Source organism: Taudactylus pleione, unplaced genomic scaffold, assembly GCF_031769625.1.
Source record: "Taudactylus pleione unplaced genomic scaffold, aTauple2 ptg000005l, whole genome shotgun sequence".
Lineage (NCBI taxonomy): Eukaryota > Metazoa > Chordata > Amphibia > Anura > Myobatrachidae > Taudactylus > Taudactylus pleione.
Window position 1 is genome coordinate 25,742,601 of NW_028284408.1, and position 72,089 is coordinate 25,814,689.

The 72,089-nt window shown below is 42.9% G+C and overlaps 1 protein-coding gene across 2 annotated transcripts; it reads right to left on the bottom strand.

Moving 5' to 3' along the window:
- Positions 1-27,979: 27,979 nt before the first annotated feature.
- ARF3 (ARF GTPase 3) lies at positions 27,980-56,718 on the bottom strand. 2 transcript variants are annotated; one of them, XM_088448435.1, is made up of 6 exons: positions 56,592-56,718; positions 46,577-46,673; positions 44,196-44,403; positions 38,266-38,376; positions 30,073-30,197; positions 27,980-28,708 (listed from the first exon to the last, which is right to left on the bottom strand). In XM_088448435.1, the coding sequence occupies exons 3-6, from the start codon at positions 44,341-44,343 to the stop codon at positions 28,547-28,549; spliced, it is 546 nt and encodes a 181-aa protein (XP_088304561.1). In that variant the 5' UTR covers positions 44,344-44,403; positions 46,577-46,673; positions 56,592-56,718; the 3' UTR covers positions 27,980-28,546. The 2 variants fall into 2 exon arrangements, with proteins under 2 accessions (XP_088304561.1, XP_088304551.1); XM_088448425.1 differs by having other exon boundaries at positions 56,578-56,718.
- Positions 56,719-72,089: the final 15,371 nt, after the last annotated feature.

Here is a 72,089-nt window from a genome sequence, read left to right on the forward strand (position 1 = left end):
GCCCCCTGCCCTGCGGTGCCCTGTGCGATGGCACCGGCCGCACTACCCTAACTACGGCCCTGGTCCTGCCCGTTACCACCCACAAACGGCCTCGCCTGTCACTCATTACACTGGGCTGTCTTTGCTGGGCAAGCAAGCGGATTCCGATCGCTCAGAGTAGTTCGCGCACGCGCAGAACGAAGTGTACGTATGCACGGTCCGACAACATCGGCCGCATACGAACGAGCAGCCGCTTGCGAGCAAGTCTGAATCAGGTCCTATGTGCCATATAACACAATACACGTAGAGGCTGTCTTGTTTAAAAGAGGGGACTCAAAGGGAGAAGGAAAGTATTGACTTGTGGTGCACATATAAAATTTTACTTTTATTGATTATACGTGACATTATCACAGTTTTTATTATTAATACGATCCATTGAAATAATAAAATTGAAAGCTAAAGAAAGTGTATAATGAATGAAAAATGTATAACAAAAAGACAGCTGTGCATACTAAAATTTCTCCTATAAATATAAGTTGCAAGTTTGGCATTTTAAAATTCGGTATCAACAGGAAGGTGGTATTGTCTTCATATCATAAGAATCTTGTCTTGAACTGGCTTGGTTATTTATTAATTAAGTCTGTTGGAGATTGTATACAAGTAATTAGTATATCCATGTAAGCCGACTCATATAAACTCTTAAATAATTTAAGCGCACTAGTGACATGTGATGTTTAGACATTTTGAATGTGTAGACTAGGACTGTATGTTCTGTCCATTAATTCCCCACTCTAAGTTAGCTCTAAACTTATGCGACAGAATTGTAGCTATCCGTTTCCAAAGTCACATATCACATAGACCCAATTAGAGTTGTTTCATAATATACTAACCAAAGTGACATGGGTTACCAAGGTCTTACTAGCTGTTAGGGAATTACATATTCCAGAGAGATCAAATGAAATCAGCTTCATAATGCCCCTCCTACTGTATAATAGCAGCCCTAAATGGATGCCTTGTATTTAGCAAAATATGTAAAGTTTGCTTTGAGTCCTATTGTGAGAATAGTGCTATATAAATAATACAATTATTATTATATTCAATGGTAAAAACTAATTCTAAATAGTGACCTTTACTTTTGTAGAGTAAAACCTACCCTCTATTATTACATAATGGGTTTCAAACTTTCAATGGAGATGCAGAATTTTTCACTTGAAATATTTTGCATAGCATAATAATTAGTAAATCAGATTTGTATCAATGGTTTGTCTGTTATTAATAAAGACCCTGTGTAATGCAATATCAATACCAAACATCTATGTATTTATATTCTCTGCATATAGAGATGCAGACTGAGGGTATCTGGCATTGTTATGCAGATTATATACATTTATATACACTTTAATTGCAAAGGCTACACTTCATTTGAGAGGCAGCATTTTAGTTAATGAGTTAATAAAAAAAATGAATGCATAAGGTTAAATAAGGTTAACAAGTTTCCCCAAATTATAAGGTACTAGCCAAGCTTGTCCTGTCTAACGTGCCTTACTATAATGCCCCTTCCCTGCGGCTAAACCACACTGTCTGCAGTAAACTACAAAAAAAATTTCTGGTCACTGAACTCACTGCACATCTGCCGAGAAGATTAAGAACCCAGACATCTGGGAGATGAGAACCTTGATTAACAACATTAGTTACAAAAAAAAAAAACCTGAAGTTGTCCTCCCCCCCTCCCTTTAATGATATGTCAGGCAGGTCAGTGCATGAGACACAGCACTTCAGGGACAATATACACCCTGCAGAGACACATTTGAACGACATGTACCGACAACAAATCACCCCCCTTGTCTCCACCTCTAATATGCTTTAGAGGCCTATAAGTGTGGCATGCTAAAATTGAAAAAAAAAAAAAGCGAACTCAATTTACCAAAACACAGTTTATGTGAGGCCAGATAAGTAATTTGTACATTCAAGCTCTGACAGATTTGTCAGTGTTCCCTGATGTAACTAGTGCTCCTGTGAGAGATGGTTATCTGCCAGTAATCTTATGCACATTCTCACCATTGCAGGCGTAAAACAATTGTCTCACTCTGTGAAACATATTAACCTTCAAGGATAACAATATAAAATGAACTATAAACAAGATGACAAATACTTATATAGGGTGTTCCCCGATTTGGACCCCCGCAGTTACATAAAGTGAGTCAGAGAGAGGGGCTAGTACAGGATTTTAGCAGCAGGGGTGATTACACATTTGCTTTTCACCAACAAAATTATATTGTATGTGCAGTATGTACATAGTGTACCAATGCTATCTACAGTATATTTAATAAACACAATTAATATTTTCTAATGTGGATGCTTCTCTTGCTGTCAATGTGACATCAGATTAAACAGCCAAGACTCCTGTCCACTGAGGTGTCACATTCATTATGTCCTGCTAGGCAGGGCAAGCATAACCCTAGTTATTATGGTAAGAGAATATAGATGTTGGGGCCTCATAGTTAGATAAACTATATTATACTTATGAAAATATATTATGCTAAGACAATTAGAAATAAAAAAAATGCCATCAGACACCTCCATATGCCCTTTACATGCCAACAGTCCCCTCCACATGCTGTGTGTGCCATCAGGTCCTTCCACATGCTACTTATGTGCCAACAGTCCCCTCCATATAACCCTTATGTACCATCAGGGGTTGGGTATGAAATCCTGGCTGTCAGATGCCGCTGGTCAGAATTCTGACAGCGGCATTCCGACAGCCAGAATCCCGTCACCGGCATTCCGACAGCCAGAATCCCGACACCCATAGGAAGTAATGGTATTATTTATCAAGCAGTGAATAGTGTGGAGAAGTGGGCCAGTGGAGAAGTTGCCCTTAGCAACCAATCAAAGATTATTTTATAGACTGTACTTGATAAATGCTACTTCAAAGCGGATTGGTTGCTATGGGCAAATTCTCCACTGGTCCACTTCTCCACACTTTTTACTGCTTGATAAATAGACCCCTGTATCTCTGCGCTAGACTTGCTCTATCTCCCCCTTAGTTTAGAATCTCCTTCAGTCTGGTCCGCTTGGTGCCCATTTAGCTTTCATTTCCTCCTCTGGTTGGCGCTCTTCGTGTATGTGTAATCAGAGTATCTGTCCTGACCAACCCATTTTTTTTGTACTGATCCTGCTCAAGTTATTAAATGGGGAACTTCATGTGAGGGAACAGAAAGATCCACCATAACAGTACACAATGGTAACGAAAAAGGGGAGAGTGTCCAGAAGTAGGAACCTTTCTTTTCTGATATTTCAATGAAAATAAAATTAGAAACAAAAAACGATATTTTAGTTGTTAAAGAAAGGCGTGCATCCAGCGTCATATTACAGCAGGGAGAATGCTCAAGGAATATATAAGATGGCTATGTGGCATGATTTAGCCATCTCCTGTACTTGTCATGAAGAAAATGAGAAACCACCTATGTTTTTCTTGCTGTTGCATGTGAGTACATAAGTAGACCCATACATGCACATATCCCACACTGAACAAGGTCTGCAGGAGGTGGATGCTATGGTAAATGCACAGATGCTGCCATTTTGATATCACAAATGGCATTTGCACTGCCCTTTAGCACTATTGTAAATGACTAATACATGCATTGTCATACTGGAATGTCACTAGCAGTAACTAAAGAAGTGACTGTTTCAGTGTTACATTAGAAAAGCAGATACTGTAGTTTGCCCCCACAAAGGAATCACTTTCTTTTTTCTGCTCTCCAGCAGAGAACCCACCGTCTGTATTTGATGTATTTCTGATTCCGGGGAGCACCACCGACATTTGTAATTGCTTTACAATCGCAGTAATTCATTTTGTCTTTCCTGTATTGTTGGTCCACTACATATAACGTTTCTTATTGTTCATATCCTGTGCTGAAGTTTCCCCTCTAAAAACTTGTAAAACCTGCTACTATACCAATTAAATCTCTTCTTGATTTGTACATTTCTATTTAGAATTAAATTATTGTGACTTGGTATATGTTCTGTATTATATTATGTATATGTTCTGTATTAAATTATGTATATGGTATATGTTCTGTATTATATTATGTATATGGTATATATTCTGTATTATATTGTGGAAGTATTGTAGCAGTAAGGCATTAGTGGCATAATTTAGAGAAAGATGGGACTGGGCTTGGAAGTATAATTATACGCAGCATGGTGTAGATTTTACCTCATTGCTATTGTTTGTTGTTAAATGTATTCACACATGACATATCATGGAAACACTGTAGCATGTTCTCCTCCAGTGGCCAAAACACATATTTTCAGACCTCTATTATCATTGAGAAATGCATATTTTCCCCAACTGGAAACGAAAGTGTTATCTTGTCTGTATAAGTAGGAAATTCACTTCCTCTCTTCTCTCATCTTTCTTTTTATTCAGCCATTTTGCTGCCAAAGTAAGAGCAGTGCATTGTTCTGTGGTGTCCTGGTATTGATAGGTTACACAATGACATAAAAACAGCATCAATTACAAACAGCACATATTTTGGTCATGGCTATGTGATAACAATGCATGCAACCAGTGGCGGATCTTACTTAGGGGCTGCGAGGCTGCAGCTCCCCCCGTAAAATCCTCCACTTCAATGAGCAAGTGCAGTCCATGACTGCACTGGCTTCACTGTGACTAGAGATAGCTTCCCAATGGAAGCGCCACCTGTCAGTCACACTGAGGACAGGCAGCCAAGGGGAGGTGTCTCCTCCCCCTGGGACTGCCAGTCCAGGCTGCGATCAGCAGAGAGAAGCATCCAGTGGAAGCTGCTGCTCTGCCTTTCGGGCAGCTCTACATTGTTTGCAGCCCCGAGAAGCTGGTGTTAAGCGTGCGCATGTGCGGTGCGTCCGCCGCTCATGCGCTGGTCCCGACGCCTGCCAGATTCATTGAGCAGGCGCCAGGACCCAAGCCAGCAGCAGCGGCAGCCCCCCTCAGGTAAGAGGGCAGGAGCCGCTGATGCATGTAACTCATTATTTTAGGAGGCCTATTATCAACAGAAGCAAATTATCTCTAATCCAAGCGGGAGCAATCTCAGTGATATTTTATGTAGTGATTCAAAAAGTTCTACTGAACACATTTAGGGCACAAGTCACAGGTGGATGGAGACTAGGTCGCCCATCTGCAAATTTATGCAAATGCGGCTACAAAACCCTTCCCTGGTTTACATCCGTGCATCCAAATGTGCAAGGTCTAAGACGCCCACTGTCAGCGTCCGTTGGCGCTGAGATACCGATTATGCATCTTTAGACGAACCATGAAAACTTGCACCAGCTCTATGGCAGGTACAGTTTCTCCATCAGTGTATGGCCTCCTATATGTGGGGTTGAGCGTCTGTGTAAGCAACCACTGTCACAGACACACCCATAAGAGGGACCATCCCTGTGTGAGCGCTAAGCAACCTCTCAAGACATTCCATCTGCCATGCGCCTCGATCACACACTGGGTAACACGTCACTTACAAGTAAAGAGATTTTCACACATGCGCAGTAGCAAAAAAAATCACTCAACTATGTTAACATTGAGTGCAGCTCGGAATCAGGTCCTTAATGTCACATTTATGCAAAAAATGCTAAAGGACTCAAAATTTCTGATCTAGAAGGCTCAAAGTTAAGAACAAATATATCAATTATTTCAGATTTTTTGTATTGGGACTTCATTTAAAATGAGCTTCTGCTCAGGTGTTAGCATTGTAACCAAGGTTCTGATACTTTCTTGTATATTTGTAGGGTATTCATGAACGTCTTCGCCATTCTTTTCATTATACAGGCACTGGTCACTGTACAGAATAGCTCAAATGGTAAACATAAAACGCTTTGGAAATCCACGGCAACCTCTGATACAGTATGTTTCACTTTGAAAACCAGAAATTATAACAGCATTTTGAATGTCCTTTCTAAAAACATTTCTCATGTTGCATAAATCAGGAGACAGTCATGTTCTGTTTAGCATAGCATTAGCTTTAGTTATTCAAGGACAAGACTAACTCCCTCAGTCAGTAAATACGACCACAATATGCAGCAGCAGCTACCCTCCCCCTCATCCATGTTTTCTCTCCTCTACCCTTCCTTCCACTTGCTCTTTCTATCTCATTCCCTCACACTTTAGACTGTCTCCAGTTCCATTACTCCTCTCCTTAAAGAAGCCATGTTGTAATCCTTCCTTGACTACAAACTACCAGCCAGCCAGTCCCGACACTCCATTCTTCATCAGAATGTACCCTATATCTCTCATCTCTTTGTTGCACTCCCGACTAGCTTGACTATATTACACTGAAACAGCTCTCATCTAGAGATTTGGCTGCAAAAGCTAAAATATGAGATATGGTAAGAACTTACCTTTGTTATCTCTATTTCTACGAAGTCCATAGGGTTCCACAGGATACCTTGGGGTATAGGTGTGACGTCAGTCATCGGGCACCATAGAGTTAAGCTTTCAGCCTCCCAGGATGCACTAGGGTCCCCCTCCTATACCCCGCCCCCGAGCCAAGGCACCTCAGTTTAGTTTGGTGCCCGGCCGGAGTCGGGTGCACCTGTTGGAGTGGGGGCTAAGAAGAGCCCCTGAAGTTTTCCTGCATGCAGCTGTGGCTGCACATCTGGATGTACAGCATGGCACCTCAGTTAGTTACCAAGCCATAGGCCGGAGGAGGAGAAGGAAGAGAGAGAAAGAAGATCTGGATACACACAAGAATCAGACTCTCACCAGAGGGAGACTGAAAAACCGGTGACCAGAATAAAGCCCATCTGCAGCACAGGTGTGACAGGGCGGGAGTCCTGTGTAGCCCTATGGACTTCATAGAAATTGAGATAACAAAGGTAAGTACTTACCATATCTCATATTTTCTACTTCAGGGTCCATAGGGTATCCACAGGATACCTTGGGGATGTCCCAAAGCAGTATCCTTTAAGGGTGGGGACGCTCCTGTGCTGAAAGGAGAATCCGCCGCCCGAAGGAAGCATCCTGAGAGGCGAAGGTGTCAAACCTGTAATACCTCACGAAGGTATGGACAGAGGACCACGTAGCAGCCTTGCAGATCTGGACTGCAGAGGCACCACGTCGAGCTGCCCACGAAGGACCCACAGACCTAGTGGAATGAGCCTTCAAAGAAGGAGGAGCCGGCAGACCTTCATGAAGATAAGAATCAGAAATAGCCATACGGATCCAGGCTGCCAAAGTTTGCTTTGAAGCAGGCCAACCCTTTTCACGGAAGCCATAGAGGACAAACAAGGCGTCCGACTTCCTAAACGAAGAAATGCGGTCAACATAAGTCCTTAAGGCCCGCACAACATCCAAAGTGGCCTCACTCACTGAAAGGCCAGGTGAGTTAAAGGCCGGAACAACTATTTCCTCGTTAACATGGAACTGGGAAACAACTTTGGGAAGAAATTCAGGCCGAGTGCGGAGCACTGCCCTGTTCCCATGAAAAATCAAGAAAGGGGGTCTACAAGAAAGAGCCCCTAAATCAGAAACACGTCTGGCCGAAGCAATGGCCAGAAGGAAAACAGTCTTCGCAGTTAGCCATTTAAGATCCACTGAGCCCAGTGGTTCAAACGGCGGTCCCAGGAGAGCCCTCAGGACCACAGCCAAATCCCAAGGCGCCACAGGTGGAACAAAGGGCGACTGAATGCGGAGAACACCTTGCATAAAGGTGCGCACATCCGGGATTGTAGCAATCCTACGGTGAAACCAGACAGACAGGGCCGAAACCTGTACCTTCAAAGAAGCAAGGTGAAGCCCATGATCTAGTCCCGCTTGTAGGAAGGCGAGTATCTGAGACAGACGAAACTCCCGCGATGCATAACCTCTCGGTCGACACCACTGGAAGAACGTATGCCACACGCGATGGTATATCCTCGCGGAAGACGGTTTCCGAGCTCGTAACATGGTACGCACTACAGAGCTGGAAAACCCCCTGGACCTCAACATGGCTGTCTCAACAGCCACACCGTCAAAGACAGCCGAGTCAGGTCCGGGTGAAGACAAGGACCCCGTGACAGAAGGTCCGGTCGTAGCGGCAACTGCAGAGGACTGTCCACGGACAGACCCTGAAGGTCTGAGAACCAGTGCCTTCTGGGCCATGCGGGAGCTATCAACAGGAGCGTCCCTCCTTCCTGATTGAATTTCCGGATTACCCGTGGAAGAAGGGAAACTGGAGGAAACAGGTAAGCGAACCATGTTGAACACCGACACCATGGAGCCCAGTAAACTCATCGCCGAGTGTAGAGACACCCGGCGGCTGTGCAGACAACTGCGCTCCCTTGACTGTAAAGCAGAGATCTTTTCCCCAGTCACAAAGATCCTTTGCTGTCCCGAGCCCAATAAGGCTCCGAGGTGCAGAATCCGCCGAGATGGGATTAGAGTGGACTTCTGCCAGTTTATTAACCAGCAGTGCCGTTGCAGTAGCGCAATGGTCAGGTCCAAGTGGCGCAGAAGGAGCTCCGGAGATCCTGCCACCAATAAAAGGTCGTCCAAGTACGGCAACATGCGGACTCCCTGCAGCCGCAGAGAAGTCGCCATGACCGCCATCACGTTGGTGAGCACACGCGATGCTGTTGCCAGGCCAAAAGGTAACGCACGAAACTGAAAGTGGTCGCTGCGGATTGCAAACCTGAGGAACTGTTGATGGCGCAAAAGAATAGGGACATGCAGGTAAGCGTCCTGTATGTCCAATGACACCATGTAGTCCCCAGGTTCCAGCGCCAGAATGATGGACCGTAGGGTCTCCATCCAAAACTTCGGCACCCGCAAAGACTTGTTGAGAGCTTTGAGGTTGAGAATCGGATGATACGACCCATTGGGTTTCTGCACCAAAAAGAGATTGGAATAGAAACCCTGGCCCCACTGGGAGAATGGAACAGGCACTATAACTCCAGCCTGGAGCATAGTGTGCAAGACCTTCCGCAGCTCCGTGGCCTTGTTCCGGTCTGATGGTAGACCCGTGGTGAAAAATCGAGCCGGGGGTCTGTGCCGGAAAGAGAGGGCGTACCCGTGGGAGACCACCTCGAGAACCCAAGTGTCTGTCGTGGTGACCGACCAACACCGGGCGAACTGCAGTAGGCGGCCTCCCACTTTGGGATCCCCCAAAGGGAGGCCCGGACCGTCAGGCCGCAGGCTTGTCATCTGGCTTGGGGGCCGGACGTCTGGTACTCCATGCCTGCTTCCGGGGCTTGGCCGATTTCTTGGGACCAGCCTGTCGGGGAAAAGACTGTGGTTTGGGCCTGCCCTGGGCCCTATAAGACCGAAAGGTCCCGAACCAGAAGGAACAGCGGCCAACGGGAGACATGCCGATTTGGCTGCCGCCAGCGTGGCCACAATCTTGTCCAGATCTGGACCGAAGAGAACTTCTCCGTTAAAGGGCAATGCCTCCAAACCCTTTTTGGAATCAGCGTCCACCTTCCAGGATCGCAACCACAAGATGCGACGAGCAGCCACCGCTGCTGAAGAAATTCGAGACACCAGAGTACTAATGTCTAAGGCCGCCTCGTTGATATAAGTGGCCGAATCATGGAGATTACCAATCAACTCCACCTGTTCGGCCGGACAGTCGGAATCAAAGGACGCCTCCAATGAATCCGCCCAGCGCTCCATCGCTCTGGCAACCCAGCAAATGGCCATAGCCGGCCGCGCTGCCCCCCCCGCAAGGGAATAAGCGGACTTCAGGCAGATCTCCACCTTGCGGTCCGTAGCATCCTTAAGGGAGGACATGGATGGCATCGGCAATGTGGCACTACGGACAAGACGTGTCACGTGAGAATCCACCTGAGGGGATTCCCACTTAGCAAAATAATTATCCGCAAACGGATAAGCCACCGCCAGGCGCCTCTGCGGCTGGTATCGCTTGCCAGGCTGTTTCCACGCCTCCTCTAAATGGTCCACTAACTGACCCGAAAGAGGAAACACTGTGGCGTCACCCTTCACATCCTTAAAAAAGGCATACTTGGATTTAGCCGCTGGGGGAACTTCGTCCTCAATCACCAAGGCTGTGCGGACTGCCCGAATAAGTCCAGGAATATACACCTTGGACCTAGCGTCAGCGTCCTTAGTATGGAGAGGTTCCTGATCGTAAGGATCCAGAATCTCCCCATCATCAGACGTCCCTTCGTCATCCTCATAAGGAGCCATCAGACGCCACCTGCCATTTATGTGGCCGCATCACAGCCTCCCCCTGCAACACATCCGACAAGTGCTGTACAGAACTCGTCAGGGAGTTAACCCACGCCGGCTCCTGAGAAACCGGGAGAGGGGAAATAGGGAGGCTGCGGGGTACCACCTATTGTCTTGGGAAACCCTGCATGGGTGACAACACCACTGATTGCCGGGACAAACCCATCTGCGTAAACACGGGCTGCGGAGCTAACTGTCCCACTAAGGTTGTAAGTGCCTGAGCAAAACAAGCCCAGGGCGGCTCCTGTACCGGTGCTGTAACCGTAATAGGCCGCGCCATTGACAAACACTGCCGGCAGAGGCCCTCCGCGCTCCCCTCCGCTCCGCTAAGGGTACTTTACACGTAGTACACTGTAGCCGGAGAGGAAAATCACTTTCAGACATGACGGTACAAAGTATGTGACCCCTCTCACCAATTGTTTTTTAAAGAGGCGAGACCACCCTGCAGCACCGCACCGCAAGGGCTTAGCAGAAAGAACAGGGACAGTAATAAAGCTGACAGTCAGAATAGAAGATACAGGCAGCAGCGCTAGCACAGTCACATACAATGCAAAGAAAATCAATTCCTGCACTAACCAGCGCTGATAAATCAACTACACAGAGTCTGGTAGGACACAGCGCTGCATACACAGACCTGACCACAGCGGATTAGAGGTATGCGGGGGGACCCAGACCACGATGCCTCCGTCCAGGCTTCCAGCAGCGTTCACCATGCGTTCAGGAAGATGGCCGCCGAGGAGCAGAGAGGAGGCTGGCCTGGGGGAGGAGCGCTGCCACAGGGCCAGTCGGCGTGTTGCAGAGAGGGCTGTGTGCAGCGGGGGAGGCGCCGGCTGTGAGACAGGGAAGGCGCGCTCCCCTGGCATGCATTTAACCCCCGGGACGCCGCAGCACTACCGCTCTGCTGTGGTCCGCTGTCCCAGGGGGGTAGTGGAAACGCAGGTTATATACCTGGCTCCACACTGCAGCCAGTCCCCAGGGAGCCCCCTGCCTGGGGACTTTGGACCATGTAACAGCGGGGACCCACCGCGGGACCCTGCTGCTTACCTTGCTGCCCCCCTTGATTCCGGCCATGGTCCGGAACATCTGGGGTCACCACTAGCTGTGACCCCAGATGCTCACCAGCATCCCCGGATCGGTACCGGCGTTCTGGTACCGGCGGGGGTGTAGGGAAGACAGCATGAACGTCAGGACTGACTGTCCATGCTGTACATCCAGATGTGCAGCCACAGCTGCATGCAGGAAAACTTCAGGGGCTCTTCTTAGCCCCCACTCCAACAGGTGCACCCGACTCCGGCCGGGCACCAAACTAAACTGAGGTGCCTTGGCTCGGGGGCGGGGTATAGGAGGGGACCCTAGTGCATCCTGGGAGGCTGAAAGCTTAACTCTATGGTGCCCGATGACTGACATCACACCTATACCCCAAGGTATCCTGTGGATACCCTATGGACCCTGAAGTAGAAATAGGATTACCCTCTTCTAATTTATTAACAGTTATTATGTAGCACCAGCACATTCCATATGGCTTTACAATTGGGGACAAACAATAAAACAAGACTGAGTATTAACAGACAATGCAGTTTGTTGTGGACTTATCTGCAGCATATGATACAGCTGACTATACCCTCCTCATTATTCCTTGGTCTAAAAGACAGCGCATTATTACAGCTTTTTATTCCTGCATGTCTGATTCCTCCCCAGCTCCCTCCTATTTGTTGGCTTGAACCATGGCTAAATGATGGATCCTCTACTATTTTGTTTTTAAGGCCGGTACACACTACTGTAGACCAGTGGTTCTCAAACTCGGTCCTCAGGATCCCACACAGTTCACGTTTTCCAGGTCACCTGGCAGGTGCACATGTGTATTCATTAATCACAGGTGGAGCTAATTATTTCACTTATGATTCTATGAGGAGACCTGAAAAACATGCACTGTTTGGGGTCCTGAGGACAGAGGGCCTGATTCAGAGCCGGACGCTCTGACAGAGCGCTCGCTCTGAATCAGGGCCGGCCCTCTATCTTGAGCGGCCTCCTGGCCGCACGCATAGCTGTGGGTGACCACCCACAGCTATAGCAAGCGGCCAGGAAGATGGTCGCAATGGTCAAGACCATCGCGACCATCGGGCTTGCGACGAGACCCTTGTGATGTCAGTGGGGCCGGCCCCAGACGGTAGACGTTCCCATGGGAACGCCTCCATCTGGCCAGCCACGCCCCCGGCCCACCCACCAAAGGGATCGTGCTGTCACTCAACATCGACAGCACGTACCCTTTGGTACGAGACCCGGAGCGACGGCTTGGCCGTTGCTATCCGGGTCTCGCGCATGCGCACAACGGAGCCGGCTCCGTCGTACGCATGCGCACTGGGCCACCATCGACCCGCTTGCGAGCAGGTCTAAATTTGGCCCAGAATTTGAGAACCTGTGCACTAGACAATGTGCTATGATTTATGGAAAGAGTTCATGGAGCAGAGTATCATCAACATAAAGTACCAAAACCCAAACCTGCTGATCGCGTTACTGAGGTACAAAGTCTAATGCCGGGTACACACTAGACGAGATCTCCTCCGGCCGGGCTCTTTCCATCAATCATGGTTAACACCTCTGAATGTCTCTCTGTAAACTGTAATGTGATCCCTCAAATTGAAGTTTACTCCCTGACTGCCCTGTGTTCCAGCCTGGTTTTGCCTTTTTAAATTATTGCTGCTTTAAAAATATGAGCTGTCTAGTCTTTTGTTTCATTTGCTTTTAGATTTTAATTTCTTTTGAGTAGGGCTCTCACCTTGTTTTGAATAATCTCTTGTTTATTAATATTCTGTATTATAGTGCAGCAGAATATATTAGCATATGAAATAAGAGATGTTTTCCCATAAATATATTTTACACAAAGTACCAGTGCGGTTCTATAAGTAAGGCGTAGCTACCATGGGTGCAGGTGGTGTAGTTGCTACGGGGCATGCCTCCCCCATGCACCCACTTTTGGTGGACTAGGGCTGGATTAAGGTGGGTGGGGCTCCCTGGACAACAAAACACACACATATATATATATATATATATATATATATGCATACATACACACACACACATACATACATACATACATATACACACACACACACAAGGTAACAAGACCTCTCACGTGTGCAAAGTTCTATTTCAGTCTCAATTCCCATCAAGCCAGAGCAGGTAGACCACTGCTTCCCCTCACAGCCATTAGACTGCACCTCATATCAGTCCTACTGTCCCCAACATCAGGTGTAAGATGGCGGGGCTGGCAAACACGTGGTCATACATTGAGGTGTGTAGTGTGATCAGATTTCTGTGTCTAAAAGGCACATAAGCAGCTGCAATTCATTGCCAACTTGTTGAGGTGTACGGTGATCACGTCATGTCACGGTAACCGGTTTGGTGCACTGCCTTTGACAACGGAAGGACAGTTAGGATGAGCAGCGATCCGGCCAGCCAAGCACGTCCACCACAGATGACAATTTGTGCCGCATTGAAGGTCTGATTCAGGAGGACAGACGCATTGGAGTTAGTGATATTACCGACCAGCTGAACATCTCAGTGGTTACTGTGCAAAATATTGTTCATGAGCAACTGGGGTACAGGAAAGTGTGTTCACAGTGGGTACCGAAGCAACTCACAGAAGTTCACAAAACCAATAGGAGGGGATTCTCTCTCATGCACTTCTGTGGTACCATGAGAAGGGAGCACGGTTCCTGTAGTGTAGTTACAGGCGATGAAACATATGTGCATCATGTGACACTGGAGACGAAGCATCCATGACATGGAAATACGCATCGTCCCAATCTTCAAAGAAATTCAAAACAACTCCATCAGCAAAGATGATCATGGTGACCATGTTTTGGGACAAGGGCGAGCTTCTTGTTGATTTCCTCACCAAGGGAGATACTGTGAATGCTGTCCGCTATTGTGCCACTTTCAGTCGGTTGCAGAGGGCAATTCGTTGAAAACGACCTGGGTTGATGCAAACAGGTGTCATATTGCTGCACGATAACGCATATATATGTAAGATGAATAAATTTACACAATGAGAGGTCTTGTTACCTTATTTATTGAACCACTCTAGTATGTTGCTTGGTCCTCACTTAGTGCACCTACTTACAGACAGCGCACCTTTCTGTTAGATGAAAAATATGAGATATGGTAAGAACTTACCCTTGTTATCTCTATTTCTACGAAGTCCATAGGGTTCCACAGGATACCTTGGGGTATAGGTGTGACGTCAGTCGCTGGGCACCATAGAGTTAAGCTATTCAGCCTCCCAGGATGCACTAGGGTCCCCCTCCTATACCCCGCCCCCGAGCCAAGGCACCTCAGTTAGTTATCAAGCCATAGGCCGGAGGAGGAGAAGGAAGAGAGAGAAAAAAGATCTGGACACATACAAGAATCACATTCTCACCAGAAGGAGACGGAAAACCGGTGACCAGAGCAAAGCCCATCTGCAGCACAGGTGCGAAAGGGCGGGAGTCCTGTGGAACCCTATGGACTTCGTAGAAATAGAGATAACAAGGGTAAGTTCTTAATATATCTCATATTTTCTACTTCAGGGTCCATAGGGTATCCACAGGATACCTTGGGGATGTCCCAAAGCAGTATCCTTTAAGGGTGGGGACGCTCCTGTGCAGAAAGGAGAATCCGCCGCCCAAAGGAAGCATCCTGAGAGGCGAAGGTGTCAAACCTGTAATACCTCACGAAGGTATGGACAGAGGACCACGTAGCAGCCTTGCAGATCTGAACTGCCGAGGCACCACGTTGAGCTGCCCACGAAGGACCCACAGACCTAGTGGAATGAGCCTTCAAAGAAGGAGGGACCAGTAGGCCTTCATGAAGATAAGCTTCAGAAATAGCCATACGGATCCAGGCTGCCAAAGTTTGCTTTGAAGCAGGCCAACCCTTTTTACGGAAGCCATAGAGGACAAACAAAGCGTCCGACTTCCTAAACGAAGAAGTGCGGTCAACATAAGTCCTTAAGGCCCGCACAACATCCAAAGAGGCCTCACCCACGGAAAGACCCGGTGAGTTAAAGGACGGAACAACGATTTCCTCGTTAACATGAAACTGGGAAACAACTTTGGGAAGAAACTCGGGCCGAGTGCGGAGCACTGCCCTGTTCCCATGAAAAACCAAGAAAGGGGGTCTACAAGAAAGAGCCCCTAACTCAGAAACACGTCTGGCCGAAGCAATGGCCAGAAGGAAAACAGTGTTAGCTGTTAGCCATTTAAGATCCACTGAGCCCAGTGGTTCAAACGGCGGTCCTTGGAGAGCCCTCAGGACCACAGCCAAATCCCATGGCGCCACAGGTGGAACAAAGGGCGGCTGAATGCGGAGAACACCTTGCATAAAGGTGCGCACATCCGGGATTGTAGCAATCCTACGGTGAAACCAGACAGATAGGGCCGAAACCTGTACCTTCAAAGAAGCAAGGCGAAGCCCATGATCTAGTCCCGCTTGCAGGAAGGCGAGAATCCGAGACAGACGAAACTCCCGCGGTGCATAACCTCTCGGTCGACACCACTGGAAGAACGTATGCCACACGCGATGGTATATCCTCGCGGAAGACGGTTTCCGAGCTGCGTACCGCACCACAGAGCTGGAAAACCCCCGGGACCTCAGCATGGCCGTCTCAACAGCCACGCCGTCAAAGACAGCCGAGTCAGGTCCGGGTGAAGACAAGGACCCTGAGACAGAAGGTCCGGTCGTAGCGGCAACCGCAGAGGACTGTCCACGGACAGACCCTGAAGGTCTGAGAACCAGTGCCTTCTGGGCCACGCGGGAGCTATCAACAGGAGCGTCCCTCCTTCCTGTTTGAATTTCCGGATTACCCGTGGAAGGGAGACCGGAGGGAACAGGTATGCGAACCGGAACGTCCACCGGACGGACAGAGCATCCACCAGAGACGCCCCTTCGCCTCTTGTGCGAGACCCGTACACCGGCAACTTGTTGTTGTGCCGGGACGCCATGAGGTCGATTTCTGGAAGACCCCACCTGTCCACCAGTAGTTGAAAAACGTCCGGGTGCAGGGACCATTCCCCCGGATGAACGTCCTGGCGACTTAGAAAGTCCGCCTCCCAATTTAGCACTCCCGGGATGAAGGCCGCTGATATGGCCGGAAGATTGCGCTCCGCCCAAACCAGGATCCGAGAGACCTCTACGAGAGCCGCCCGACTGCGAGTTCCTCCTTGCCTGTTTATGTAGGCCACGGTGGTAGCGTTGTCCGACTGGACCTGCACCGGGTGACCCTGGAGAAACCGCTGTGCCTGCTGGAGAGCATTGAAGACCGCACGGAGTTCCAAGATATTTATTGGAAGCTCCGCTTCTGTCGGCGTCCACCTGCCCTGGAACAAGTGTGGACCCGAAACTGCTCCCCAGCCCCGAAGACTGGCATCCGTTGTCAACAGGACCCAATTTGGAACCCAGAACGGACGTCCCTTGTTGAGGTGGGTCGTCTGTAACCACCACGCAAGGAACAGGCGAACCTCCGGGGTGAGCACAATCGTCTGGGACTTCAGAGACTGAGGCAGCCCGTTCCACTTGGACAGGATCAGGTGCTGCAGAGGTCTGGAGTGAAACTAGGCGTATTCCACCATGTCAAACACCGACACCATGGAGCCCAGTAACCTCATCGCCGAGTGTAAGGACACCCGGCGGCTGTGCAGACAACTGCGCACCCTTGACTGTAAAGCAGAGATCTTGTCCTCCGTCACGAAGATCCTTTGCTGTCCCGAGTCCAATAAGGCTCCAAGATGCAGAATCCTCCGAGACGGGATTAGAGTGGACTTCTGCCAGTTGATTAGCCAGCCGTGCCGTTGCAGCAGTGCAATGGTCAGGTCCAAGTGGCGTAACAGGAGCTCTGGAGATCCTGCCACCAATAACAGGTCGTCCAAATACGGCAACATGCGGACTCCCTGCAGCCGCAGAGAAGTCGCCATGACCGCCATCACCTTGGTGAAAACACGTGGTGCCGTCGCCAGGCCAAAAGGTAATGCCCGAAACTGGAAGTAGTCGCTGCGGATTGCAAACCTGAGGAACTGTTGATGGCGCAAAAGAATAGGGACATGCAGGTAAGCGTCCTGTATGTCCAATGACACCATGTAGTTCCCAGGTTCCAGCGCCAGAATGATGGACCGTAGGGTCTCCATCCGAAACTTCGGGACCCGCAAAGACTTGTTGAGTGCTTTGAGGTTGAGAATCAGACGATATGACCCATTGGGTTTCTGTACCAAAAATAGATTTGAATAGAAACCCTGGCCCCTCTGGGAGAATGAAACAGGCACTATAACTCCAGCCTGGAGCATAGTGTGCAATACCTTCCGCAACTCCGTAGCCTTCTTCCGGTCTGATGGTAGACCCGTGGTGAAGAATCGAGCCGGGGGTCTGTGCCGGAAGGAGAGGGCGTATCCGTGGGAAACCACCTCCAGAACCCAAGTGTCTGTCGTAGTGGTCGACCAACACTGGGCGAACTGTAGCAGGCGGCCTCCCACCCTGGGATCCCCCAAAGGGAGGCCCGGACCGTCAGGCCGCAGGCTTGTCATCTGGCTTGGGGGCCGGACGTCTGGTACTCCATGCCTGCTTCCGGGGCTTGGCAGATTTCTTAGGACCAGCCTGTCGAGGAAACGACTGTGGTTTGGGCCTGCCCTGGGCCCTAGATGACCGAAAGGACGATGGTCCAGAACCAGAAGGAGCAGCGGCCGACGGGAGACAAGCCGATTTGGCTGCCGCCAGCGTGGCCACAATCTTATCCAGATCCGGACCGAAGAGAACTTCTCCGGTAAACGGCAACGCCTCCAGACCCTTTTTGGAATCTGCGTCCGCCTTCCAGGATCGCAGCCACAAGGTGCGACGAGCAGCTACCGCTGCTGAAGAAATCCTAGACACCAGAGTACTAATGTCTAGGGCTGCCTCATTGATGTAGGTGGCCGAATCATGGAGATTGCCAATCAACTCCGCCTGTTCGGCCGGACAGTCGGAATCAAAAGAAGCCTCTAATGAATCCGCCCAGCGCTCCATCGCTCTGGCAACCCAGCAAATGGCCATAGCCGGCCGTGCTGCCCCCCCCCCCCGCAAGGGAATAAGCGGACTTCAGGCAGATTTCCACCTTGCGGTCCGTAGCATCCTTAAGGGAGGACATGGATGGCATCGGCAATGTGGCACTACGGACAAGACGGGTCACGTGAGAATCCACCTGTGGAGGGGATTCCCACTTTGCAAAATAATTATCCGCGAATGGATAAGCCACTGCCAGGCGTCTCTGCGGCTGGTATCTTTTGCCAGGCTGTTTCCACGCCTCCTCTAAATGGTCCACCAACTGACCCGAAAGAAGAAAGACTGTGGCATCGCCCTTCACATCCTTGAAAAAGGCATACTTAGATTTAGCCGCTGGGGGAACTTCGTCCTCAATCACCAAGGCTGTGCGGACTGCCCGAATAAGTCCAGGAATATATACTTTGGACTTAGCATCAGCGTCCTTAGTATGGAGAGGTTCCTGATCGTAAGGATCCAGAATCTCCCCATCATCTGACGTCCCCTCGTCATCCTCATAAGGAGCCGACAGAGACGCCACCGGCCGTTTATGCGGCCGCATCACAGACTCCCCTTGCAACACATCCGACAAGTGCTGTACAGAACTCGTCAGGGAGTTAACCCACGCTGACTCCTGAGAAACCGGGAGCGGGGAAATAGGGAGACTGTGGGGTACCACCAATTGTCGTGGGAAACCCTGCATGGGTGACGACACCACTGACTGCTGGGATAAACCCATCGGTGTAAACGCGGGCTGCGGAGCTAACTGTCCCACTAAGGCTGTAAGCGCCTGAGCGAAACAAGCGCAGGGCGGCTCCTGTACCGGTGCTGTAACCGTAAGAGGCCGCGCATGGACAAACACTGCCGGCAAAGGCCCTCCGCGCTACCCTCCCCCTCCGCTAACGGTACTTTACACGTAGTACACTGTAGCCGGAGGGGAAAATCACTTTCGGACATGATGGCACCACGTATGTGACCTCTCTCACCAATTATAACTTAAATAGGCGAGAGACCACCCTGCAGCACCGCACCGCAAGGGCTTAGCAGAAAGAACAGGGACAGTAATAAAGCTGACAGTTTAGAGAAAAGTTACAGGCAGCAGCGCTAGCACAGTCACATACAATGCAAAGAAAATCAATTCCTGCACTAACAGCGCTGATCACTCAACTACGCAGACACAGGGCCTGGTAGGACACAGCGCTGCATACACAGACCTGACCACAGCGGAGGAGAGGTATGCGGGGGGACCCAGACCACGATGCTTCCGTCCAGCGCTTCCAGCAGCGTTCACCATGCGTTCTGGAGAAGATGGCCGCCGAGGAGCAGAGAGGAGGCTGGCCTGGGGGAGGAGCGCTGCCACAGAACCAGTCGGCAGCATGCAGAGAGGGCTGTCTGCAGCGGGGGAGGCGCCGGCTGTGAGACAGGGAAGGCGCGCTCCCCTGGCATGCATTTAACCCCTGGGACGCCGCAGCGCTACCGCTCTGCTGCGGTCCGCTGTCCCAGGGGGTAGTGGAAAGCGCAGGTTGGTCGCCTGGCTCCACGCTGCAGCCAGCCCCCAGAGAGCCCCCTGCCTGGGAACTTAGGACCATGTGACCAGCGGGGACCCACCGCGGGACCCGCTGCTTATCTTTGTCCCCCTTGGATCCGGCCATGGTCCGGAACATCTGGGGTCACCGCTAGCTGTGACCCCAGATGCTCACCAGTATCCCCGGATCGGTACCGGCGTTCTGGTACCGGCGGGGGTGTAGGGAAGACAGCATGGACGTCAGGACTGACTGTCCATGCTGTACATCCAGATGTGCAGCCACAGCTGCACTGAAGAAAGCTTCAGGGGCTCTTCTAGCCCCCACTCCGACAGGTGCACCCGACGCCGGCCGGGCACCAAACTAAACTGGGGTGCCTTGGCTCGGGGGCGGGGTATAGGAGGGGGACCCTAGTGCATCCTGGGAGGCTGAAAAGCTTAACTCTATGGTGCCCAGCGACTGACGTCACACCTATACCCCAAGGTATCCTGTGGATACCCTATGGACCCTGAAGTAGAAAATACAATTTGTCGCCAGCCTCACTTATCCTTCCCCAACTACCACTGGAAAAGAATGCATGTATTGCAATACAATCTATTAAACCTGTCAGAGATAAGAGACTGCTACTAATATATTTACCCAGCATTTACCCAATTTCATATCGTGATCTGCTCAGGAGCAGTCTGTGACACGTCTATGGAGTTTTTCTGTTTTTTTTTTTTTCTCTCTCACCAGATTACGTCAGATCAAGAAAATAAGTTTCTAGGTAGGATATTTACAAATCACTACAGAAAAAATTAGGAATACAAAAATTTTATCAATAATAAGACTATACAGAGAACAATTTTTGATAAACATAATATGGGAAAACTAATATTGAATAAAATCAAATTGGTGCATTAATCATTAATATAAAACATATGGGAACAGTAATGTTGAATATTAGTGAATGCTTCTCTCCATTGGGCCAGGTATCGCTGGTGGTGTGCCATTTTATTTTTCCCATTTGTATTCTTATAATGGCTACAAATCAGGATGATTTGTAATGTGAAGCTTTTGAAGTATGTGGATCTCCAAGGGTTTGCTATTAGTTTGCCCGTTCATGCATTAATTAGCAGGTTACAAACATTTAGGGGTGTCAACTTTTTTCCTGTCTCTACACAGCTGATTAAAGCTGGCCACACACATAGCGATATTTTACACAATTTGGCCGATTTCGACGAATGTGGTGACAAATCGTGTAAAATATGCCAAAATCGTTGAGTCCCCACTCAAGATCACATTGCGATGCGCGTCCCCGCTGGTCGCACATCGCAACGTCAGATCTGCCGTGCAGTAGGGCAGATCTGACAATCTAGGAAAGTGAAGCACTGTGAAAGTCTGGATGCAGGAGAGATCGTATGAAGATTGGACAGCAAATCGTGTGCAGAGCTGCCGGGGAGAGTTTCAAGGGAAATCGTACACATCGGCTGATCGTGAGCACATCGCTATGTGTGTGGGCACCTTAAGGATTCACCCACTTGTTAGGGCTGTCATAAAGACTGAAGAGTAAACATCTATTATACGATGGTATTAAGTGTCCATTTAGCAGTGAGAGTTGAAAGGAGGCCCCGTAACCCTCTCACTGTTCTCTCTGGCTGCTAGGAGCTCATATAAATTACTTTCCCTTTATTTTATTTTCCTAAAGTCATAGACGACCACTAGAGCCAAAAAAAAAGAGCTACAATTGTGGCCATTTTGTGTCTGTCTGTTTGTCAAGTTGGAACAAAAACTACTAAACTGATTTTAATGAAAGCTGCATTTGTAGTGGAAACTCCTAGAAATAACCTGCACTTTGTGTCATCTCGATCTATCAAGTTAAGCTGAGCAATAATAAAAACAAAGCAAGAGATAGCAGCCGGTAAGGGGTGGGGAGAGGTGTTTTGGGACTGCGTTGACTTGAATAGGATAGGCTACATAGCAGTCTGTGCACAGGGCACACAGTGACATTGGTGTGAGTGGTGGATGAATAGGATAGGCTACATAGCAGTCTGTGCACAGGGCACACAGTGACATTGGTGTGAGTGGTGGATGAATAGGATAGGCTACATAGCAGTCTGTGCACAGGGCACACAGTGACATTGGTGTGAGTGATGGATGAATAGGATAGGCTACATAGCAATCTGTGCACAGGGCACACAGTGACATTGGTGTGAGTGGTGGGTGAATAGGATAGGCTACATAGCAGTCTGTGCACAGGGCACACAGTGACATTGGTGTGAGTGGTGGTCACTGTGTGCCCTGTGCACAGACGGCTGCTAGTCACGTGGGCCACTGCAGCGACTAGAATACCTCAAATAAATAAAATGGTGGCACAAGCAATTTCATCGTGGGAGAAGCTGTGGGCAACAACCATTGCGTGTGTGTGTATAAATATATATATTACATATATATACACACACACACAGATGTGTTAACATATCTATACTCCGTGCATTATTGTAGAGGTCTTGAAAAGAAAAAAAAAAAGGATAAACACTGGACATGTGGACTCTCTGCATAAACTTAATATATTTGTCAATAAAAGCCTTTGACACTTATGAAATGCTGTAATTTTACTTCAGTATACCATAGTAACATCTGACAAAAAGGTCTAAACACACTGAAGCAGCATGTGAAAACCATTACTTGTCACTCTCAAACCCATGGCTGTACACTTACATTTTTTTAAACTGTTGTATTGAATACAAAATAAGCGCTCTCAATTAGGGATGAGCAAGGATTAAAAATAAAAAACTCCTATCACATACAGCAGGTATAACTCCGTATATTGGGGGGAAAGAACACCCCTTGCTAAATTCGATGCGACTAGGATGCACCAGAGATTAATTTGATAAGGAACCCTTTATATCTGTGTGCGACAGAGTCTATTAATCAGCATGCAAAGCGTTGCGATGCGGTGGCTGCAGCTTTTTTTCCATGCCAAGATCCGTTTACAGACTCCCTTGCACACAGATATACAAGTGATGCATATCAAATTAATCAGCAGTCTCCTGGTACGTCCTAGTCTCATCGTGTTGCGACTTAGACATATTTGTTTTCTGGGCATGCAATAAGTCAGTTTGTGTCTTTTGTGCTGTTCAAACTGGCACAAGTCCAGTTTATCATCAGACCTTTAGTGTTAAATAAATCAAACTCAGCAATACAAAGTCAGAAAATATAATTAGGTCAAGAACAATTTTAATTCATTGCAATTGATTAAAAGCAAGCACAAACTTAATTCGAGCTGTAAACAAATATAAATGTAAAGTTTGTAACCATCCACAGCAAAACATCATCACATTATAATATTCACGTACCGATTATTACGCTGCAATTAGCTTACCCTGTAGCTGTTGTAAAACAGAATTAGTCTATAGGTACAGTGATGTGCTGGAGGGATTAGTCAGAGAAATACAGTGGTCACAGAGCACTGTGAGCACTCAGCATACTCTCTCTGCTCAGGGACAAGGAGTGGTATGGAGGTAAAATACACTGTTACATCATTTTAGAGCAAGGTAAATAACATTTTTGCTTATTAGTTTATTACTTAACTAGGCATTTTCATTAACTCAAGTTCAGGTGACTGGGTGACAAAAGAGTCAATGGGGTTTATTTACTAAAAGGCGGCTTTGCCACGGATTTAAAGCAGCAATTTCTTTTTATTTAAAATGAAATACACGCTGTATAATGACGTTTATAACTAAAGAAATTGCCTCTTTAAATCCCACAGCGAAACATGCATTTGTAAAAGTGCTTAGTAAATAAACCCAAATATTTAATGTTTGCAATTTATAATATTTCTTACGGAATTTTTTACATTTCCATTATATTTTCTAGTTTCCAGCATTTCATGCAGAGGTTTATTTTGCATTTCAATGTCCTAGCATTTAGCCCATGACTGGAGGCAGAGTTCTTCTCACAGTGTTTAATATTCTTCAGAGCAACTTGGAGAAAGTTTAGCGGGGAAAAAAGCATCTGCATGTTTGTGTAGATGATTGGTCAGAAAAATATATATGCAAATTAGCAGAAACACAAGTACAAAGTCATAACCTTAAAGTGTGTAATATTATAGATTTAATTGTACATCACTAGAACATTTTTAAGATATAAGATGCCACTTCAGCTACTGGCAATAAATAAGAACAATGACCTGCATCAAAAATAGAATGGTAATTTAATTCCCAAAGATTGCAGATATCACATGGAGTTTTTAGAAACCATGGGGGAGATGTATTATAGCGGCATGGATCGTGCTGCTATAGCATTCCTGCTTTGCCTCTTTACCGAGGTGAAGCAGGAAGCAGTATAAACGAGATGTACGAACATCTCGTCTGCTGGAGTGGGGGAGTGAAAATTCCGCCCTTCGGCGATCCCTGACAGAGCCCATAGCGCATTACCCTAGTGCTGATGCGCTGTGTCTCACCTCCCAGCCGGCTCCACTGGGCATGCGCAAGATCTCGCAAGCAACGCGAGATCTCACGTGTAGCCCGGCAATCGCCGCAGCAGGGACAGATATGTCCCTGCTGTGGTGATAGGGTAGCGACAGCTGCAGCTGTCACAACGCCCAGTGCCACTGACCTTTCAAGCATTGCCTAGCCTATCAGCGTGCTCTCTTGTAGATAGCAGCCCCGATAATGAAGTGGTATCAGCGAAGTGGTTTCAGCAGTACATTGCGTGCGCTGATACCACTGATCCCCCTAACGCACTTTCATACATCGCCCCCTATATTCTGAATGCTAGACCCCACATAAGATATACAAAGTATGGGCGACTATCTGTGCTTCAAAACAGAATGTCGCACAGCTACAAAACCACTTAGGATATTTTTTTTTTGACATGGCCCATCATTTATTTGCTGGCTCTGATTGAATACACAGAATGACTTGGAAATGACTGCAGTTGCAGCCTGCAGCAATTTTGTAAACAACAGAGATTCAATTAATTGTTATTCATTTAAATTAATGGTGGAATACACTTTGCCAAATCATTATCTGCAATGCATTCACTGCAGCATGTTGCAGTCATTCTGTGACTGCATCCTGGGTGCCGGACTAACAAGAATATCAGTCAGTTTGATCGGCCGTGCTAATAAACTGCTTCCCAGAATCTTAAATTGTCAAACTAAGACACCTGGAAATTAAAATCTTGGGTTAACACAAGAAAAGAAACAAGTGTCTTGCTTCCAATGGTTTAATTCATTTTAAACACATACAGCTTACATTCCAAAGTATACAAACAAAAAGAGAATACCCAACTTAAACCACACGTTCCATTATACATCACACAAACCAGAGATAAAAGAGACAGAGTACAGTTGAAAGTCTACTTAGGCAACAGTATCAACTCATTTAGAAGAAAACAAAAAACCTGATTACAACCAAACAATATCAATAAATATCAAATCAACCATCACTGAAAAAAACAAAATGGTCCCTTATGTGAAAAGTGCACTACATGGTTTGAAAGAGGACAATGGCAGCTCAGGTTTATCAGTGCCACCTTTCTTTTCTGACACACCCCGGGGTTCAAGGGAATGTAGTCAGTAATACCCAGGAGTCTAACTACCAGCAGCAACTCAGGGTATATTACTTCGTCTACAGGAAATCTAGGATGGTACCTGCCCCAGCTTGCATGCATTTCTCAAAGTGCTATAAGCTTCCCCTTCCTTAAAATACATTTCTTCCTATAATGTTGGCTCTTCAGTCTTGGAACATTGTAGCATCTAAGGGACACAATAAACAATGTTTAAAATGAAATGCTAATCTACAGTATACCAATTAATTTGTATTTTCTGAGTAAAATGCTGCTACTCAATCGTATGTACTATTCTGTCAATGCTGACTTTCTCCTGTCTGTAGCACAGTTTCGGGGTGTTTCATACAACACTTGTCCCTGCTAAATGTTGGGAATAAGCTCTGTACCTGCTCTACGACTTCAGTGTAAATCTGATAACACAACTGCAGTAAGTAAAACACCAAACCCCATGATGAACAATACTTGATACTCTATAATATAATCAGGATTCTGGAATTACCATCATTGCCGAAGGCAGCGTTATGGAAAAGTTTTCCTTTACTATTTTTGCATGTTTTTTCTTTCCTCTAAGAGGCCTATAAAAATATATATTCATGTCCCTAAGCAAGCACCATGGCACCAGCCACTGACAATATAAATATGCAGATGACAGATGCTGGTCTTTATGGGGGAAATCAAAAGTGAGCGATATGTGCGGACTGCCGCTGGAACGGTTGGGTAAAAGGCACTCTGTGACCAATATCTGTGCTCGTTTTTTCTTGAGCGTCATAGAAGGGTACAGGAAAATGAGAGTAGAAGATTGCCTGCTGTATTAAAAGGTAATGTTTGCAGCCGGCCATTGCTCACAAAAGAATATCCCCCCTAAAAGACTATGGGCCTGATTTTGAGGTGGGAGCAAAACAAAAAAGAGCCAGTAACTGTGTAATTGGACAAACCATGTTGCAATGAAAGGGCTGCAAACACATATATTTTTTTGCATGCAGTGTAAATACTGGCTTGCTTTTGCATGTAGCCCACAAATACTGGACAGCTTTATTTTTACACAGCAATTAAGATTTGAGTTTAGATACATCCCTCTATCACATATAATTCTCTCTTTCAGGGCAACATGGTTTTGCCTTGGCGCACAATTACTTGCTTTTGCTTTACTTGCACCGCAGAAGCGGGACCCTATGTATCAAAAACATGGATAGAAGCGCTTATAAATCGATCATAGTTAAGCATAGCTTGGTTGATAATGGTGCACTAAGCTCAGTTAAACCACAATTAAAACAGAGGCAAGATAGAGCAGTCATAAGCAACCTCGCTTGCACATATACATTATAATATGATGTTTGGCAAGTGACCAAGCATTAGCGTTTGTCATCGGGAACTGCATAACAATGCCCATGGTTTGACGATTCAGCCCCTACACTATTTTACTTTGGAATTAAATCTCATTATGACAACAAGTGGAACATTTACAGTGATCTAGCAAAAATGTTTTTGTTTATTTTCCAACTTTAATGCTGCTTTTCCGACTCCTAGACTAGCAGACTTTCACTAAGAAACCAAAGGTGAGAATGCAGAAATGTGATTCCCTTAAGGAAAAAGGGTCACATTAGGGATAAGGCAAACTTATCCATTCCCGACATTTCTGAATTAAATCTCCCATGATGCTCAGCTACAGTAATTGCTATGGACCAGAAGGTTGTCTATCCTGCTGCCACAGGAAAGCAATATAACACTATAGGTCTGTTAATCTGTACCAAAAACAGATAGGATTGTGTGCGATGTTTGCACTCGACATTCATTCCAAGCCAATAATACTCATTATTCCATCTGAAAACATTCTGTAGACAGAAAAAGGTCACTTGGAAAATCTGTTTCAAATCTATGATGTAAAGATGAATCACCTTAGCACTAAATCCCTGTCATGCCTTTTGCTTCAGAGACAGTAAAATGTTGTGAATAGATTCATATTAAAACCATGAGCGAGATGGCCTGTCTTCTTTCATATAAAGTAGAATGATCATGTCAATATCAATTTCAAATTAAATAAAGATTTAAGAACCACGTTTGAATAGAACTGTCGGTGCAGATTATACAACATTCTTCACTTTACTGTACTTCTTCAATGCAAATAAATGCACTTGGAGTTATAACAGCTGGACCCGCTCCCAGTGATGTAACTGACAGGAGGAGTGTAGATTGCCAGTTACATCATTGGGAGCTGCTGGAGTCATTATAAATAAGGGTGGTGAGATTTAACTACTAGCGCACAATGTGCTGGAATAACCTCTTATTTCATTACAGCAGGTGTTTAGAAATTAAAAGCACAATTCTCATTTAATTCTCCCATTGGTTCTAAACAGTTCCTAAGGAAATAATATGGCCTGTGCAGTCAGCTCTAACCATCAGAGTATAAGGAATTCATTTTGATGAAAACCATTGAATCTTTATTGTACTGTGTTTCATTTATAACACCTCTATTCAAACAGAGTAAAGAAGCCAACTCTTGCGTATCTGACACAAATGAAGCACAAGAGCAGCAACACTTGGTTTAAGCACCACCCAGTGAGATATCTGCTTATTTATACCACAGTATTAGTACGGGGTTAGTTTTATATTCGGTAGATGACAGATAATAAAGCCTTGTAATATAAGTGGGAGTAAAGAGTAAAATATTAGAAAAATGACCTTGCAGTAGTAATACAAGTCACATTTATTTCATATTAAGATCCAATCTTGATGTACCCCTTCTTTAAACAAAGGTAAATGCAGTTTGCTCGATTGCTTTACTAAGTAATTGTCGTGTATGAACCATTGACACACCTGCCTTAAAAACAAACACGATAAGCCAAGATCATCTCTCAATCTTCAGCGGAGGGAGCATCCACAGAACATACAGACACAAAACAGCACAGCTCCCACACCTCTTCCGTGCCAACCCTGTCTACAGGGGGTACATTGTTATGGCATGTACTGCCAAATCTCGCAAGTCCACCCCCACTCACCATTTCCAAAGGACAAATAAAGAGCAACAGCAGCTGGATGAGTCAGAAGAAACACGGCACCCGATAAAAACACCCCAAACCAAAACGGCAAAGTAAGCGTGTGTGGAACCAGGAGGGGCAGGTGGGATGGGGTGGTCTGTGTAAGAGGCCAAACCCAACCTGCTCTGGCTGAGGAGGGACATTTGGATGGAAAGGATGGGGGAGGAAGAGTCAGGCGCACACTGGGGAGGCAGAGATAGGGCCGGGAGTCATTACTTCTTGTTCTTTAGTTGGTTGGCTAGCCAGTCCAGCCCTTCGTACAGGCCATCTCCACTGGTGGCACAGGTGGACTGGATGTACCAGTTGCGGTGACGCAGAGAATGAAGACCCAGCTTGTCTGTAATTTCAGCAGCATTCATAGCATTGGGAAGGTCCTGTTAAAAAATTATTAAGAAAGGAGACAATTAGGGCCATAATGTATTAACAGTGAAAAATAAAAAAGTATGCCATCATAAACATTGATAAAGCTACATCATGTTTTATGTTCACACTGTATTGTTAAAAATGTATAATGACATTAAATACATTCTTTAAGAGACACTACATTACTATCTATACAATATATGATTGCCTATTAGCATTGCATACATGGGTATCAAAAGACAGGAATAGACAAAACTTTATCACTTGTCCTTGCTTTTAGCTACTGTGACCCATACATACCAACGCATTTGGTATGAAAAGCCGGCTGCCGCATGACCAGCAGTTCGAATCCCGGCTGCGGCAGCCCGACAAAACAGCAGATCCCGGCAGCGGAAGCCCGACAGCGCTGGAAATCCCGATGGTCCCTAAGGTAAGTATAAACTAACCTAACCTACCCCCCTAACCCTCTTTAGGGGTGCCTAACCCTAACCTCCTCCCTCTAAGTGCCTAACCCTAACCCCCCCTTTCCCGCTGCATAAACCTAAGTCCCCCGGGGGCGTGCCTAACCCTAAGTCCCCCCTGGGGGTGCCTAACCCTAACCCTCCCTCCCCCTAGCCTAACCCTAACCCTCCCGGGGGGGTTCCTGACCCCATTTCCCCCCCGGGTGCCCTAAACCAAACCCTCCCCCCCCCGCGCGGCTGTCCGCTTGCGACGCCCGGCATCCCTTCGATCAGGATGCCGGGCGCCTGTCTCCCGGTGTCGGGAAAATGACAGGCGTCTAGATTTTAGACGCCTGTCATTTAACCCTAGGCGGGATAGAGGATTGCGGCCGTCAGCTTCCTAAACGTATATCGCATACCAACACAGAAACACTCCCTCCGGGAGATCCCAGAGAGGGCAGCCAGGTGAGAGGTGTTGTACCACAATCACAAATATGCATCTGTTCATCAAAGGCTACCAGTCACGCTCCCATTTCCTCCTTACTGGCCCAGGCTTCCATTGCCCACAGTCTCATTCTGAGGTATCAGTGCTCCTTGCCCATAGTACTTTCTATTTTATTACTGTATGCTACTGAGTATTTTTATGGCACCTTATAAATAAGCAGTAATTACTACAGTGTACTATGCACTTAATAAATGCTCCCGTAGAAATCTATTATAAGCAGCTCAGGAATGCTGCAGGCAACATTAAAATTGACCCAAAGCAACTGCTTGCCAGACCTCGTGTATTTACAGGTCCATTCACTAACATTATTATTTGTTGTCAGAGACCATTTACTGGGTTTTATTGCCACTTATTAAATACGCTTTATTTTAATGTAAGAGGCCATATAAGGCCAGCAGATTATTGTGTTTTAAAGTTTACACAAACAAACCTGTTTATTAGCAAAAACAAGCAGTACAGCATCCCGAAGCTCATCTTCAGCCAGCATCCTCATTAGCTCCTCACGTGCCTCGTTAACCCGCTCTCGGTCATTACTGTCCACCACAAATATTAACCCTGACAAAACAGAAAATATATTCATTTTACCTGTTTGACTACTATTCTTATTTGCCAATTCATACAGCAAACCTTAGCTTACATTTACTGGTTAAAGGTAAGAAACTGAAATCTAGTTGATGCAAAAACAACAACTAGCTCCTAGCACTAATAAGACAGGTGTGTAAATAAAACAATTCAAGCTGCTAGTCCAAGTAGACCAGTACCTCCTGGTCTCAATAAAGTCACCCACAAAAAACTACAAATTAGGACTGCGCTATAGCTAATTTTTAGTTTTTTGTACATCTACTGGCTGACAAAATGCAAATAAGATGGGGCACCCGAAATATCAAAGAAAAATCACCAACAATTATATACTTTATTTTTTTTTTTTAGTATATTGTGTAAAATGAATGCAAATAAACAATGAAATGTAATTAAATGGTTTTAGTCATTAACATATAATAACTTTTTGAAAGCCCACTCCAATATGCACGTTGGGAGCATTTTGCAGTGCTGTTGTTTATATGGAATGGAACTGGGTCATTCCATGTGACTCACGTTACATTTCATGTTAATATTGAGACGTTTAATTGCACCACACATAAAAATGAAGCCGAAGTTCAACATTTTAAAAAGATGACAATAATATATGGGGTAGGTAGTCATATTTACTGCTTAGAAAGCAAAAAAAAAAGTACACACTTAGTTATTAAATTATATTGTTTCTATGCTTGACTCATGTTACAACAGAATGGACATAGGGCCTGATTCAGATGTTCATCCGAGGATGGACGCACATTTCCAATGGTTAGTGGCTTGCGCAACACCCGTTCTGCGCATGTGCAGAACAGGTCCTGCGATCTTGTTACAAATCTTCTAAGCCACACAGCATGATTGACATGCTGTGGCGTTTAGGGGGTGGAGCGGGGGCGTGTCTGGGGGTGGTCGCCGTTCCCGGAAACTGAGGCGTATCGCCTCCATTTTCCAGGAGGGCCGACGCAGATTCCTGGCCCCTTGCGTAAGCAGGCTGTGGAAATCTTCAGCTCCTGCAGCCTGAATAAAGGTCGCGATGGTGCGACCTGGGATCGCAAATGCAGCAAGGAGGTGTCTGACCGCTCCTTCAGCATTTGCACCGGAGATGGAGAGATTTGCACAGCTGCTTGCCAGCGACTCTGCAAATCCATCCATCTCTGAATCAGGCTCATAGGAACTGAGGGGACATACAGTACCTTGCAAAAGTATTCGCCCCCCTTGGCTTTTTTTACCTTTTTGTTACATTACAACCTGTAATTTATTTATTGTTTTATCTGAATTTTATGTGATGGATCTGCACAAAAGTGTCTAATTTGATGAAGTGAAATGAGAAAAATATATATAAAAAAAGAGTCTTTATAAATAAAATTCTGAAAATTGGCATGTGCATATGTAATCACCCCCTTTGCTATGAACCCCCTCAAAAGTTCTGGTGCAACCAATTACCTTCAGCAGTCACATAATTAGTGAAATGAAGTCCACCTGTGTGAAATCTAAGTGTCACATGATGTCAGTATAAACACCTTTTCTGAAAGGCCCCAGAGGTTGCAACACCACTAAGCAAGAGGCATCACACCATGGAGACCAAGGAGCTCTCCAAACAAGTCAGGGACAAAGTTGTTGAGAAGTACAATTCTGGGTTGGGTTATAAAAAAATATCCAAATCTTTGATGATCCCCCGGAGCACCATAAAAATCCATCATCATCAAATGGAAAGAACATGGTACCACAACAAACCTGCCAAGAGAGGGCCGCCCACCAAAACTCAGACTGGGCAAGGAGGACATTAATCAGAGAGGCAGCACAGAGACCACAGGTAACCCTGAAGGAGCTGCAGAGTTCCACAGCAGAGACTGGTGTATCTGTGCATGTGACCACAATAAGCCATACTCTCCATAGAGCTGGGCTTTATGGAAAAGTGGCCAGAAAATAGCCATTACTTAGTGATAAAAATAAGAAGACACAATTTGAGTTTGCCAAAAGGCATGTGGGCGACTCCCCAAATGTATGGAGGAAGGTACTCTGGTCAGATGACACTAAAATTGAACTTTTCGGCTACCAAGGAAAACGCTATGTCTGGCGCAAACCCAACACATCCCATCACCCCAAGAACACCATCCCCACAGTGAAGCATGGTGGTGGCAGCATCATGCTGTGGGAATGCTTTTCAGCAGCAGGGACTGGGAAACTGATTCGAGTCGAGGGAAAGATGTATGGTGCTAAAAACGGACATTCTTGAGCAAAACCTGTTTCAGTCTGCCTATGATTTCAGACTGGGACGAAGGTTCACCTTCCAGCAGGACAATGACCCGAAGCATACTGCTAAAGCAACACTTGAGTGGTTTAAGGGGAAACATTTAAATGTGTTGGAATGGCCTAGTCAAATCCCAGATCTCAATCCAATTGAGAATCTGTGGTCAGACTTGAAGATTGCTGCTCACAAGCGGAAACCATCCAACATGAAGGAGCTGGAGCAGTTTTGCCTTGAGGAATGGGCAAAAATCCCAGGAGCAAGATGTGGCAAGCTCATAGAGACTTATCCAAAGTGACTTGCAGCTGTAATTTCCGCAAAAGGTGGCTCGACAAAGTACTGACTTTAAGGGGGTGAATAGTTATGCACGCTGAAGTTTTCTGTTATGTTGTCCTAAATGTTGTTTGATTCACAATATAAAAAAAACACAACTTCACAGTTGTAGGCATGTTCTGTGAATGAAATGATGCACACCTTCAAACAATCCATTTTAATTCCAGGTTGTGAGGCAAAACATGAAAAATGCAAAGGGGGTGAATACTTTTGCAAGGCACTGTATATGTATTTAAACCTGTTCTCCTAATTATTGTTATACTATACACTTATAAGACCCTAAATTTATAATTGACACAAACAAAAAACTGAATGTTAACCACACTATACTTAAAATCAATTTTGAATATCTATGTTCCCTGTTTGCAGTTAAGTGGGTGGGCCACGGAGACCTTAAAACAGCAGATCAGCTTGTGAAAATGGTTGAGAGGTATGTGGCCGCCAAAGAAATATTGAGTGTACCCCACTGTTTCTTAGTCCCACAACGACGATCTTCGGTGACTTCTGGCAAGACTGTTCCAGGGAAAACATGTGCTGGGCAGTGGATTGAACTTAAATGTCCAGAAACTGTAAGCGTGGAATCTGAAGATTGTCCAGCTATGCCAGAAAGGTTCCTACCTCGTATAAGACTTGATCAAAATAGGAGCAGATGTTTTTGATGTGGTGATTTGGGCCATGTTGCTGCCACTTGTCCACTTCCCTCTGAATCTATACAGTGTAACAGTGCTTATGTAAATCGCAGAGTATCTTTCTTTGCCCAGCTAGCCTCCACTACAGACTGTCAAGCTGAACCAGATAAACAAATGTGAAGAATTATTGTAGAAGGCAAATGGGTAGAGGCTCCATTATATTCTGGTAGCCAGGTTACTCTTGTATAAGCCAAGCTGGCAAACTCCTCAAAACGTTAGGGGAAAACTGTTGGTGTAACCTGTATACATAGGGATACTCGACATTATGATACTACTGAAGTGAACATATAGTGTGGTCCTATAGTAGTCACTTTGGGATTAGTTCTATATTTGATGTTATAGTTGGGAGACATTTTTCCCACTTCTGGAAGCTGTTGGAAACCCAACATGTTACAGAAGTAAATAACCCAGATCCGTTTGATAATGTTACTGATACAGTGGCAGTGTTCCCTTTTTCAAGCATTATTTGCAGGTCAGAAAATAAAATAAGAGCAGCAGTAGGGAACTGAATGATGTACCTCCTCCTGAAGTACAAAATGTTGTTAAACCAGTTAACGGTATGCTTGATCCTGAAGTGAGAAAATATATCTTTGCCTCAGAACAGTTAAAAGACCCAACTTTGGTAAAGGCTAGAGAGAATGTGAAAGTGGTTCATGTAAACCCAGTAGAGCCTGATAGTAGGTTGTCATAGCCTCACATGGCAGTACATCAAGATTCGTTGAACCAAGTGTCCAAGAAAGAAGAATACATTGTGGAACAAATAATAGTTCCTAGGGCATATAGAAGAACGGTGCAAGACCTGGCTCATGGTCACATAACTGCAGGACATCTAGGGGTAGAGAAAACCTCAGAATATTTTGCTGCAGTTTTTCTGGCTAGGGGCCCGTAAAGATCTATCTGAATACTATACATCCTGCCCTGAGTGTCAGTTCCATGATCCCGGGCCACATTACAGAAGTTTGCTTGTTCCATTACCCATTATTGAGGTCCCATTTGAGAGAATAGCTATGGATTTGGTTAAACCTCTAATAAAGTCTGCCCGGATCATCAGTATATTTTGGTAGTAATAGAGATGCCCAGAAGCGATACCATTGCGCAATAAGTCAACAAAGACAATCGCTAGGGACTACAAAAGTCTTTAGCAGAGTGGGAAAACCTAAGGAAATTCTAACTGATCAGGGTACCCCATTTATGTAAAAAATCATGAAAGACTTGTGCCGTCTGTTTAAGGTTACTCATCTTCATGTATCACTCTCAGACTGATGGTTTCGTGGAGAGGCTTAACAAAACTTTAAAGAATATGCTAAAGAAGGTGGTGCATAAAAATGGGAAAGATTGGGAATATTTGTTACCCTATTTATTGCTGGCCATTAGAGAGGTTCTGCACTCTTCCACGGGGTTCTCGCCTTTAGATTTGAGGTATCTGAGACACCCCAGGGAATTGCTGGATATTGCAAAAGAGACATGGGAGGGGCGACCAAGTCCTTATAAAACAGCTATTGATGTTTCTCAGATGCAGGAAATAGCAACTGCTGCTGCGTAGATGGTGAGAGAGCAACAAGAACAGGCCCAACAAATGGTGTACAATTGCACCCAACAGTCTTTAAACACAACATAACCACTGAACTAGGGGTTACAGTTAACCTAAAGCCCTATAGAATACCAAAAGCCCAATGGGAATCTATGTCTAAAGAAATTTAAAAAAAAAAGCCAAATGTAGATATAACTAAAGAGTCACAAACGAGTAGTGATTGGTCAAAACCCATTGTACTCATTCCGAAAGAGTGTGCTGGGATAGCACAGTACTTAAACACTCTAGACTTATCCATATGGTACTGGAAAGTGCCATTGACAGATAATGCCAAAGAAAATACAGCTTTTTCTGCACCTGAGGGTCTGTTCCAATATAAGATGATGCTTTTTGGGTTACATGGGGCACATGCCTCCTTTCACAGTGACAATAGAGGTGCTTTTCTGTTTACTTTCATTTCTAGCAGCTCCCGTCTGCTGATCTTTTACAAGATACAATTGCATAATTATACCTGCAAGGTCCTATCTGGGTGCATTTACCAATCTGACAAATGTTACATATTTACTGCGATTTTTTGTGAATGTTATGAATATGAGTAACATTGTTTACACGCTTAATAAGGTTTTATGGATAATACTTGTTGGTTTAAAATAGGACCAAGTGAATCTCTGGGCCTGATTCAGTAAGGATCGCTAATGCAACTGTGTACACAGATCGATTGCGCTATCACACTTCGATTACGGACACTCGGAGGAAGCCATCACAGAGTGAGTGACAGGCTGTGTGAATGCTTGGGGATGGTGACGGAGGAGTGGTCATAAAAGAGCAGACGTGCCTGTCCATTTGAACGGCGTTGCATGGGCGTGAAGAAATTAGCCACTGCGATTGCATACGCAGCTTGGGTACTCACTGCGTGCATCGAGACTTGCGTTTCTGAGGCAGGTCAGACCTGCTGTAAATGTGCGTGACCTGCCGATGTACCTCGATGGTACCAATGTTTATGCAGGTAAGTGATGTATTGCGGATGTGAGAAAGCAGCGTGGCCGTCTCTATGCTGGATGAGCTATGGCAGGCATTAATATACAGTACATTCGCAACTGCATACGCAAAAGCGATCCTTGCTGAATCAGGCCCTCTGTGCATTTCCACTATATGGTTTATGCTACATGTTCAGTATATCATAGTGGATTGCATGACAATTGAACCCCTTTCTTTATATAGGTGAATATGTATCACCTGGCATGCTGTGGGGCTATTTTTTCTGTCACTTTGATACAAAAGGTCAGACATGTATGCATTTAAATATTTAAAATGCTATATTTGCTGTGATAAAGAAATTCCTAAGCACTTTTGATTGCCATACTGCTATTATACTCATTGTTACCTGACCAGGCTGAATGTGATTCGGTGACAGGTCAGTATCTGATACACAGTGGAGCTGTGTGCTTTGCTGGTTTTATATGTATGCAGCAAAACCTATTTCAACTACTCTGTTTAATAAAAATAACATTCATGTGCCCTGATGTGATCCTGGAAACTCTATTTCTTTTACATGATGAGACTAATGAGTGAATTAGAGATTAAGAATTTTCAGGAGCTATACTGAGAACACTAGGACTATATATCTAAATTGAGTCATATTGTGGAAAACCTTTGATTTGCAATATTACATCCGACAGTTTTTTTCTGGGAGTATTCGTCATTATATCGGAACGGATTGTGGTAATTGTTCCGATCATATATACATTTTTGGTCCTTTGTTAAGAATTTCATATGTAATTTTTACAGATGTGCGCTGACCCCTGTGTTTTGGTTTTGGATATGGATTCATCTTAGTTTTGGATTTGCAAAACCACCCTCGAGTGTTTTGTCTTTGGATCTGGTTTTTTTTGTGTGTTTTTTTTAAATTGATACAAAGTTTTTAAAAACAGGTAAAATAATGTAAATAATGCAATCCAAATACGAATTCTGAACTGCTAAAAGATCAGAACCACTACTCAGATCTATCCAGATCTCTTCAGGAGATCAGAAACGCGACTGGAATCTGTCCAGATTCACGAAATTTGGATGAATTTGGATTTTTGTAGAATCTAACTTCAAATCTCTAGTAATTTTCTTTTTACTATTCACTGATCAGATTAGTAAGTGATCCAATGCCATTTTCACTGAATATTTAATGGACACAGTATCAAAATACTATAAGCAGCCTAGAATTAAGTGATTTTCAGTAGCACAATTCACTGTAGAGGACAGTGTATTATACACTGATCCTCGGCTTATGTATATACACATACACACTTATCTATAAATGAGATATAGCCTCTTTGTACCCTAAAGTTTTCATTTATTCACATTACCATAGACAATACATTAAGAGTGCCCCTAAAAGTCTTTTTTCCTATTTTCAAGATGTGTGTGTGCATTGTTTATTTGTGAAAGAGATGGCACCAGGATGGACCATGGGAAGAAGGCACGCTGGCGGAGGCAGTGTGATGCTCTGGGAAATGTTCTGCTGGGAAACCTTGGGTCCTGCAATTCATGTGGATGTTACTTTGACATGTACCACCTACCTAAAGATTGTTGCAGACCAAGTACACCCCTTCAAGGCAATGATATTCCCTGATGGCAGGATAATATGCTCTTCCACAGTGCAAAAATTGTTCAGGATACCTTCAGAGGTCTTGTGGAGTCCATGCACTTACCCTAGGAGCCGATCATGTCCTATCTGACAGTGGGAGCCATTCAGGCTCGCCCAGGCATGCACTGCGCGCACGCGTTGTTGAGACGGGATAGTCTTGCACATTTATTACATAGAAAGTTTGCAAACTACATATTATTCACTTCTTGTACTAAGCTATGCTTTCAACAAATAAAGGAAAAACTGAATTATTATATACAAAGGGTAACATTATTACACACAGCACAAAAAAAATTCAAATAAAACAACACATGTAAAAAAAAACAACTGTTAAAAAAGAAAAGAAAAAGACAAAACAACAACTCTCACTGCCTAATACCTGCTCTAGACTCATTATTGGTGCAACCGTTTTGTACAATTATAAGAATATGCAGAAGATGTTTGGTACTGAAAATATAACATAAGTACAAACATTATATTTTATAACTAAGCCTTTGACAACACTGAAAGAACATATTCCCTAACAATACAATTTGCAGTAACTTCTCATCCTGGTGAATATAAAACAGATTCATACACACAATACACATATAGAAGATATAGAAACCCACCCTGAGTGTTCTGGAAGTAATGTCTCCACAGTGGCCGGATCTTATCCTGGCCACCCACATCCCACACTGTAAAGCTGATGTTCTTGTATTCTACCGTCTCTACATTGAAGCCTAGGATGACAGAAATAGTGTTTCAGTTTTTTAATTATGGTAAACAGCTAATGGAAGCAGAAATCTAAAAATTATATACATACAACGCTTAAAAGTGTGGTGCTTGAGAACCTGTGAACAGCAAGAACGGGATGATGTGTGTTAGGTCAGTAACGGGTAACAGCTTTTGTCATCGGATAATACTATTAATATATTAACATTTGAAGAAGTCACTAATCTTTACAGTTAACAATTTTATGCAACAAATCAGTTTGGTCTTTTTGCAGGGTATAAAATTAATTACAATAAGTCGGAAACATTGCCCATAGGGAACACATTGCTATGGTTTTCCAGCAGTGTTATCACAACTAAATTTAAATTTAGGCCTGATAAAATTAAATATTTGTGCATCTATCTAACTAGTTCCCTTCAGAGCCTATATGCAGCTAACTACACCGCAGTCTTGGTTTCTATCGAGAAACATATCACACTGGCTACATCTCCTATCTTTATTAGACAGAAATATGGTGATTAAATCTGCGTTATTTCCTAAGTTAACGTACATAATGCAGATGCTCCTGGAATCGGTATGAAATCCCGGCAGTCGGGATGCCTGCTGTCGATATACAGACAGCGGCATCCTGATTATCCCAACAAGGGTCTGGCAAGTATAGTAACCCTCCCCTCTTCTCATTCTAACACCAACCCTCCCCACCTCGCACCCTAACCCTTCCCGTTAGTGCCTAAACCTAACCCCCCCCCCCCCCCCCACAGTGGGGCCTAACCCTAACCCATCCCTGAGGGTACCTAACCCTAACCTCCCCCTCCCCTAGCCTAGCCTATGTGACGCTTAAACCTAACCGACTTCTCCCCACGCTAAGACCTAACAAGCCCCGCTATACTTATGATCGGCATCCCGGCTGTCGAGATTCCGGCGCCGGGATGTCCACTACTGTTGGTATTCCAGCGCCGGTCTTCTGGCCGGGTAGTGGCATTCCGGCGCCGGGATGACGGCTGTAGGTTTGATAACTACGTCCCATGCTCCCAATTAAATTGACGGCAATTGATGTACGCAAATATACAAGTTGTTTTCTTTGATTTTTATGACAGGGCAAGAAACCCAGAATAGGCTACTGAAAGTTACCTAGAACTAAATCTATGGGTGATATAGGTTTCCCAGACATAATGGCGTTCCAACACGCAACTTTGTTTTGCTACATTAAAGTTTGGCTACTAGATAGCCCTGCATTTAACAACCTTGCATTGGATGGGAGGTTTGTACCCCCTACTCTCCAGGAACCCTCCAGCTATTTTTCATAATATTATTTTCCATGACACCTATGAATCTTGGTCTGCCATTAATAATAAACTGTGTCGCACACGTATTGCCATAAAAAATATCACAAAGTACGTAACCATTGGGGGAAATTTGGATTTAGAGCTGGGTTTGAATAATGCAATGTTTCTGTGCTGGAGAGAGGCAGGAATAGCTAAATATGGGATGTCTTCGATCCTGGAGGTGTCCTATACTCATTCCAACAATTACAGGACAAGTATAAGATACCTTGATCGCATTTCCATATGTATGTACTTACAACTCTACCATTATGCGATGTCATTCACCATTACAAATCATACCTTACCCCCATCTGACACAAAGGAGCTTTACACATTGGAGTTTCTTCAAAACTAATCCCTACAGAATTAAATTCCTATACTTGGATCTGGTAGCTGCGGCTTCCGCAGACCCATGTATCCCCACCTATAAGGCCTAGGATGATATAATCTGGGTTGTCCCTCTTCTGATTTTTTTACTTAAAAACTATACCAAAACTTAATAATACTTATTTAGCTCTCGGTTACAATAAGTCCACATAAAGTTTCTGCATAGGGCTTATAATTCACCTACTCAGAGGAGGCATTCTGTTCCTGAGGAAACAGGATGCAGCGTAAAATGTGCACAACTGGGGACAACCTTCCAACACTATTTTTGGGAATGTAGAAAAATTAATCGCTTTCAGGACAAAATATTGGTATTCCTTAAAACACTTACTGACCTACCTTTTTCTTTTCATATTATTCATTTGCTCTTCTGCAATTTTGATGTTTGGATTCCCGTTCTTCAGTGACAAAATGCCTCATCTTTATTTCCACTTATCACAATTATATTAACTATGGCAAATACAGTTATCCTTCGAAAGTGGACTCACTCTGTGGCCCCTTCTCTATTAGAAGTGGACTCTCTCTGTGGCCCCTTCTCTATTAGAAGTGGACTCTCTCTGTGGCCCCTTCTCTATTAGAAGTGGACTCTCTCTGTGGTCCCTTCTCTATTAGAAGTGGACTCTCTCTGTGGCCCCTTCTCTATTAGAAGTGGACTCTCTCTGTGGCCCCTTCTCTATTAGAAGTGGACTCTCTCTGTGGCTCCTTCTCTATTAGAAGTGGACTCTCTATGTGGCTCCTTCTCTATTAGAAGTGGACTCTCTATGTGGCTCCTTCTCTATTAGAAGTGGACTCTCTCTGTGGTCCCTTCTCTATTAGAAGTGGACTCTCTCTGTGGCCCCTTCTCTATTAGAAGTGGACTCTCTCTGTGGCTCCTTCTCTAATAGAAGTGGACTCTCTCTGTGGTCCCTTCTCTATTAGAAGTGGACTCTCTCTGTGGCCCATTCTCTATTAGAAGTGGACTCTCTCTGTGGCCCCTTCTCTATTAGAAGAGGACTCTCTCTGTGGCTCCTTCTCTTTTAGAAGAGGACTCTCTCTGTGGCTCCTTCTCTATTAGAAGTACTTCAAAAGACTCTTTTCCAGATACTGAAAAAGGAGTCTCAAATGTTATGGTAAATGGGGTCTTTACATAGAACATTTGGATCCTGCAACTCAAGCTAATATTATGAAAGTTTGATACTATAACTTGGCATTTATACAGGCAACTGTTTAATGACATTTCTGTGATGCCCTAATCATTAATGAGGTTCGATAGATAGTGGTTTATTGCTGTGTATATGTGTATAATCCTGGATCCCCCTTCGATTCTCACTTTACGCTGCATATAGTTCGATATGCACTTTTTCTGGTTTTATTTATACCTAGATTTCTTGCATGAATCAACACCAACCGGGCAGGGAGGGGGGGGCTCTCCCCCCCCCCCCCCCCCTCTTCCCTGTTTATATTTACTGCAATTTGCTGAACCTTTTCTTTTTTCTTTTTTCTCACCCTGATTCCTGTATTGCATTATACAGTTACTCAACAATGATTCTTTAAATTCATGTTTCTCTATGCTCATAAGGTGATCCATATAATATGTGAGGATCACACACTATTTTGTACAATAGATTATATTTTATGGCACCGTATATTGATGTGATCACTCTTTTTGTTGTACGTGCCTTATTGTAAGCGCTAAAAAAAAATAAGATTTTTTTTAAAAAAAACAACGACATTATGCAAACCACAAATTGTACCAAGTATAAAGTGTAACATGCTGGGACAATTTTGCACATTACTCCGCCAAACAGGTTGTGTCACAACAATCTTGAGTTTAATTGTAAATGCTCTTACATACTGTAAATAAGTATTCCGAGGATGATTAGTGAAATATATATATATATATATATATATATATATATATGTGCGGCACTCCATGCAGAAAAAACACGCAGACACAGCTTCAAGGTTAACGTTTCAATGCTATTTGAACCATGGGGGCAACCAGCTAAGTATTAATATTTCTACAGAGTGCCAGGCTATTGCATTTTATATTATTATATATAATACACAGATGCAACTCCATAATATACGACATACCAAATGACCCTGGAGCTACACCTGAAGAATCGTTGAAGAACTGTTACCCATAATGATTGAGACTAATGCTTAGATTTTCTAAAACGGATCATACAATTCATGGAAGAAGATAAATTCTATATAGTGATGATATGTCATCAATTTTGAACACAAACTTTATTCCTCCTGACATATATATATATATATATCTCCATATATATATCCCCTTTATAACTTACCATAATTCACTAATATAATTATTATGTACCAAAGTAGTTGTTTATGGCATAGGCAGGCATCTAAATATAAGTGTAGACAAAGATATGTATAGATACACCAAATTGGATTAGGATAAGACCATTAAATTGGATGTTATACATAAGAAAACTGCTATAATGGGTGACACAATCTGATCCCCAGTATATGGTCTTTTATAGACATGATTATATTAACACCTCTTCTATTATGCCATATAGGAATCATTATATTCACGATGATACATTAAGAAGACTAATCTCCACATTCTCAGCATAAAAGTGCTTCATATCATTAGCTCAAAAAGAGTGTAGAAAGATGGCTGCTTTAACCAGGATCGCGAGCACCAAGGTGGCCGCGGGTGTAACCAGGATCGTGAGCACCAAGATGGCCTTGGGTGTATTCATCACAGGGAGCACTAAGATGGCCACTGTTGCTGACTGAGGGCGGAAGTGAACCGGGCAGAAGACATGCACAACCTACTATGATGGACGGAAGTGACGTGACGCTGGGCTCTGAACTAGGACGGAAGTGAGGTTGTAGGAGGTTCCACAAGCCGAGTGGGGACTCCCTCGGATATCACCCACAGGAAGCGGAGATGACGACGCGCTACCCATGGAAGTGGGCGGAAATTACGTGACGCCAGGCTACGCGAAGGGCGGAAGTAATGTCAATACAGGCCCCGCTTGTACCTATAAACTCGGGACTATTTGGACAATAATCTACTCATACTAACATAACGCTTATATGTATAGACACCTAACCAAAATAGAGACCAGTATTTTATTATCCTGAGAGATTTTGTTTAGATATAAAAACACATGGCAGCCAGGAAATAGGAAGTGATGTCATAGTTGTTTACAATTAGTGCTTGTTTGACCCCATTAAGGGGTATAAATACCAGATACCCCACAGGAGCTTTTCATATCTCTTGAAGAAGTCCAATACAAGGACGAAACGCGTTGGAGGCTCCAGCTCTCTACCTTCTTTCATGAACTTACCAATTTTATGATCAGATAAGCCAATTCCATTCTCATTTACTTATATCTTTTAAATTATTTTTATTCCTGTACTTGCATATTTATTTATGTTTTTTTTTTATACTATCCTTCTTGCATTGGGATAGTTTGTTTATTGTTTTAAATAAAAATTGTTATTTACATTTTATATACTAATAAAGTTTTGCACATATTTATTATACACTGATATATATCAATTTATTGTGTACTAAGATTTCACATATTTATGCATTGTATTATTACTTTTATGTATTATATTTATACACTTGGCACTTTACATTTTTTATTCAGCACTGTATATGTTAACGGTTATTATTAGATTAATACAAGGTTATATAAGCACAATTGGCGCACAGTTTTCAGTCCCATTTATATATATATATATATATATATATATATATATATATATATATATATATATATTTTTTTTTTTTTTCTTTTTTTTTTTTTTTATTATTATTATTATTATTTTTTTTGTCCTGACTGGGGCGTTATTTATTATATCCAGACTTTGGTGTGTCGTGATTAAGGAACTAAAGTGTAATGCTAGTCAGAGAGCGGACAGCGAGAACCTCAATTCTAGAGGTTTGTTTGCAATTCCGTCCATGGCACAAAGTCCCCAATTTGCTTAAAACTAACAAAATCTAATGTTGAATTTTTCACTGATTACATTTTACTATGATTTCTAACTATATTTAAAGCAGGAATTCCTTTACAATTACTTCACTAGCCTAGAAACTACTGACACTAAAAGACACTATGCTTTACTATAGTCCTGTGGAAACATACCTATGGTTGGGATGGTAGTGACAATCTCCCCAAGCTTCAGTTTGTACAATATTGTAGTCTTTCCAGCAGCATCAAGTCCCACCATGAGTATTCGCATTTCCTTCTTCCCAATAAGGCTTTTCAGCAGATTTCCAAAGATGTTCCCCATAGTGCTTTTCTTGCAATGATTACTGTGAGCTTGTGTAGTAAATTACTGACCTAGTGATTTCTGTTAAAGAGGTGTAAAAACATATAAAAGACACAAGATGAAGGAACAAGTGAATATAGAAGTATTTATAGCAGCTGACAGGCCCTAATATACACCACAGCCAACTAAGGAGCAATATTGCAGAAAAGGCTATAGCATAGACCCTAGATGAGTATCCGCTTTATTTTACTAGTTCATCAATGACCCCACAGAGTTATCTAGGTATGTGGAACAGCAATGAGGGTAAGTATACAGACAGGACACATATACTGAAACTACATGGTGAAATTAATCAGTTTCTATTTATAGATACAGTTCAATCATTAATTATTTAAAAAACAGTGCAAAAAGAGTGCCATTGCATTTATTGCTACTCCAGCACTTTTTCCTAAAAGTATAGAATAATACTGAATGCTCAGATATGAAATTACGCTCAGTCAGCAGTTGTAAAACGTGATAGAATCCATACATTGTTCATAGGACATTTACAGATGTCTACCACTAAATAAAGATTAAATGCAAACATGCTACCAGATCCTGTGCACCCCATAAACTAGTTTTGTGACAATACCATATTGCTCTTTTTTGCATACTTTCTGGAAATGACAATGGTTTTTTCCCGGACCTGATGTGTCCCAAAATAATCCACGAAAAGTGCAATTTTTTAGCCGCCACAAAGGCGAAAACACTTAGGTCTGTGAACTTATCAAGGATCCTATGTGTTTTAGCCTGAAATATCCTATTATTTTGGATAAAATAATAGGATAGGGAGATAAAAAACATTAGCGAAAAACGAGGATAATCGTAGAAAAATCACAGTTTTTATCCATTCGCTGCTAATTGGATACCACCCTATATTATAATATCTACCATACAAGCAGGAGAGTATTAACGCACGAAGGGGCCTGTCTGCAGCACTCCCTCCCCCTACCAGCCTCCCCATCTTACCTTGCTCCGGGCAAGCAGGTGCCTCCTCCTCCGTGGCGCCATCTTCCCAGTGATATTCGGGAAGATAGCGCATGCGCACAAGAGAGCATAGGCTTTGGCGACTGTACACCGCACACCCTGTACCCATTATAAATACGCCTATGCAAACAAGCCTAGGGAGTCTCGGCCCTAAGCCAGAATGTGGCAGGGGGGCTGTATCAAGCTTACAAGAAAAAATTATTGCAAACTACTATAGCTTACAAGTCTGTGCTCAGTCTGGTCAAGCTATTCCTTATTCCTTGTAATGGAATCCATTTTGTTTTTTTAAATAACTTTGTTGCTCTCTTGGGTCTCAGATATTATTTACATACATATTTTTCCTTACCTGTACAAATTAACACATAAGCATAATATCTCACAAACTGCTCTATGCTGCTTACTCTGAAACTAAAAAGTAGAAAGCAACCAGAGCCTAAAACTCTAAACCTTCTTAGATCATCTTCATTGGCTTGCAGTCTACTATGTAACAGAGATGCTTATGCAAACAATTTGGAAAACATAAGAAGTGGACCGTTCCAGATGACCTAACAATATAACAGTTAAACGTTAACATATAAGGCAGTGGAATGGAAATAACTAGACTGAAGTAGTATGTTGAGATTATTTATAGAATAAAGCAATAGGCTTCTTTGAAAATGCAGATCTTCTGGAGGAGAACCTGATACAATAGGTAGAGAATTCCAGAGGTTAGGCTGTACAATTAGTCTTGTACATTTGCATGATTGAGCTTTAAGAAGAAAACAGAAGGTGGTTGGCGGAGTGTTGAGGCAAACACAGAAATGTGTTGGTAAAGGCAGAAATACATAAAGGAATAGAATTATAGTCAAACATTTGAGCAGGACCAAAAGTTACATGTATTTTCTTATCTTTTTTTTTTTATTATTTTAACCTAATTCAACTGGCATTTTGACTTCAATATGGGACTTATGCCATTTAGAAAAAATATGTTACAAGACTTCCCTCTTTAACATAGATGCAGTGGAAATCCAGAGTATTGTTATACATTGTATTAGACTTCATGCAAAATATATTCAACTTTTTATTTATTTATTAACATTTATTTATATAACGCACATAGTTTTTAGTAAAAAAAAAAGTGAACATGCAGAAGCACCCAATGCTCATATGCTCAAACCAAAGCCAGACATAGACAGCAATAGATATAAAGGAAATATTAAACGTTGTAGGGAATTTGTGAAATACATACCAGAATACTTCAGTTGCCGAGACTTGGATACCCTCAGAATTCTGTAGTGGTTGGAGTATGACTGGACAGATCCACCGGATTGGACAGATTGTGCTGCCTAAGTGAAAACCAGCAATGGGTCACATATCAAATCACAAGAGTTAAGGCGCACATCCACTAGGCGATATTAATTAACATCGTAATCGTGCAATCGCTCATTAATCGTGCACAAATCGTGCACTATAATGTCGGAAACGACCAGCGATGCGCGCTCCCAATGGCCGTTTCTGACATCAATCATCGCCCGAATATGCCGGTCAATCTGGCGATAACGACAGATTGACCATGTTCGGGAATGAGGGAGGGTATGATTACGATGATGTAATCGTATTGTCTTTCCCTAGTCGCCTAGTGGATGTGCGCCTTGAGGACACTATTTTCTTGTAATTAATCAGCTAGAAAACTGTAGGCACCTTGCAACTCATCATGCCCAATCTCACCCAAAGTATGTCTTGTGTGTTTTGCAAGTATTTTCTAATCCACTGCACGGCATTTCCATGACTTACATTTTTAGGTTATGTCTCTTCCCAATGGCGGTGGTAGCTAATACATAATCACACCATTATACTGTTAGTTGTGTGCACAGTAGGGGCTATGTAAAAATCAATAACAATTGATACAATAGCTAACTACTAAGGGGGTACAGTAATTGAAAAAGGAGACTCCCCTGGCTGTACTGGTATTTCTGTAGTGCATGGCAATATTGATCATCACACAATAACTACTAACTACACAATTTAAAAGAGGGGTCTTCCTTCTTTCAGAGCCCCAGAGCTTATTAAAGCCATTATGGGGGAAGAACATCCCCCATCCTTGGACCGCACAATGATGATCTCTGTAGTGTAAGAGGTTATTATTTGGTGATCATGCTTAATATAACATTTAAACACCTTGCATTATTAGAAGGTGGCCACATTAACTCTACAGCCTCAGCATAGCTAGAGATGTGTGCATATGTAGTTAGCACCTTGTTAATGTATATTTCTTTTTGTATGGTGTACAGTATATGGTATATGTACAGATATATTGGATCTTTTTAGAAGCGCATTATCAAGAAAAGCAGAAGAAATAGATAAGATCCATTATGTGATAAAAAGGCCATGCACATAGACATGATCACAAGTCATCTCCTTATCCAATCACTGTGAGGAGACTTACTAAATGGGGAAATACTAGGGTCAGTGACAATCAATAAATAAAAGCACAGTATCCCAAAACCTAAATATTCCAGACAATAGATCCCATAGCGGTATACGGTTTTCATTCACGAGACATATGCTGGGGGCAAGCAACAACATCAGCTTGATACATACTGAGTACTAAACATAACCAAAAGTGCATTAGTTCTTTGCAGCCAATGAGGATCCAGCAAATCGCACCTACAACCTAAATCTGCTTTTATCTTACCACTATCTTCACCCAAAACTAAAGCTGGTACACACTATATGATATATAATCTGCTATTATTCGGAACGACCATCGTATAGTGTGTATCCTGAAAACCACACAATTCATAGTATGACGAATTGGGTGGTCGCATCCTCCCATTGGATGTGCTGTACATCAGATGGGACAACGCTACGGACTATGCATTATAATGTACATTCGACATGTAACGATATATTGCACCACAATACAGCAGGTTATGCAGTATGTATGGCAATGCGATATACTGTGTCGTTAGGGTTAACTGGGTAATTTTCAAAAACAAAAAACTTTTGCTGTAACTCTAATACTTTCTAGAATTTTTTCCTTGTTTTTTTGCATGACATAACACATGACTAGTTATTATTCTGTGACATTTTCAGACTGTTATCCCACAGTAGATACAAGAGAAAAAAAAATGTGTCTTGAAAATACCCCATGGGATGAGATAAATAAAAGACATTCGTGGGTAATTTTCAGACAGCTGTTTCATGGGCAATTTAAAGGGCTGATATGAGCACCAACTGGAGTAATTGACAGACATCACTGTACCTTGGCTTGACAAGAGATTGGGGTACTTATTATCACTAATGTTTTTGCTATATGTAGGACACCAATGCTGCAGTAAACACAACAGGCAAATAATTTCCCACAAAATACATGTAGATGTAGGAAAATAAAGGTTATTTGACAAAATTCAAACTTCTTTGGGATTAGTGTGGCTGTCTGTTAATTACCCCCTAATTCCCTGTCTGATAATTACCCCAGACCGCACTATATTGGTTCAACGCATAGCCTGGTCATCCAGGTGTGTACCAGCTTTATTTTTAGTATGAATTATCCTTTATCTATACAACTATCCTAATTATCTACTTACAAGTTAGATCACACGCTTAATTACTATTTTCACATAACATTTTGTACACTAAAGGAAGGTTTCAGATCTAAGTTGTCATAGTAAACCCTCATACTGGAGAAAATGGAAAATCAAATTTGAAAGATTAAGACCTAAAATTACTAATAGACTTTTCACATAACCAGAGGCTTTGCAAAAAAAAAAAAATGAATTTGTAATGAGCATGCGCCATATACAATCACACCTACACTACAATGCTTTATGTTTATTACAACTATAATATGTTACTAATGGATAGACCAAAATGATAATGTTATTGTACAGTACAGACAATAGACTTGAACTGATCAGGGGCCTATCCATCAGCAGATGTTTTCCTGAAAGATGAAAGACAAAAGATATCTATTGAAAATTCTGGTGGCTATGCTGAAAGATATCGGTCATGTACATGACAGATTTTTGCAAAAGACGTTTACCGCATATAAACTGCCAGATATTTCTAATATCTGGCGGCGAAATGCGATAATTAAACAGCATGTTAAAAGAGACGAAAGATAAAATTTATCGGCCGCAGGAGTGCGCATCTGTCATCGTTCAGGGCCTATCCATTAGCAGATAATATATTGTTCAGTCGTTCAATTTATCTGCTGATGCATAGGCCCCTTTATTGTACAATACAATATATTTTTCATTCTGATCAGTATCTTAATAATGTATGTAAAGATCTGGCACAGATGGTGTGAATTGTGCCCTGTTCCACAAAGTCCAGGCACGTATTCAATTATGTATGGACCTAGATGGAGAGAAGGCATTATTTTCAGACGCTGAATTCATTTAACAGTGTCAGCTGTGCTGGTATAAATGCCGTTTGCATCCAGCAGAATCAAGGTTTGCATAATAGTTGCAACCTTTTGAGTATCATGCATACATATATATGAAAAAAGTGGGTTATAATAGAGATAATAACAATTCACCTCCTTTACCAGCAAGTGCATTCTCTGCACCAAAGTACTTTAAAGGATGACCACTGTCCTATGTTTATATATACACACACTAGTAAATCCTATGAAGCTGTTCTGAAACATATGCTTTCTTGGGGTGCTTTATGTGGATGACCCCTTTGCAAACTTTACATTATTGGGTTTAAACTGAGTTATGCCCTTAAAGATGCCAGGAGCTACATGTACACGCTCTATAAAGTTTACTAGCAAGTGTTTAGAGAAAATCTAAATATATGCAGTGTTCTCCCCAGAATTTTTTTCCAGCCGGGAGGCATCAAAAAGTAGCCGGGTGGGGGCCTTAGCAATTATGCGCGCCGGGAAAAGGGGTATCTCCCTTACCAATCCAGCCCGACAGGTCTCAGGCTGCTCCCCCTCTGGCTCTCAGTCAAAAGAGCCCATTATGCAGTGCCCCCTGTATTTGTACCCTTTATACAGTGCCCCCTGTAGTTTTCCCCTTTATGCATTGCCCCCTGTAGTTTAGCTTTACCCTTATGCAGTGCCCCCAGGTGAAGTAGGCCGCCTATGTAGTGCCCCCAGACTGGTCCCTTATGTAGTGCGCCCAGGCTTAAATAGTGCCCCCAGAATGCCCCTTATGCAGTGCCCCCAGTAGCAGCCCCATTATACAGTGCCCCCAGTAGCAGCCCCATTATACAGTGCCCCAGTAGCAGCCCAATTATACAGTGCTCCCAGTAGCAGCCCCCTTTATACAGTGCTCCCAGTAGCAGCCCCCTTTATACAGTGCTCCCAGTAGCAGCCCTCTTTATACAGTAACGCATACTCACAAAAGAGAAAAAAAAATAGCTGCTCACTGCGGTCTGCCCTACACTTGTGGGGCCCTGGGGACACTAGCGGCGGGTGCGGGCCTCGGCGCAATGCACCGGCAGCACCGCTGCTAGTTCTCAGTGCAGCTCAACTGCCGGGCGGTGGGGGACACTGATATGATATGGATTATATGTGCATGAATTTATCCTTTAAAGGTAATTTGATCATATGACACCCTCATCAAAATGCCAAGCTAGATATACAGGTTGAGTCTCCCATATCCAAATATTCTGAAATACGGAATTATTTTGGCATGACTGAGATAATGAAACCTTTGATTTTTGATGGTTCAATGTACACAAACTTTGTCTAAGGCACAAATTATTGAAAATATTGTATACAATTACCTGCAGGCTGTGTGTATAAGGTGTATATAGCACATACATGCATTCTGTGTGTATATTTGGGTCCCATTCCCAAGATATTTCATTATGATATGCAATTATTCCAAAATACGGAATATTCCATTATCCAAAATACCCCTGGTCCCAAGCATTTTGGATATGGGAGACAACCTGTACCAGTTTTGGAGTCTATTTTTAGTTGGCCTTATAAAGATGAACAAACTGGCAAAGCTTATTAAACCGGCAAAGCTTATTAATCAACAAAAAAACTGTAAAAATCAGAATACAAAATATACAGCATGCTGAGCAAACCATGTATTATTACAGTACAGTTGTGTGAAATAAAGAATGCTGAACTGTTCAAGTAAAGTAGCATGTACAGGGTCACAAGAGCCATGAGCAATGTCTCAGTTACAATGAACATGACTATGTTTTTAGAATTGCAATACAGCTCATTATTATTAATGTGACTGAAACAATACAATTCAAAACTTATAGTTTACAAAACTGTGACCCAACTTCTCTAAAATAGAAACACAGCTAATGGACTTGCAGCACCATGCTAACGGTTTAAGCTGCCATACAGCTGCAATTCATTTGGGCAATTCTCAGTTCTGCTGATCGGCAAAACACAATACGTTGGACAATCTGGAGTAGCCGATTCAGGCTCAAAAATGATCGGTATTGGCAAGTCGGGTACTTTTAACTAGTATTTTGCCGATCCCCTAAGAAATCGCCGATCATCGGAGTCCACCGACTGGCGGATCGACATCTGGGATTCTGCTGCCTGATGTATGACATGCATCAGTCAAGGGCTGGGATTAGTGTTATACAGTCTAACTATATAATATGTAACATGCTACAGTCCGTATCAATTATAACACTAACAATAATGTTGCCATACATTCCACAACTATCATTCTAACCTGCCAATTAAACAACAAGTTGGAACGATAATAGTGCAGGGTATGGTAGCAAATATAAATCGTCAGTTAATTTGAAAACAAGTTTGTTCACACTGGTTGGTTAAATCTACAGTAATGCCGTATCCACTAGGCGATTAAAATGAGCGAATGAACGATAACGACATCATTATCGTTCAATTGCTCATTAATCGTGCACAAATCGGGCATTAAAATGTTGAAAACGAGCAGCGATGCGCGCTCCCGCAGGTAACTTTCGACATCAATCATTGCCTGAACATGCCGGTCAATCTGCCGATAATGACAGATTGTGCATGTTCGGGGATGAGGTAGGGTGCCTGCACTGGACAACATATAGTTCAGTGTAGGCACTGCAGGGGATGATGAACGACGGTACAATTACAATGTTGTAATCGTACGGTCATTCCTCTAGCACCTAGTTGATACGCAACTTAACAGGTTGGATTTAATCAACCTCCAACCAGCTGTTAACGTGCAATTCATGTCAGTGTATGAGGAAAGAATACAAATTTACCTCAAACTGCACAATTTTCCTGTCACTTCTGTATGTTAAAAAAATAATAAAAATAAACAACTTTTAAACGTTTATGAGTGCCCCCACCCCCCACGTTTTAACCTGCACTAGCGCTTTCATCCTGGTGCTGGGTACCCCAAAAACAAGAAAAAAAATGGTGTGGATTCCCCCCCCCTGACTTCAAGGTAACCAGCACTAGAGTTTGCCAGCTTGGGCTGGTGAAACCATAGTGATTGGCAGCCATGTTTGACAATCAGCCATGTTGGGATTTCACCAATGACAAAGTGTTTTAATTGTATTTTTATTTACTTTATTACCTCCACAACCACCGGTCTGTGGTGAGGAGAAAAGTCCTAGCGCTACTGACACGAGGGTTGGTTACATCCAGGAGGGGGGACTCGAGTGATTTTTTTTTGCAGGCCCGACTTCCCTGGGGAAATTAGATTTTGCTAATTGGCCTGGGCAAAACCCCACACTGCGGGTCTCCCCTCTATGGGGGCGACTCAAATGTTATTTTAATTAATAGTCACCCAATGTTGCAATTCAGATGTTTTTTTGGCGCCCATTAATTATCGCGCTTGTCACGCCTAATTGGACCGGGTTTACCTGCATAAAATGGCTAAACACGTCCTGGTTAGGGCCCAAAAACCAGAACTTATCGCACATTTCTGCTTGCCTCCTCAGGAGGCGTCAAGCAGAAATGCCATTGCAGGCAGCAATCGTGCCCGAACGGAGCAACAACTTAACTGCTCTGTCGGGCGCCCTGCACTGACAGACGCCGGCACTACCATAGGAATCACCCCCATGCGTGAACCAGCCCAGGCTGGCAAAGCCTAGTGCTGGTAACCCTGAAATCAGAAGGGACCACATGCCAGTTTTTCCCCTGACATTGGAGTGCTGGTTAAACTTGGGGGGACCCTGGGACATTGTTTTTTTTAATTATTATTTTTTATTCTTTGTTTTTCAATACTAGGGGGTGCAGCTTGCTTCTTGGCAAGCTCCTGCTAACAGCCCTTTATTTAAATTCAGCTACCAGTCAAAGAAGGGAGAAACTAATTGTGAAAAATTACTTTTCGAGACTGCATATTGGTCAGGTAGGATGAAAATGAAAAGGCTGATTAGTATATGGAGCCAACTTCATGATGGTTCAGTTGGCTAATTGGATTGCTCATTGTATAGCAAGCTTACTCTAGACAGAATTCTAAGTGCCAATTTTATTCAACACATTGAAACAAAGCCTAAAATGATAAAGACTTCAATATGCCATAATTCTGTCAAATGAATGTAATTAATATTTATACAGCATGGTGCAAGATTCAGAGTTTACAGACATGGTTAGGGTACTCTATAAGTGCAGCCCCTGAGAGGTTTTGATGTGTACATTTGTATTTAATAAACAGTACTGTATGTCTGCAATATCTTTAATGCAATTATCTTTATCAAAATACAAATGTCTTTCCGGGTGTGCTACCTTCTCCTCTAATGTAGTTGGTTATAACTAAATTTAACTTAATTGTTTTTTGGAGAGAAAGAGTGGCTGTATTCTACAGACCGGTGATTTATTTCATATAGCTGCACATGAGCCAAGGAGGACAAATGCCTCTTTTGTGAGCGAATTATATAACTGTTTCTGCTTGTGTACAGAATACACAGTATTTAAAATGTCCCCAATTCCTAGAATTAAAACATCTGCGGGCTTTCAAGAGCTGCCCCAGAATACTAACAGTTGATCACTGTTAACAGTGGGCTTCCATACCAAACAGTGATGCACATGACTGAATAGGAACCAATCACGTAAGCATTCTACAGCTCCCACCCAATCACATGCTGTCCTGTTTCTCTGCTTTGGTGCGAAAAGGTGGAAATTCCCTTTAACATCGACCAGCTGTAAACTTGGTCTTGTTCAGTCTGTTAAATACAGTTCTGTCCATTGACTGAATGCTCTAGAATAATCACTTTAAAGGGGGTTTAACACTTCATACGGACTCAGTATTTAATGCCGACAAATACCGACAGCAGAACCCAGACGGAACTAATTCACGACTGGGGCTGATAAGCTAACCCTCCCCTCCCTAACCCTCCCTTAGTGGTGCCTAACCCTAACCCCCCTCCTCGCACACTAAACCTAACCCTTCCGGGGGGGATGCCAAACACGAACACTCCCAGGGGTCCCTAAACCTAACCCTCCCCCCGCGCGGTTAGACGCTAAGACACCCAGCTTACCTTTGTTCACTATGCCGGGTGTTGGTATTTTGTAGTGGGGCTAATGATAGGCGTCTATCTTTACTACCCTGTTGGGCTGTCAGTGTCGGGATATCGGCGGGTGGGATAGCGCTCGCCAGTATCCAGACAGCATCCCCTTCAGACAGCAAGCTAGTTTGCTGTGCTCCTATGCCTGTAAAGAGTGTATAGAGCAGTAGGGGCTACGGGCCTGATTTGGAAAGATCGCAGTTGCTAAGACGCACGCAATTGGCCAATTGTTGCATGCATCGCAGTGTGCGTGTGCGAACCGGCCACTGCGATACCATTTGCAGCCTGAGCCTCATAGCGTGCGCTGAAGTAAGCAATTTCTGAGTGAGGTCTGAGCCGCCGTAGCTGTGTATATGGGTCCGATGGTACTCAATTGTACCGATGTTTTCAGTATTGCTAATCATTACGGATGTGCGTGTAGGTGAAGTGGGCGTACTTATGCAGTGCTGTGAGGGCATTGCGTTTGCTATGGAGTTGAACATGCGTCCATACGCTATATTGCGATCCGTAATGAATCAGGCCCTATGTTCACTAAATGACAGCTTAGGTGATTTGATGAGAGGTTTCTCCCTTTCCACAAGCACTAAGAAGTTATATAGGCTCTAGGGGCAGAACCATGTGCAAAGTAAAAACACAACCCTTGTGCATTAGTTACTTTTCTTAGACAAATACACTAAACATACACCTTGACCGATATGTGAGTGGCAATAAATACTTGCACTCTACATAATACATGTCCCTACTAAGACAAATGGCCGTGAATGTGCAGTTATGTGGAGATCCAGCAGTGCATTTGGGAACTTTTTGTGAATCCAGCACTGTCTTTGGGAAAAAAATATATGGATCCACCAATGTTTCCTGGAAAAGAAAAAGGATTCTGCAAATCTTTGGAGATATAGTAATGTTTCAGGGAGTGGTGAACAAGCTAAGCAAAGTTACAGAAAATGCACACAGGGAGGATGTTATTGGCATCACCCCAGCAATGTGTGTCACACAACCAACAATATGCAAGTGAATGATGCTTCAATAAAGAATCGCTCATCTGTTAATAATCAATGAATAGCACATCCAGCAAGAAGAAAAATACGTACATAAAAAAATGAATTACAAAGGGACTCCTCTAGTGGGGTCAACATAAATAGCAAATAAACATGCTCATATATTGATATCATCAGCAACATCAGTGATATAGTGTGAGCGAGACATGTGAATCAGAGAGGCCAGAATGATGTTCTGCAGCACACATAGGCAATAGATGCTGAAATGGATTAAGTATACTCAGCTTATGTTATACCTCTATGCCATTTTATATAACCCATGGATGAACTGTAAGTGAATAAATTAATCAATTAAAATACAATTAAAATGCACATTCTGGACAGAAGGGAATCAGCTGGGTGATGAGATACCCCATGCCAGCATGGCATCAGGGATTTTACAGAAAGTTATCTCTGGTCCTCGGGAGGCAGAGGAGCATCCTCTTATATTGGTATATATGTGTGCACATAGTAGGGTACTGCAAGTGTCTGCAATGAAGAAATGTTTCCAGGATATTTTTAATTGAACAAGAAATACGAAAATGATAACAGGATAGGAGTATGGGATCCTGAAATGGTGGCAATGGTCCCTCCGAGCAGTTACTGTATAACGGGGGTAGGTACTCCTTATGGGAACGTAAGATGGAGGTTGGTGCTTGTGGTCCATGTGTGGGTGGGATGGATGTGCAGTCCTGCTGACATGGATAGAGGCAATGGAGACTGTATTACTATTACGCCCCGGTGTCCGGCGAATCTCCCACCCACCTACCTGCCTGCCTTCACCTCTTCTCCTTCTCTCTCTCCTTCTTCGCCTACCGCAGAGATGCCGCTATACTCTCCGGCCGGAAACTGCCGGCCCAGATCTCGCGGGAGCGCGCTGCCCGAGCTATGCTGCTCTATGGGCGCTGCGGTGAGCGCTCGCGAGACCGGGCCTGGTTCCCATAGTAACGGATGCAGCACCTTTCTCCTTCCATTCTGCTGCAGGGATGAGTGGGCAGGAGGCCTGGTGCTCACAAGAAACCCTGATCTCTTACAGTCACCCACACAGCCCACATTTGTTTTATAGTAATTTTACAGAAAGGAACCATGATATGTCAGCATATTTTGAAATTGTGTTTAAATAACCCAACTTACTTTGCAGTGTTTAATGACTGCACGATGCCCTGCATATTTATATTTAATGGTGCACACTTGTGGGGATTTATTCATTTTCTAAACGAAAGCACAACCAATTACTTCAACTCTTTGCTACAGTAAATGAATATTTTTGCATAGGTATATGTGTGGTTATGTAGGGAAATTAATCACAATGTATTTATACAATGTATAAATATATTTTCAATATACAAACATGGAAATCATCATGGAACTATAGTTATTGAATGAAAAAAAGCAAAGCTGGCAACTCTCAGAATCTGGTCCTGAAATGCAGGGTTTTTTAGGGTTGTGGCCAAACTCCCTGAATCAGGTAAGCATTGTCTAATGCACTAAATACACACTCTGCACATCTTTAATCCTTTCCAAATATAGCTAAAATAATATAGTGGCAGACCCAGATAATTGTGCTATAGATTTGTTATCCCTAAATTTGAAGTAAAACGCATATGCTTAGGAGAAGGACAAGAAAGTTCTTATTTGCAGTATTGCCTTTTATTTCTCCATTCTGCATCTGTCAGTGGGGATAAATCAAATCGGCACCATGTGCCGCATCGATATTCGGTTGCGCACTTCACGGTGTTCTTGTGATCATTCTGGAGGCACTTTGTGGCCACTGCTTCTAATTTAACTCCCCCCCCCCCCCCCATCCACCTATGAGTTTGCTGTCACTTTTCTATACTAGGGTTCAAAAATCACTGAACCCAGAGTTCCCTCCATTTTATTCACAGGTTTTTTTACATCACTCATTCTGTGTTTCTATTCTAATACAAATTGTTTTTGGTTAAATGATACTCGCTGTCATTATCATATCATTGTTCTAATGATGGTGAACATTATTTCACCAAAACATTATTTCTTATTGTAGCCCCGTTTTAATGTCAGTGTGATGAAGGTGCATTCTCCTGGCACATTGCTCTGAATCTGTCATTTTCAAGCTTCCTCAGTTCTACGCAAGTCAGGATCTGGTTGGTTTAAAGTTAACAGGTGCCCTTGTACATGAAGGTTTAATGACCAGTTTATTACAACATGTTTTTCTCTCTAGCACAGTGTTTTTGTTAAATAAATGTAAAAACAATGATTCACACCAGAGCCATAACTAGACATTTAGCCTGTGGGGAAAGGAAAACCGGACAATCCCCTCCCCTCAACTTTAACCAAAATAATCTGAAATGTTAACTTCTCTCTGCTCCTGCTTTTTCTTTACACCAAGGCATACTTGTCCACTTTTGAAAAAGCATTTCAAGAAGATTGCGAAAGCAACACCTATGAGCGTGGCGGTAAAGTGGACTGTACTGCTACATCTGAGAGACGTCATAAAACTGACTTACATCCAAATGTAAAAGAGCCCTAAAGCAGTTAGTAATATCTACTTGTTGATGAAAACACACTGATACTTTTCAGAAAATACATGTAGCCATAGGGATCATTGTGAGTCATAACCAATGCAGGGAAATTATACTAAAGATCCCATTTGAATGAATATATCTCTGTTCTTTTTTTATTTTAACAGCTACATAATGGAGGTAAGGTGCAATCGGGGAGATGCTAGATTCTTCAGGGAGTCACTACTATTTCAGGGAGTCTTCCTGACAATTAGGGAGAGTTGGCAAGTATGACCTAAGGTGGTTACTTGCTCAGCTGTAGTTACAGCCCTGGCTCTCATAAATGGTTGACGCTCTATTTTGGGACTGTCACATTGTCTTTTGACCTCTCATTTCTATACTGCTAGGCATAGTATTTATTTTTTTTATTCATACCTGTCACAACTCTCGCAGGGATGATATGGATGTTAGCCGTATTTGTAGGATTTGCAAATACCCAGAGCAGAGGCATGGAGTCTAACATGTCAGTGTTTTTGTTACCAGGGTGTTTGAGCTTCACTGTGCTCGATACTCGGGTTGTGGCCCTCTAACTGGATTCCTAATGTACGGGGTTGGTGGTTTCTGGAGAAACTGAAGGCAGGTAGTAATCTGGGTGTCGTGAGAGCCAGGTAGGCAATGTGATACTAGGGGACGGGCAGAATCAGATCAGAAGCACAGCCAAAGTCAGAACCAGGAAGTGACAAGGAGCAGTACCAAGGGAGCAGGAGAGGAGGATCATCAGATGAACCAGATCAGAACACAGGAAGTACACAGGGAGTTCTAGCAAAACAAACGCTAAAAATCAAGTAGTGAGCCTAATACTCTGGCACTGGATAGTGCTCAGAGACTTTCTTATATAGCAGGGGTGGGCAATAAGCGTCCCGCCAGCTGTTGTTGAACTACAAATCCCAGCATGCCTTGCAACAGTTTTCGCAATGGCCAAAGAGCAAAACTGTTGCAGGGCATGCTGGGATGTAGTTCTAAAACATCTGGGGGGCCACTTATTGCCCACCCCTATTACATAGGGAGTAGATATGAATTTATTGCCAAACGTGATATCACAATTTAACATAGACCAATGCTTACACCCCTATGGGAACATTTGCTTCCGCCAGGGGAAGGAGCTGCCTGCACATTGGTTGCTGAGAGGGAATGCTGGCTGGTTCTGCAGATGTTATGTGAAGATGAGACAGAAGGCTATGGTGGGTGCCAAACATTAGGAAATTGGCACCTGCCATCAGCAGCCACCCAGGGAGAATCAGCGTGGCTGGTCCTAGTAAGAAGGATTCGAAATCCAGCGCACTGTGACAATATATCATTCTCTTCTACTCTCACCTTTGGGTATCCTAAATGCAAATCCTTTTCCCATGCCCATATAAACAGTCACCTGCAGTGAGGTTCCCTGGTCTCACTACTTTAATCCCCAGCAGATCAAGTTTACTGTACTCTACACCAGTCTCTTTTAGAAACCAGAAGCTTTCAGGCACTTATCTCTCTGACTGCTCAGGGTATCCAATGGATTTAGAATTTTCCCTCTAAGAACTCTGACTCACTTTACACTTGCAGCCTGATTCTGAGTCAGACACAAATCCAAATGCGGACGCATTCCATTGATATCGGCAAAGTGCGCAGGTGTTGTAGAAAGCACATACTGCACATGTGGGCCCCATGCATACACACAAGGTCAGATCATATGGATTTATCCCTCTGTTGAAGGAATGCTACATGAAATGGATGTTTTCAGACAGTGACTGGGCGGTGATCATACGATCGCACAGAACTGATTAGTGTCATGGGAGTGACGTGGGCATGTAAATTCCATGCTTGTTGGTACCGTATAGATGGAGATTGAAAGTCTTTTTCAGACAGATAATTTGCACCCAACATGGAGTTGGTATGGTGACAGCTGCAGATAGAAAAAACAGTGGGAGGGCCATCTTTTCACATGCAGACTAGAGATTTGTGCGGACCCCCGTATTTTGGATTTGCAAAACCATCCTGGTGTTTTGGTTTTAAATCTATATTTAAAAACAATAATAATAATAAAAACAGCTAGAATCATGTTTTTGTTCCTATAGTATTATTAACCTCAATAACATTAATTTTCAGTCAATTTTGACCACCTCACAGTTCACGGTATTGTTCATCAATATTGTCCAAAAGTTGGCTGGCTAAACTAAGCAACAGAGCAGTGGCACAAACACATGGCAGTTTAAAATATAGCACATATATGAAACATTGCCACACAGCAGTGGCAGACAGAATGGCAGTTTAATAAGCTATATGACCCAATAGAAACCAAGAATGTTTTCATTAATAAAAAACTAGATCAGAGGCCCGAGAGCAGTACAGGGAAATGGAAGTGGAGTATATATGTAGTGGAAGACAGGTACAGGAATGAAGGATTGATTAGTTATTTTATTGTTTGATTGACAAAGAAAATGGATGAGGGAGGAAGGAAGGTAGTATGGCCAGCAGGTCAGCCTTCTAATATTTGTGACATGTTCTCTAATTCTTGGCTATTAACAGTGGGCGGAATTCAATTCAGTGTGATGCTGAATAGCCCCGGGAGGGAGCTCCCGAAGTTATTTAACGCAGCACGCTGTTAAGTCAGAGAATACCTGACTTAGCGTGATTTAACCTGGGTGTTTAGTCGCAAGAACCAGCATTCTCCGACTAAAGTGCCGGCCGCACTAAGCCGGCAGAGGGGTGCGAGAAGAAATCCTTTAGCCCGACCAAACATTGCATTGATTTGAATAGCTTCGGGAGTTCCCTCCCGTGGCTATTCATTATTGCCTTGAATTGAATTCCCATTGTATTATTATCATTTAAAAAATATGTAGTATTGTATTAGAGCAATAACCAATAAAAAATTTTGTCTATGTAAAAAAGACCATCCATTGCCCCCCAAAAATACAGCAAATGATGAAAAGAAAAGATGAAATTTGTCCTAGGGCCCTCTTATCTACCCTTATGTTGGATATTAAAAAGGACATGCACAGTTTAACAAACCAAGCACTTCAGCGACAGAGACTGCCACTTTTGTGGCTGATGTCCTTGGTTTGTTTGGGCCCCCACAAAACAATTTTTTGTAAGGACTACCTTCGATTATTAATGGGGAGGTTGATGATGAGGGTGTTTGCAGTGGAGATTGTATGTGCTGGTCCAAACTGCTGGAAGCTGATACTGGACTGCTTGTTATTATTTTGCAAATTCTTGTACTTTTGTTAAATAAGTTGCATCAACTTGCTGCAAATGACGGAGGTGATGCCTAGATGGTTAACGTCCTTATCTCTACTAACTTTGGCCTCACAAATGGTACAGATGCCTTAACAAATGTTGTCAGGATTTGGTTACAAATAATTCAATACCCAAGAGGTGGCTTTTCTGGTCTTATGTCCAGGCAAGACAATGGCTTTCTTTTTATCACTTGCAAGAACTGCTGCCACTGGTGGCTGACTTACACAAACAACTTACCCATCAAATCCTCATTAGTGTCAGATAGTACACATATATCTCCCTCATCCTCCTGTTGCACTTCACACTAGCTTCCTCAATTTCTATTGTGTCACCATCTTTACTTGTACTGCTCATCCTCACATTTGGAGAGGGATGCAGAAATGGTGGAAGGAGTCTTCTCTATGAGTACAATGTCAGACACACATAGCTAATGTGGACACCCCTAGACTCTCCTTAGGGATTTGTGAACAGGCAGTTTGTTCTTCAGCCTTAGTGTTCTTTTTTTGGGCACTGATTTATCTCTTAAAGGTGACACCTATACTACACTCAGAGTGAGAAGGTGTTGCAGCATCATTAACATATGAGGTTACAGAAGGAGATCCCTGACTGCGTTTGGCCCTGGCCTCCTCAATAGGCATTCTACTTGTGTATGAAACAGCAGTAGCACTAACAGGACCCTCGCTTGCAAACAAAGGCTGTGGCCTGAGCCTTTCCTTGCCACTGCATTTTATGTATAGCATGTTGGCAATTTTATGTTTTTCAATGTAAACTTTCCCTTTAATATTAGAAGTGATGTTTTTTTCTTTAACATTGTGAAATATTGTTTTATTTTCAGGTGCCCTGTCTTAAATCCTCTATGCCAGTGGTTCCCAAACTGTGTACCGTGGCACCCTGGGGTGCCTCGGGACATTTGCAGGGGTGCCTCAGGTTGGTTGTCTAGTACCAAATCAAATAATTTGTGGTCAATGTAATGTAAATATGTGGACAAAAAAGTGAAAACCTGTCCACCACCACATAACTGAACCTAAGGATGACAGGTAAGCACAATTTACCTCAGTTTACTACTTTACTACATTTATTCGGAATCTTTCAATAACAAACTTTTGACTTAGGGGTGCCATGAAAACAATGATGACACTCTAGGGCGCTGTGATTCAAAAATGTTTGGAAACCACTGCTCTATGCCATTAAGCACTGGCTTTAGAAGATGTTGAAGTACTAGTATCATCATGACTTTCAGCAGCTGCAGCACTAGTACTTGGTTGCTGCTCCTGCTCTTCTATCGACTGTTCTTGATCCTTATTGACTCACAGCACTTCTAGTAATGGTGGCACTGCACCTACTGAATGTTATTGTTTAACACAGTGCACTGCCTGAACACACAAGTTTTAGGGCAAAAAATTGTCTTTTTCTTTATTTTAACAAATGACACATGTTCACACTGCGACTCACAGTGCTTATATTAATGGCGGCATGGCACCTACTGAACATTATTATTTTACAACACAATACCTGTCCTAAACAACACATACTATTTTTTATTTTACACACTGCTGTGACTCACTTCGCTTATAGTATGGTGGCACACTGGCACCTAATGAACATTATTTTTACATTGCTTATTTTATTTTAACATGGTGCCTGCACTGAACACAGTGCCTCACAGTGTTTGCCCCCTACAACCCTTCACTGACAGTCTTTAGTGCTGCACCCCACAGCCCTTCACAGTCTGACACAGCAATAGCGCCACACCCCACAGCCCTTCACTGACACAGTCTTAGTGCTGCAGGCAGCCCACAGCCCTTCACACAATGTCACAGTAGTGCTTAATTGCATCCCATAGTCTTTCTCTGACACGGACTTAGTGCTGCATTCCACTCTAACCCTCCGGCATCCTGTGTGAACTGGCACCCATGGGACTTTTATTGAATCCAGAACACACAAGATCCGACACCAGAAAGATGATGCTTTGCCTTGTTTTGGATTCCGAGTCTGGCGGAAAACCGTCCGGGCTCGGAAGTACTCAGAAATGCAAAATTCGGTGGGTTCAAGTTCCAGAAAACTGAATCTGCTCATCTCTAATGCAGTAGCATGGATAATTGTAAAATACGGGGTGGGGGGAGTCTCTCTCACATTAGAATAAGGTAGCAAGCAGGCTGCTGCAAGCCGTACAGAAGAGGCTACAGGGCATGAAGTTGAACTTAAAACATACTTGCATACTTTTGCCAGGGATTTCATAGATAGGAGGTCTAAGTGTGATGTCAAGGGGTTTTAGTGGCAATGCAGCCCATCACTTGGCTGCACAATGTTGCAATTCATGCATTGAGCAAGCTGGGAAGACTGTTTACTCTCCTTGAAATCTGGGAAAACTCCCTGGAGTTAAGAAGTCATGAAGACATTCCTGGAGAGTAAGCAAGTATGACTTACACGCATGCTAACTCAGAACTCCCAAGTGTACATGCACTGAACTGAACGGACTCCCACCAATTGGACCTTATTGGGTTTGTGTTAGAGCTTATGAAGAAATACACCAGTCCCACAACACATTTGTCATGCCACTTGGCTGGAACTTTTAATCAATGGGATCTCACATATACTGAAACCGATAAACAAAATATCTCATTGAACAACCGACGGGTGCAGCGCAAATTTAGGCAGATATCACTACTGTCCATCTACTTTATGAGCCTAAATAGTAAAGACCTGGGGTATATTTACTAAAGTGCAGGTTTTTAGAAGTGGAGTAGAAAAGTTAAGAACTCACATATGGGCGATTCCCTTGATAGCAGGTAAATCATCATTTTATAGCAGGTTCAATTAGTTGAAAAAGTTTTTCACAGATTCAAACATTAAAAAAAATTAAACAAGCATTGTACAATACATTTGTTACATTAAGAGCCACTTTGTTTCAGAAACTGTTTAAATGTTTTAGATCCCAAACCACCTTCCAGAAAAGAATATAAAGATGGATTAGATTTTCCCTTTTGGATGTGCCCTTACTGGGGAACTTATGGATCTCACATATCAGGGTTTCTTTGATTCCTTAGGGGTATATTTACTAAAGTGTGGGTTTTTAGAAGTGGAGATGTTTCTCATAGCAACCAATCAGATTCTTCCTATTCTAGAAGGTGCTAGATAAAAGAGAAGTAGATTCTGATTGGTTGCTATGGGATACAACTCCACTTCCAAAAACCTGCATTTTAGTAGATATACCACCCTTTCACTTGAGTGTGAAATATTATATATATGATCCCCTTGAAGAGGTCCTTACCAGGACGAAACGCGTTGGGAGCCTTAACCCTTCTATCATCATGGACCTCTATTACTCAAATTGAGATAAGCATGATTTTATTTATTAAGGACTTTTTTAAAAACATTTATGCTCATACATCTACCTCATTTGAAATTGTTATATTATTACTGTATATAGCCTCTGTGTTTTTTAAAATATGCAATGTTTTGTTTTTTATATACTTTTTTGTATATTTATTAATATCCGTGTTATAAATAAATTTTGATGTATTTTTACTCTTTGTGGTCCTAATTATGATCATCAAGTAAAGGTTCAGAAACCTTTAACTGTTTACTCACTTGTTACAATTAACCTTTGCATGTCACACTACTTAGCACTTTATACTATATAAAGGCACTATAGGCACTCTGGTCTGATTTCACTGTTCACATATATATATTTATATATATATATATATATATATTTATATATTTATTGTATATACTGGGCTAATTTAGCTCCGTAGAGGGGTCAGTAGTGCAGTATCTAGGGGCATAATAAGGGTACTCATGCAGCTTTCATGTTAAATTAAACAAATGGTGCTATGCTGTCAGCATATACAAAATAATAAATGACCTAGCCTCCATGCAAGGCACTATCTCTCTTCTTGAACCTTGACTAAAAGGACAGCTAGTCTGCAAACGTAACCCAGTCTCAGTCTTTAGTCCTGTTTCGCAAAGTAAAGACAATGGCCTCCTGGCCTAGCTTGGCTACCACAAAGTCTCTCTTATGGTCCTCCCTGCCCCATGCAAGTATGGACACTGGCCTCAAATTCAAGGCCCATTGGCCTGGCTTCCACAACCCCCACCTGGGCTGTACACACACACTTGTCTGCCCCAGTCCTCCTTGCACTGACTCAACTGGGCAGCTATTAGGTGTGGTCACACCTTTTTCTTCCCTGTGTGGACGAGTCCCTCCAGCCCTACACAGAATCCATGGCTCACTATAGCCACCTAGCTTCAGCTTGACACTATATAAGAGATGAGTGGTTCGGATTCAGAGAAATCCAACAAACTTGAATTTAGGGTTGCCGCGTAGAACTGAAACTTGGCTCGGGTCCTTCAGCAAAATTAAATTCTCAAAACAACACAAAATGTAATTTTCCGAAATCTCATATCTTGTGTGTTTTGAATTGCATATAAGTCCCTCCCTCATCATTTCAGGTGCCATTTCACACAGGAGAGTGTATGGAGAGGTTTGTGGGCTATAGCTGTGCTGCAATAGTAGCCATTAAAGAGAATTGGGGGTAAATTTACTAAGGTGAGAGTTTTTAGAAGTGAGTTTTAAAAGTGATGTTGCCCATAGCAACCGATCAGATTCTAGCTATTATCTTCTAGAAGGTGCTTGTTAAATGTTAAGTAGAATCTGATTGGTTGCTATGGGCAACATCACTTTTAAAACTCACTTCTAAAAACTCTCACTTTAGTAAATTTACCCCTTGTAGTTGGTTTCAGTTGGTGGGAAGTGTGGAAACGAAAGCAGACATTTTTAATCTGTGTTTCTGTGAGGGTCAAAGAATAGCAAACAAACTGCAATACAGGCTCATGTGTTTGTTAAGTTTATCAGACAATAGCAACTGCAATCTGCAATACAGGCTCCTCCTGTTTGTTTGTTTGTTTGTTTGTTTGTTTGTTTTACTTGAAGTGACCTGCACTAACAATTGTTTTCCACAAGGGTATTTACACAGTATAATATGTACTGCAGTATATATTGTGTATGAGGGCAGATACAGAACTGTGATTGCAAGCTTAGCTGATCAAAAAATAGTGTGTTGTGTCTGAGTGAGCTGCACCCCAAAGAAGATTTGTTTTTCTGGTTTTAAAAAATATCTAAAGTATTTTCAAATCAATTTAGATAGTTCAAGGGAAGATTGTGTGTTTTTGAGAGGTAGCATATATTACTGGGTATGGATACATACTGGATGTTTTGTGTCTATCAGGTGCACCCCAACATGATAAAAGTTGAAAAAAAATTCTGTTTTAAAAAAAACATCTCAAGTCTATTATAATTCAATTAGACAGTGTATATTATGGTTTTAAAAAAATTATCAAGAATTTTAATAAAACTATAGTAAAAGTAACAGTCCCTCATTTCACTATCTCATACATTCACTTGGTGTGGTGGCATTCAAGTGCAGTAGCTTTACTCCTGTCCTTGTGTGATCAATCATGAATCAGTCTATAAAAGAACAGGAGCAACCCAGTAAAAATCACCTATAACTATGAAAAGAAAAGTTACTGCTGAAAAACGTAAAATTGCAAACATGACATGCCTACACGCAGTGGCAAGGAAACCACGGCCTTTATTTGTGAGTCGTGGTCCTGATACTGCTCTTTCATACACAAGAATGCCATCTGTGAAAGCCAGGGCCAAAGAGAGTCAGGCATCTTCACATGCAGCAGCTTCTCATTCTGAGTCTAGGGGGTAAATTTACTAAGATGGGAGTTCTATTAAGAAGTGATGTTGCCCATAGCAACCAATCATATTCTACTTCTCATTTATCTAGCACCTTCTAGAAGATAATACCTGGAATCTGATTGGTTGCTATGGGCAACATCACTTCTTAATAGAACTCCCCTATTAGTAAATTTACCCCTAGATGTGTCACCTCTAAAACAGGCAAATCAGTGCACAAAAAGATCACTAAAGCTGAAAACAAACTGTGATCACAAACTTCACAGATCCCTAAGGAGAGTCTAAAGGTGTTCATGATGCTATGTGAGAGTCTGACATTTCTGATTCTGACTCTGTAATCATAGAGAAGCTTTCTTATACCATTTCTGAACCCTCTGCAAATGTGAGGATGAGTAGTAGTAAACGTGATGATGATGTTTAGACATACAAATTAGTAAGTAAGCCCACCAGTGGCAACTGAATCCCCTATCCATAATTCCCAAGAAGAATCCTTGCATACTAGGGCTGCTGCTGGAGGTGCATTTTCATCACAGAAGGGGACCAAGAAGACTAGTAGTGGGTCACTGAAGCCATGATGGCTATGTTAGTATTAGACCTGAGTTCAATATCCACCATCAATACATCTGATGTTAGCCGATTAGTTGAGCTCATGTATCATGCTACCAAATTCCATTTCAGTTCTATTTTAGTGCACAACACCAGGTCATTCACAGGCAGGCTACTATCTGTATCACTGGCTACACTAATAGATATACCGGTATCAATCTGTTGGAAAAACTCAGGGATGTGATAGCAAAATGGCTTACCCTGCTAAGACTCTCCTCAGGATTTATAATTTCCAATAACATAAGTAACATTATACGAGCATTACAACTGGGTGAATTTTAAAATGTGCCATGTTTTGCAGACACAACAAACTTGGTGGTTCAGAATTTCTTAAAAAATTACAGGTCAGTGCAGGACATGTTGGCGGTGGCCCATAAAATATCTGTGCATTTTTAGCATTCAACAGCTGAATGTAAAACATTGCATTAGGTGACAGAAAAGGTAAACTTGCCATCTCAAAAACTGAAGCAAGAGGTAGTAATAAGGTGGAATTCCACCCGTTATATGCTTCAGTCATTGGAGGAACAGCAATAAGCCTTCATGACATACACATCAAGACATGAGATAAGGAGAGGGGAGACATGTTATCTCCTTCCTGCAGCACACTGGAGTATACTCTCAGTTTTATGCAAGCTACTGAATCAATCTGAAATTGTAACCCATAAAGTGAGTTCAGACACTGCCAGCCTGAGTCAGATCATAACCTTTTTAAACTACTAGAAAAGCAGCTAGAGAAGCTGAAGGAGGAGATTAAACTAAGCGATTCTGCAAAGTATGTTGGACATGTAGATAAAGTTCTTTATTTGCATCACCATGACCAAAGGGTTTGCAATATCTTGCATTTGGATCACTACATTTTGTCAACCATTCTTGATCCTAGGTTTGAGTCTTATGTAATGTCTTTCTTTTCAACAGACACAGATCTTAAGAGATGCAAAGAGCTCATTGTAAGCAAGTTGTCAGCTCAAGTGGCACATAACACATCTCCTGCTTCAGTTTCTACGGCAAATGCTACTGTCAGGAAAAAACTGACCTTTTCCAAGAGACCACTGATGATGATGAGTCATCTCAGCTCATCAAAAATAAATATTGTGACATCTGGTCAGGCAAAATAAATGCCCACATATATTGACACCTCTACCATGAGTTAATCTGAAACAGTAAGCATCAATAGAATGGTGTAGGATTACTTTATTGATAATGTACAAACTAGCATCTTACACAGTCCCTTTGAATACTGGGAGGTAAAAAAGGCAATTTGGAGCCCCTTATACAAATTAGTTATGGTGTACTAAAGCTGCCCACCCACCAGTGTGTACTCGGAAAGAGCTAGGAACCTTGTGAGCGATCGGCATAGGTGGCTACTTCCAATAAATGTACAAAAACTGATGTTGATCAAAATGAACTACAAATTCAAAGAGGATTACCTTTGCCACCAATTACAGAGATTTTAACAGTGGATTCCAGTGGAGATGAGCAAATATTGCATAATGATATTAACAACAGTGATAAGGATGATGACATCTTGACCTTTGAGGATGATTAATAGTGTTAGCCTTAAGCCTATTGGTAGCTTGACTTAACCAAACCACCAAAATGTTCTCTTATGTGGGGCCCAAACAAGCCAAGCACTTCAGCCACAAATGTGGAAGTCCCGGTTGCTGAAATGCTTGATTTGTTAAACTGTGCATGTCCTTTTTAATATAAAACTTAACAGTGAGTGGGAGGACCCAAGAACAATTCCATTGTGCACCAATTTTCATTATAGACTTTGCCAAGATTGTGTGTGTTTGAGAGGCAGCATATATTACTGTACTTACTGGGTGCTTTTGGACCCGAATCAAAATTATATTAATACAAAGCAAAATTCTGACTGCATGAAGACAAGGTTACCGTCTCCACACGATAATCACCACTATGTTCCTGTATAAAGAATGTGAATAGTGATGGCGACACTATGCAGACATGTGAACTATTTTGCAAAATAAAGAAGTCAGTGGATTATCTCAGTGAAACCAAATTCATGGAAATTCTAATAGGCACCCTCTGGTAATGAGACTCTATTTTATATTCCCCATAATTGACTATGGCTGGTACAGATCATCCAAATTGCTTAGTTCAACGTCTACTGAAGGAGGAAAAGTTTAAATATCAGCTTCAGCTTCTCAACTCTCTTCTGGAGGTCACGGCAGCAGCATTCATCTCATTCAGGACAGCCACTTGTCACAGGAGTTGATGTTCTGTATCTTGCAAGACCATCCATCATCTGTTTCTCATCCAGGCTATAGGCACCATTTCCTGCTTCTCCACAGATACAGAGTATGTTGCATCGATTACAGCCTGAGCTGTAATAGACACTTCAGTCCCCACTAATATAGCACATAGGACCTCATTCAGAGTTGGTCGTTGCGGCCGCACGGTCGTACGACCAACGACCGCAAAATCCGATCGTACGGCAGAGCGATCGTAAACAAAGTGACGCTCATTCATTAGCACTGCACTTCCTCTAGCTACCGACTGATCTGAACGAACGAACGAGTCAATCGTAGTCAGGCGTTGTCAGTCGCTGTATGCTAATTATGTTCTGATGTTTGCGGCCGTATGTGCTGTTTTGATGGTCACATGTCATGTTTACATGGACTATCGATCAGCTTGTTATTAGCTTGTTGTCAATTATCTAAGTGTTTAACTCTTGGTGTTCTTTAAAGCGAGTTTTTTATCATGTGTCAAACTTTATTGTTCATTTCGTGGTTGTTTTCTCCGTTTTTTTTTCACACAGTTTTAAAAACAAAGTAAGGTTTATTAACTGTGAATGTACGTTTGCTAATTGTGTTAACTTTATAAATACATGTGCATTTTGCGTTAGGATCATTTGCACTCTTATGTTTGCAATTGCACACTGCATGTTGTAGCCAATCAAATGTGACCTTATTTTTCAGGACACGTGATTAAAGGATTGGCCAATAGTGTTTTTTTTGAGGAAAGTGTAAATATTTTAGCCAATCATATTTTTTGTACCCCATGTATATTTCATGTTTTCTGTAAAATCGGCCATTGCCATCATGAGAGCCGTAGCCTTTACCAGGAGAGAGTTGCTTGTCCTGGTAAACATCCTGGACAGGCGGATTACCCACGCTGTGCCGCCCATTTCCAACCGCATAAAGCGGGCGGCCTATGCGGAGGTGAAGCGAACCCTCCGATCAGCGGGGTACAGGCACAATATTGCCCAATTAGAGAGGTGCTGGTCGGACCTGTGCCGCCGGTCGCCTGCGCTCCTCATGAATTTGCGGGTGCAAATACGCAGACATAAGTATGTGTTTGTTTAAAAGTAATAATTAGTGGACTGTTAAAATTGTATGTTCCTTTGCCAATTATTTTAGTCAATGTTAAAAACCCTCCTGTATGTTGTCCCTATTGTCCAGAATGTGTAAAGTGTACTTGTATTGTGTAGCTGAAATTCTAAACTAATTTTTTGGGGGGATTTTATTTTTTTGCCACAAAAATATAGGTTTAGTGGTTTATTAAAAATGTTTTGTATTTTTAGGAAATAATGATTACATTCGGATTAGTATTTTACAATGTAAAAAAACATGTCACCAAGCTTGGCAAGGTGCTAGGAACCAGACTACCCTTGCTGATGTTGTGTACACTGTGTTTAAAATGTACTAATGTAGTAGTGATGTTTTTTATAGCAAAAAAAAATATTATTTTTTTGGTTTATCAACAACATTCTAGAAGTGAATACGTGCATTGTGTTTTAAGGATATGGCCTTCATGACTTAAGAATACACCTCCCATTATTTGTAACATCATCATAGTGGTTTTTAGCTTATGCCACATAGTTAGGGTTTCCAATTAGTTTAACAACATAAAAGTAAAAATCTATTAATAATGTTGTGTGGCTGATACTTTCAAACACACCGTAACATCATTGTGTTTAAACACTTTTTGGTACATTGAATAATGTGTAATTTTCAAATGTTTGCAATTTTAATGAAGTGTTTAATCCTCAAAATGTTTATATTTTCCACAGATCTAACCCACATCCTGAGGGAAATTTGGGAGGACCTCAGAGAGACCTCGGGATATTTAATGCAGGCCTACTGCTGCCTCCAACGAATAGTGGGGCATTTGGAGGATGTTTAGTTTTTTTGTTTTCATATTTTTTCATTTTTCTGACACAAAAAAAAAATTAAGTTTTTCTATTTC

Coding starts and splice junctions, on each gene's coding strand:
- ARF3 (XM_088448435.1), bottom strand. CDS start 44,343: ATGGGGAACATCTTTGGAAATCTGCTGAAAAGCCTTATTGGGAAGAAG. Junction 38,377..44,195: donor CACTACCATCCCAACCATAG/GTATGTTTCCAC, acceptor CTGTCATCCTAG/GCTTCAATGTAGAGACGGTA. Junction 28,709..30,072: donor TTGTTTTTGCTAATAAACAG/GTTTGTTTGTGT, acceptor ATTTTTTAACAG/GACCTTCCCAATGCTATGAA.